Source organism: Mastigoproctus giganteus, chromosome 7 (genome assembly GCF_048544385.1).
Source record: "Mastigoproctus giganteus isolate SK-2022 chromosome 7, ASM4854438v1, whole genome shotgun sequence".
Lineage (NCBI taxonomy): Eukaryota > Metazoa > Arthropoda > Arachnida > Uropygi > Thelyphonidae > Mastigoproctus > Mastigoproctus giganteus.
The window spans coordinates 20,367,175-20,426,329 of record NC_143581.1 but is presented as its reverse complement, the minus strand read 5'-3'; the positions used below and the strand labels follow the sequence as shown (position 1 = coordinate 20,426,329).

At 35.0% G+C, this 59,155-nt stretch overlaps 1 protein-coding gene across 1 annotated transcript; it reads right to left on the bottom strand.

Moving 5' to 3' along the window:
• Nucleotides 1–12,226: 12,226 nt before the first annotated feature.
• LOC150082627 (dynein regulatory complex subunit 4-like) lies at nucleotides 12,227–50,057 on the bottom strand. Its single transcript, XM_090377870.1, has 10 exons — nucleotides 49,974–50,057; nucleotides 46,545–46,742; nucleotides 36,764–36,970; nucleotides 35,739–35,999; nucleotides 34,443–34,610; nucleotides 33,861–33,947; nucleotides 29,377–29,586; nucleotides 22,354–22,416; nucleotides 18,784–18,955; nucleotides 12,227–13,229 (listed from the first exon to the last, which is right to left on the bottom strand). Exons 1-9 carry the CDS (start codon nucleotides 49,986–49,988, stop codon nucleotides 18,791–18,793), a joined length of 1,374 nt encoding a protein of 457 aa, XP_090233996.1. The 5' UTR covers nucleotides 49,989–50,057; the 3' UTR covers nucleotides 12,227–13,229; nucleotides 18,784–18,790.
• Nucleotides 50,058–59,155: the final 9,098 nt, after the last annotated feature.

The following is a 59,155-nucleotide window of genomic DNA, read 5'->3' as shown; positions in this document are numbered from 1 at the left end:
AAAACAAATATCAGAATAGTATCAGTCTTGCTAGTCACTTCCATATCAAACTTAAAAAGGCCCTTATTGATCTAGAAGGAAGGAACTTATCAATGTTTTTCCAAGCTTGTGTCAGAATCAGACAGGGGTATATGACACACATTTACAAAGTTTTTCATCCCACAAGCTGACAAATCAACTTTAGAATAGTTTATAGATGTGAAAGGTAAATCTTCACAAATCGGACATATAATGACATGCTTCTCAATCCAATGGCTATTACTGATCAAGCCATTGTATTGAGAAGCAGAACTGATGCAACTGAATAATTTAGTAAAGTACAAGCATACTTTGCTAAGTGATTATTGCACAAATCTAGTCATAAGTTAACTTTTTTGAAATAACTTCAGCATCAGAATGTCAGAAAACTTTTGATAACATTGGCATGTGTTGAATAAACATTCAAATGTTTATCCTGACAAAAAGTATACTTCATCTATTTAGTTTCTTATTTTTTATTGTCAAATATTACCATTCCAGTTTTTAGTATTTTCCAATTCACGCACTGGTTATGACCCAGAAAGTGAGGAAGTTATTGTTGATTGTGGCATGAACAGTTACATTGCTACTTTTTTTTTAATGGCATGTGGTCACTGAATCATAACCTCATCCATAATGGACTGTATTGCATAGCTTGCACTATCAGTTATAGGACATAGTTTCAAAAGGGCATAATTGTGGGAGCTCATGTGTCAGGTGCTTCCATATCAGAAATTGCATGTTTTTTTTGGTTAATCATGCCCACGTAGCTACAGTGTACAAAGCATGGTGTCTAACAGGTCAAACCACCTCCTCCAACAGAACTGTAAAGGGTTATGCAAAATGAATGGTCATGGTGAGCAAAGGGTGCAGTACACTGTACAGGCTCAATGGCAGGCATGTCACTGTATGACAATTGACATCACAATACAATATGGGAAATGAAAGAACAATATTACAAATAACGATGCACTGCACACTCAGATTTATGAGGTTCCACAGCAGATGACCTAGGAGACATCCTGTCCTCACCACTTATCAGCATTGATGGCAAACACTGTGGTGTCAACATGCTGGCTGGACAATGGAAATGAGCATGCTGGTCAGATGAGTCCAAATACCTAGTGCAACACACTGATGCCTTTTGTGCAATGCAAGCAACACAAATCCATGGATCCATTGTGCTCATTATCCAGGCAGTTGGCAGTGGTTGTTTAATATGGGGCATCTTATTACAGTGAAAAGATGGGGCATCTTATCATATACAGTGAAAAGCCTTGCAGGCAGCTTGGCTGCAGATCTCTACAGATGTCTTCAGACATCTAGTGGAATCAATGACTAGGCGAATAGTGATGCAATAAGGTAGGTGGTCATAATTCAGTGATTACTGGGTGTATATAAGGTCATAGCAACCAGTTTTTTTTGTATGCATATGGCTTTGCATCACATAAATATAAATTGTGTTTTGTTGGCTTTTAAGTAATCTGACTTTTCATACTGCATTCAGCAATATCTACTGACATTTTTTTTTTTTTTTTTTTTTCAAATATAGCATGGCTTCTGCCTATTTTAGAATACTCCTCCCTTTGTATCGTGATGAATAATGCCAACTACATATAGGCTAAGAAAATTCTTCTATTTTTCTAATAGAAAATTCAAATACTTATTCTAAGGAATGTAATTTGAGATAGCAATAAGACAATCTGACAAATAGTAAATAGCAGAGAAATGGCTATATTTAAATGTAGACTTAAAAATGCTATAAGATATTAATAATAGAGTTTGCAGTGTGGTGTAACTAATGAACATTAATACCTTTTTAAGCAAACTTTGTTTATAGTCCTGGACAACCACATGATTAGAGGAGTTCACAAGATTGAAAGAATACAAGAAACTGCATCGTATTTAGTAATCACGCTGGCTTGATCCATGGTCACTAAGCATGTGTACTTATATGGATAGTGTACTTCATTTTTGATTCTTTTTTCTTCCTAGGTGCAATTTTTTTTTATCTTCCCTCTTATTATTCCTTATTAATGCACAAATATTAACTCCATGATATATTTTCCTTAGCTTGCACAGGTAGCTCACTGGATATAATTACCATCTCCCACACTGGCTGGAAAAGGCTTGGGTTCAAATCCCTTCAATAATGCACAGAGGTTTTATATTTTTTTTCACAGCATGGCTGAGTTAGTTGATCTCAGGTAAGGGTCACATGATTTCTTCTACTGGAAGTTTGGATTATTTGTTTAGCACATTAACTAAAGAACGTACAATTACAGACATGATATGCTGCTGCTTCATAGTCTTTGTTGCTTTAGCACTTAACACCCACCTAACCTAATCATTTATCTACAATCCAGAGGCTGTATGTGTTTTTATTCTTTGAGATTTCAGTGACATTGTGTTGGTCTACTTGTTTCATGCAGCTGAATCTTTCAATAGCTTTCAGCAAAAGTGTTTTCTTTGATTTCAACACTGAAATTTCCAAAAATCTGTGAGTTATCATGCAAACAAGAAAAAGGAAGAATCAAGTTAAACTTATTCTCAATATTTATATGCACATTCTGAAAAAACAGAATTCAAAATTAGCAGCATTTTTTGCATCCAATTATTGAAGCATGCTGGCTTTATGTTAGTACTTCTGACTGTTACACTTTAGCTTACAACTGTCAAAACAATGTTTTTTCCATTAATATTTTGCTTGCTGACTATTGTTGTAATTCTTCAAATAGGCCTCTGCAGTTGGGCAAATTCTGACTCATAATAACTGCAGTGCAACACACCAACCGTATAACTAAACTTTCTTAAAATAATAATAATATAATACCAGATAAAATTTTGTAAAAGTAAAATAATAAAATAAAATACACTGATTGTACAATAAAATAATAGACAAAATTAAAAATATAGAAATTACACTATACAGAATTAAAAGCGATAAAACCAACTGTAGCTTTCAGAGGCGACTGCCTCCTTTATCAACAGTAAGACTTAACTTGTCATGGTACATCCTTAAATAACTGCAGGATCACAGCTCGCAGCAGCACATGTTATCATAGGTGCAATCGCAGTATCCTGTTGTTGTAGGATTTTAGGTACATCAGCAACTAAGGCCATATTGCTTCGTGTATATTGTCTGTAAATTTTCTGTGTTGTGATGTGTTTTGAAGTCAATTTTCTGTTTGCTGGATGAAAAACCTCAGTTTCTGAGTGAAAAAAACCAGGCTACCCTCGTCTGAAACCAACTAACTCAGCCACATTGTGAAAAAGACCAATATTCCTCCCGTCACCGACAAGAATTAAACTCTGGTGTGGGGAGGACAGCGGTTCTACCACCTGTACTACCCATGAGGGCTCTTGTTGACTGTGATGATAAGTAAGCGATAAAAAAAATGTCTAGAGCACCATAGAAGGGATTTTATTTCAAAAAACATAAAAATATATGTTTTTAATATAAAAAATGGATTTTTTGCAATTGTGTTCATAACAGAGAAAATAAAGGTGGCATGAAAAAGTAAATAATTTTGAATGATTTCTTGCCAATTGTTAAGTTTATAAAGGGCACTACTTTTTCCAATGTGCGTGTAATCATCAAAAAATAGTGGTTGTGTGCTTCCAGATTAACTGAGAGCATACATGGAAAGGAAAGCTAGGATTACAAATAGTGAAGGGTTTCAATTACATATAAACATTTGAAAATGGACATTTTGTGTATAACTACAGGTACAAAACAAAAGAAAAAATCCTCCCTGCACACAACAGCTTCGTGTGATCAGCTGACCATCCATAGGGTGGGCCACATCTGCTCATGTTCAGGCATCAGGTAAGCTCTACCATTTTGAATACACGAACTGCAATTTTATCCTTATTCTATTAATTTTGATTTTATCCTTTACATCAATTTTAAGCAGTCTAAGTCTTCTTACTGCTGCTCTTGAATGTACAAGATAAGTATCTTGCAGAATTAATAATTCTTCAGGATCTCTCATCACTGTGTTTAATATATACAGTATGTATATGTTATTTACTTAACCCACATTAAAGATTTTGTATGTTATTATAACTGCATCCTAATTTAAATACTTGTAAACCATTAACACAAAGAGGCATATTTGAGAAAAAAAAAAAACCCAATAATTTGATCCAGAATGTAATTCAGCCTTGTTTACATTATTTTTAATGGAAAAGTCATTTACAAGATATGAATCATTCCAGGAAATCATCATGTAAAATGATAATTTCCTAGAATGATCTGACCCTTGGCAGCTTGATAAAATAAACACAACGAACATTGTGTTTATTTTTAAATGGTTGAATGGTCACACATTGCGCTCTTGGCCGAATCATATTTAATGCAAAATTTCAATAATTATATGATTGTGTGATGTATATATAGTTTAGCCATATTCCAGTTGTTTTATAGCATTAGCATAATTTTAATTAGATGATGTCAGTAAAGAATTGCCTGAAGACGGCCCCAAGTGTATGGCTATTTGTTTCAAAATTATTTTAAGTGTAATTGAACTAGAATATTTATCACCAAGATTTTCTTTCATCTTTTAGTTGTTAAAAATTTATTTAGACTAAGATGGAATCAGAAAATATAAATAAAATTACATATACTTATTGGCAATAGAGAAACCTTCCCACAATTGTAGATTAGAAATTAAAGATTTTTAATAATGTTCATTTTACCACTTGAAAAAGGCGCCTCCATAGCTAGGTGGGAAGGAGCAGCAGTGCGTAGCACATGCTTCTTGATTAGACTGGGGTTCGAGCCCGTCACCACCAAATACAGAGGATGCGGAAAGGTCAGGGAATGACCACCGCATATCCCGGAGCAATATGACCTTAGTTGCTAATGCTCCTAAAAACCAAATAACAAACAACAACAACAACCACTTGAAAATCTTACTCATCATGGGTAAACATAATTTTTTTTATGTACCTATATTCAGAAGTAAAGATATTTAGCAGTACAATAAATATATAATAAATAGATAACTAAAACTTCAATTTCCTATATGAGGTGTGGTCAAAAAGTTTGGGAACTGACTTTTTATTTTGAAATTGTGGAGTTAATGAATCACCTGATTATCTGCAGTCAGTCTAAATAAATGTACATTGAATACAGGGTGTTTTATCTGTATTATCACATTTAAAAGCGAGTAATTTTACCGAGCAGCAAATTTTTATCAAATTTTGTTTCAAATTAGGCAAATCACAACAGAAACCTGAAATGTTAAAAACACCTTCCAGAAAAGATGCCATGTGTAGTTTAAAGAGGACCAGTTGTCCATCAAAGATGATCCTTGCTCTGGCCACCCTTCAACCTCAAGAACCAATGAATTTTGTGTAGTTCATTTGCATAGATCTGATCAGGGATGATCAATACTTAACTATCTGTTAAGTTGCTGGTGAAAATGGTGTTTCTTAAGAGACATGTCAATCAATTTTAACACAATATTTGGTAATAAATGCATTTTGGCTGTTTGTGCCTTGCATCCTCCCAGACAATCACAAGAGAGCAGTGAGTTCTTGCATGTGAGGACCTTCATCAACATGCTGCTGTTGATTCACACTTTGCTTCTTCAGTCATTACCCATGGCAAATCATGGGCCTATGGCTACTGCCTGGAAACAAAGGCCCAGTCCTCTCAGTGGAAGACTCCATCTTCTCCAAGTTCAAGGCCTGAAAAAAAAAAAAAAGAAAAGCAAAATAATCTTGACAAATGTGAAGATCGTGTTTATCATATTTTTTGACTCACCGGATGCAGTTCATTATGAATTTGTTCTGCAAGGTCAAAAAAGTGAGCCGGCAATATAAAAAAATCTCTAGTGATTACATGATACTGTTTGAAGAAAATGGCTGGAAAAGTGGGCTTTGGGGAACTGTACTTGCATCATAGGCCTCCGTAGCTGAGTGGTCAGGAGCGGGAGTGCAGTAGCACACGCTCTTTGAGTAGACCGGGGTTCAAGCCCCTGACTGCTGAATACAGTCGATCTGCCAACCCGCACTGGACCAGCGTGGCAGATTATGGTCCACTTCCCTCAGCATGAATTGTTGAGGAGGCCTCCATCCTGCAGTGGGTTGATAATGGCTGCACTTTACTTTTTACTTTTTTTACTTGCATCATGACAATGTCCCCTGCACACTTGCTGCTTTCCTTTCAAGAATTTCTTACAAAGCACCACATCACAAGAGAAAGGTTCCATTGGAGAAGAGACCATCACCAAGTTGTGATCTAAGGTGCCTAGTGGACCACTCACCTCAACTGGATACTTTGAAGGGTTGTTTGTGAGAAAAAGGTGAAAAAGATCAAGAGTGTTAGATGTGTGGTTAGGATTGTATGATATTCTGGTAGGTAAATGAACACACTGTGAGGTTATTAGTAATCACAAAAGTCTTGGCATTTCAACAAGCTGGATCTCTTCAATAAGATAATTGAGGCCAGCTGGAGTCGTGGACATTAAATATCACCAAGAAAAATTATCTCACTGTTAGAATACTTAGACTGGAGAAAGCCAAGTGTCAAAGAGTTCAAGATGTGTAAACTTTTTAAGCTATTAGAAAAAAAACAAGACTTGGAGCATTAGGAGTCATGTTAATGAAAATGTCTTGCAACAGCTGATACAACACAAGATATGGAAGATACAACAATAGAATAAAAATAAATTAAGAAGGAATAAAATAATAATAATAATAACTCACAGGTAAAAGATAAAAGAAATAACACCAGTTAACAACAAATAAAAATAAAAGTGCTAAAAATATAAGCAATAAAAATTACAGAAAGCTTTCAAGGCAGAATGTCCCTTTATTAATGGTGGGTGGCACACATTAAATTAATTTGTGCTACCCATGATTAATAAAGGGGCTTTCTGCTAGGACACAACAATCGTCAAGAAAATGGGGTGTGAAGAAAGACAAAAAAAAAAAAAAAAAAAAAGAGGAATGAAGCAAAGGGAGAAGTGGAAAAAGTAGAAAGAACAAGAACTGGTCAGAATCTAGAAAAATTTCCATTTTACCTATCCATCCCCTCCAATAGTTTGTCTAGTTCTTCCTTGAATTTATTCAAATTACCAACTTCCACAATAACAGATGGAAACTTGTTCCAGCAATCAACTATCTGTTGACTGAAGGCAAAATTCTACATATTTATTCTGCAGCCACCCTTCCTTAATTTGAATTAAAAAAAGATGTGCTTGCCCTGGTGGAGGAGATTCCTCAACTCTTTCAATACTGTTCTTAAAGTTATTCTCCCACTTGTAAACTTGCTTGACTCGTGCACACTTCACCACATTCAGTCAACATTTTATAATAAATTTCAGCAGGTTTTATTCCTGAATTCAAAAATCAGATGACAGATCACAGCTCTATCTTGCTGCATGACTGCAAAGGTGCACTAGCCTAAAATTGACTATTTCCAAAATAACACAAGCAGATGGTGCCATATGGACACCCAGTGTTGCCAATAGACATTAATCATAAGCTGATGAAAAGATTATTATCAGTTTTTGCATATGTATTTTATGTTGATTTTGCAGTTGTCATTTGAGTGACCTCTGCATTTTTAGCCGTTTAATTTTTTTTATTTGTTCTTAACTAAGTTTATTCATTTTATCTTTTCACCTGTGTATTTTATCACCATTGTTATTATTATTTTGTTAGTCCTTAATTTATTTAAATCTTAATTTTATATCCATCATATTTTATTAAAGTTGTATGGTCTGTGGCAAGAAAATTTTATTGATTTTCAAGCTAATTTTTGATTTAATTTTTTCCCAACTGCAGAACTGATATCATGAATACATGCTGCCATTTGATTGTATTCCTCTTAGTTACATTCTTCCCCATTGACACTGATTAGTCTCCATATCCATAAGAATTGTGGCTGTATTTTTTCCCTGATCAAGAATTCTGATCATCTGCCGAATCATTTCTATTATATACAAGTATTAACTGCATTTGCCTATACTCCCAGTTACTAATCATAGGGCTCACCATTTAATCTTGCATCAGTGGCCACTACCACTGATTTAAGATTAAACCTCTGATCAACAAGAGTAACAGTTAATCACAGAAATTCTTTTTGCTTCCTTCCTTCATTTTTGTCTAGTTATGTGATTTAATTGAAAATAAACTAAACTCCATACTACAGAGGAATGTATAACAGAATTTCTTGTCCAATATAAGAGTATCAACACTTTCCCATACCATAAATAAATCATTTATGGTATAGGAAAATTCATTTATGGTATTCAAAAAATACTTTAATCTTAAAAGAGAAAAAAAAACATTTGGGTTTTTCCATCTGATATTGCCAAAAGAAAGAACTATAATCTTCTCAGTAGTTGTAGGTCAAATATGTTTTATCATTAAAATATTTTAACCAATGTCTAAAATAAACTGGTGTGTGCAAAGAACATTTGGATGGCAGTGTCTATTAGTTCTTTGAATTGGTTTGATAACTGATGATCTGGATAATCCATGTTCATAGAATCTACATCCCATTGTATTCATAAAAAATTTAATCTGAAAACTTATAATCAGCTATCTGGAGATGGCTGATTATAAGTCATTCTGGAACTATCTTAAATATATCATAAAACCACTGAGATTCCTTGACTCATAAATCAATAAATCCAAAAATTTTAGAGCAGAATCTTTCTTTGTCAAATGACTTTTCTGTATATTTTCACAATATTGAAGAAAAGAAAGCATTTTAGATTGTGAAGATTGTTACAGTTTATCTAAAAAATTTTTTTTTTTTTTCTTATTTTGATATTACTGAAGAAAAATACACATTACTTTATCTAAATCACAAAGCTATTTCTCAAGTGGGCCATACAGTTCAATTACTTTAAAAGTGTACCTATAAATTTCAACTTATCAAAAGGAGATAAAAAGTTGGTCCCATCGTTAATTCATGATCATTAATTCAGCTATGATTCATGATCAAACTGTCCAATTTTTTAAGGGTAATTTTCCTCATGAGATTATGGTTTCAATAAAGGCAGGTATGCACATGTGAAGCTAATGCTTTTATCACCCAAAGAAATCTGTGGCATTCATCAACCTGATACTGTCTATTTCTTTAGGGATCTTTTTGTAGTCTGTTAATGTGTAGTATTTTTATTAATGACCTGGAAAATGAATAGAGTTGTCAGGAGGTGCTTGCCTTCATCAATGCAAATAATATAAAGCTGGTCATGAAATCTCTATACTCCTCATGATTGTTATCTGTTCAACAGGCTAAACAGATAATCAAACAGATAATTTTTTTTTTTGGTGGATAGAGGTTAAAATTTATCTAATAATAATAAAAATATGTTTATTTAAAGTTCACTAATTTTTCTCTCGGACATTATGCTCACTTATTGATGACTTATAGACTTAGGATAGTCATGTGCAACTTATGATTGCCATGTTATTGTATCTACCTTGAGACAACCAACTTTAGTGAAATATCTGGTGAATATTTATATTTTCAATTATTTTTAATTAAATACATGTGTGAAAGATTTTTATATAAAGTAAACAAAAATCTTTCTGATTCTACTCATCTAGTACAAAAAAAAATAATAATAATAAATACAATAAAGTTACTATCACTTTTCAAAAATCACAGGAACTGCCACTTATTTTTATCCATATTCTTTTATTCAGCAAGAGTTGTCTGTTACAGCATTATTTATCAGTTTTCTACTAATCTGCTATTCTCAAACACAATTTAACAACAATTAAAAGTTAAAACCCTTGTTAACACTTTTTATACACTAAACCAGTGTATAAAAATTGGGATACTATAATACCCTTGATTGAAAATTATTACACTGTTAAACAATACAGTTCTAATATATGGAATGACCCTATATAATCCAGCCAGTCTATAAAATTATGTGATTACCTAAAGCTTCCATGTGCAGGATTTGGTTATCAGGACTTTTTTGTTCTTTGTTCTTGGCAAGTTCTGCATACTTCTTTTGAAGGGAAAAAGGACCCGAGAAAACTTTTATAAGCATGTCAAAATTTAAACCCTAATATACAAAACTACTTTGCTGTTTACATGAATTTTATATCACCCACAATAATGACAGTACAGTGAGATTATACCATATATACAAATTTTAAATGCATTTGATGAGTGAATTCTTAATGCACATAACACTCTTAACAATAAATGCTTTCCATAAAAATATTAACTATTTAAAACCAATCAGGAATTTTACAAAGATCTAATAAGTTAAAATTAAACCAGAAAAAAGTGTGGGCTGATATATATAAATGTGGACAAAATGAAAGATTTTCAAGTGAATGCAATGAAATATTTTATTCAAGTAGCGATCAGTGTACATAGCATAGTAACAATGAGAAAATACTTAACTGATTTTTCTGAAATATTAAAAGGTTAATTTAAAGACATTTTAATTTTTCTGATGTATGTTTTTTACACTGATATGGTTGATGGAGTGAGCACAAATCACCTACTATTATAAGAACAAATATGAATATAAGAAGTTATTAAACACTTCAGTGAAGCAACACATTTTTTTTTTTTTTGACAGCCATGAATTAAAGTAAAATTTTGCACTGCATCATCTGTTAAAAATTATATTTACTTCACATTGAACAGTTAAAAGTGGAAAAGATCACCCAAATCTCAAAAACTGTTAGTTAAATGCAATTGTATTTAATAACAATTTTTACCACAAAAATAAGCAATCACTAATTTGTTGCTATACATTTAAAAGTGGCAAAAATAAAATTAGACATATTTTAAGCACATATAATACAGTATTATATAATGCCTGTACTGCATGTGCTTACCATATCATACCATATTTAATACAAATTACAGGCAGTACTCGCTTTAAGAGTTTTTGCTTTACGAGTTTTTTTTTTTTTCAAGTATCAACAAAATCGAAAATATGAACATTAATTGCAAAAAATGAACGTTAAAACATTCATGAATACCGCATTTGAAACCACACAAATAGCTATACAATACAGTGTATCCTGCTTTACGATGTTAATCTGTTACCATCGTATCACGAAAATATCATAATGTGAACCCAATAACATTGTTTTTTGGTAATTATTTCCACGCTCTCGGAAATTCAAATTTTTGCTATATGACCTCCTAAAAGGTCGTTTTTATAGTGTAAATTGTATTAGTTGCCAATTCAAATCATCAAACGCACTAAACTTTCATCGTTATCATATATTCTGTTATAAGAACCAATTTTGAGCGGCTTTGTGATATTTTTCTAAAGCACATTTCTGGAAGTCACGACCATAAAACAATAAAAACAATTTGCACTTTCCGGTTTATTGGGCTTTTCTGTTACTGCAAGCAATTATAAATGGGTAGTAAACTCAATGTTATTGCATCTGTGAAAATACCGATAGCTGGAATTGTGTGGGTTTTTACGTTATTATGGTGAAATGTGTTTGCCCTTTACTGAAATCTTCAAGCATATAAAAAACATAAATAAATTTTCAGAATCTTCTCTTCATTCCTTTTTTTTTAAAGCTTCATAAACTTGTTACTCCGTGCAAATCTTGTTAGTTGCAATTTGTGCGTTCCATTAAAATATGCTTATGCATGCTATTGAAATTAATAAAGAAAAGAGAAGATTACCTTGGAAATAAACACCTCTTTAAGCATTTCTGAAGAAGACGACTCCTTGTGCAACAAACCAACGAGTGCTGAGCCAATAATGAGTGATTGAGTGCACATTCAGTCATAAATAATTTCTCTATTATTATAATTTGCTTTATTTTACAGGCTATGTTTTCATTTCTTTGGATAAATCAATCATTGTTTAAACATAAACTAATTAGCTAACTAATTTCATTGTTGATAACGTAGCCCCTATTTTTAACGTTATGTCTGTGGGAAATAAATTCCCACTTTATGAGCACGCACTAGGAATGAATTAACTCGTAAAGTCAAGAACTACCTGTATATTTAATATATTTATATTATATGCTATAATAAATATAAACAATATAAATTATGTACTATAATAATACTGTTTTATAACTAACTGTAAACAAACTTATTGATTTAATACATTATTGATGATTTATAGACTTAGGATAGTCATGTGCAATTTATGATTGCCAAACATCACTTTAAAAAACAGAACTGCAAATACCGAGGGTTTGCTGAATATATGTGTGTATATTCAATATTATTAAGTAACACTGGTTTAAAGAGGACAGCAGATTCAGGAGCAGGCAGTTAGAAGCAGGGTGCTTCCTTTGCTGAACTGACAGGGGCAACATGTCAATGATGACAGAGAATGTGGATAACTGTTGGACTAATTACCATCTAAAAGACACTGCACAGGGTGGAATACAATAGCAGTGTAGCCGATTTACCTGATATTACATTATACTTCTACACAATACTTATCAACGTTGTATACAGAGCAAAAGCATTGAGCTTTGAAGCAGAGATTTGATTTGATTTGATTTTTAATGGTTCATTGGCAACTTAGGCCATGATGTGTCAGGACCACTTGAAGCAGAAGATAAACTGTACAATAAAGATCTTATAATGTAGGAGTGATGAATCACACTACATGGTTCATGAATCAAATGCATCTACTTAGGTGTAGCATATGCTATAAGGAACACTTTCATGCAGACTGCAACACATCCACATGAAATTTGGTGGTAGTTGCAGTGTTCCATGGGCATTGTTGTTTGGCCTAAGTCCACTGGTTGTTGTGCATGGCATCATAGTATTCTGGTTAGTTGTTGCTACTGTTAGTGGTTTTAATGCTAATCAGAATTTTAGACAATATTGCCCCAGAATATGATGTTTGTATAAGTGTACACTGATGAATTAATCTGCATGTGGGCTGAAAAACACAGAATAACTTATAGGGAAACCATACTCTCCCCAGCCAAAATTGCTAACTGAAGCCCTAAACGGCAGTGATTTTTTAAGAATTTTTCTAATCCCTAACAGGATTTGGACTCAGACCTCTGCAAATGTAATAGGCAAAACCACTATATAGTCATAGAGGATATTCTAAATAATCCTACCTTTCCTGTACTTGCATCAGAAAAATTCTGTTGAGAAAGACTTACCTATCAGCAAGACAATGTTTAATGTCACAGCTGTCAATATTAAAGTGGTCCTAGGGTAATATCACAGGAAACTTGGCCAGATCAGAGCTGATCTTAATCTAGTATTTAAAAACATATGAAAAGGACAGTTTTATTTATAGGCATGCTTATGGCTAAAATATATTTTCTACTATCTACAGCAGTGGTGTCCAACCTTTTCCGTTACAGAGGCCATATTAAAAGTTAGATTTGTTTCACAGGCTGCACTGAGCAATTCGAGAAAATTTAGTGGGTTACATTTTCCATATCTTGTTATATGTAAAAGGAAGTTTCTATTTTCATGTTACCGTTTTTTATTTTCAGGCTATATATAAAAAATACAAATTCCCAACACTTTTATGTGAAACAAATCTATGTCACTGATTTTTTTTTTAGATTTTATTAAAATTATAAAAATATGACTTACTTTTGTTTTGTAAAAAAATACCTTACTTTTTGCTTTTAAATGCTCACTTTAGAAAATTTACAACCTGAAAAGATCACTGCTTTTCAATGTTAAGGTGGATGACACAGTCACCTTACACACTGAACACACTGCTTTATCATCACACTCAATGAAAAAATAGTCTTCAATCCACCTTTGATTAAAAACACGACACTCCAAATTGACTTTCCTTTTTCGGAACATTTTTAAGGATGATTTTTTAATTCAATGCAAATAAATAATAATTCAATACAATGAACAAGTTATATCAAAATAGTAGAATTTTACAATATGAAAAGATTGATACATACATAACTGTATTTATCGTACATATGACTGTACTGGACTACGTGAGCACGTTTGATACAGTCAAGCTCAATGATACCTGCCCATGCAGTGGCATGACTCTCTAAAATGCTGTTTTAGTTCACTTTCCGTGCGGGCCGTATAAAAATTTATTCACTGGCCTTAAGTTGGACACCACTGATCTACAGTAATCCCAATAATAAACTATGACTGGTTACATTATTTGCCTATGCAATCCTGTCACTAGGCCAAAATAGGGGAACATCTATATTATTAAATAATAATTATTACTAATAAATACTATAATTAAAATAACAAAGGGTCTCATAAAAGATGTTTGAATGCTTCATCACTGAACTTGGCAAGGATGTTACTACTAAGTCCTACCAAATTCAAACTTATTCAAGCAACCTTTTGATATGAATGTTAATAATAGATAAGATCATATTTACAATATTAATCAAATTTACAGTACTAATTATATCTGATTATTAACTATAAAAGGATGTTTCAAATATTATCTAAAGAAAACATGAAATTAGAAGCATTAACCTAATTTCTTACCTACAGGTTACAGAACTCACATATATAACCATTTCAATAGAAGTTGAGAACAAAGTTTTTAGTTAAGAGTAAAATATTCCAATTTGGATTACAATAACCTTGACACCAACGCTATCAGATGCTTATTGTTTACTGGCCCTTTAAAGTATAAAATGAAGTTATCCTATTCTGAGGTGGTTGTTCTTACTAGAGGATATGTATTGGGACTAATTACTAGTCTCTGGCAGATGCAATAGGTTGGGAGAGGAAGGTCACCTTACTTTTGCTTCTGGGATTGTAGGAATAGGCTGTACTGATAATGCTGCTGGAGGTTGCATCTTCTTGACTGGAATTGTTGGATATTAAAGGGCGGGCTCTCTCAGTGAGAAGTGATTTTTTCCATTAAGAAGTTATAAACCAGGATTCTTAATTGTGATAAAGTCCTATTCTTGAAGAGATTGTAATACTGTTGATTGAAATGTACTGTTCCTGTTGATGGCAGAGGAAGCCAAGCATTCAATGAAAGAGGCTTTCTTGAATGTTCTCCTGTGATATGAGCTTTCAGTTGAAAGACGGTCATACATTTTTTTAATTTATTATTTAAAATTATAGGTATTTTCTCCTTTTTGACCTGATTACAGGATTCTATGGGTAAATCTTGAAATATAGCCAATAACCAATATATTAATACCATGCAATGATTTCTTCTGATAATGTTTTTATCAGAATGATAATGTTTTTGTAAGTTGTCTTATAATACTTGGAAAGGTGTCAAATTAAAGTTCTAATTTGTACATTTGCTGAAAATTATAAAACTTCTGAAAGCTCAAACCTAGAACTTTACAAAGTTTTAAATTAGTTACGCACATCATCACATGCACCTCACCATGTTCTTGTTCAATGACTAAGTATTGTGACACAATAATATTAATACAATAATTTAACCTGAGGGGGGCATCGATTCAAATTGAGGAAAGACAGTTGTAGAACAGATGCATTGAAGTTTGCGATTCAAATTGAGGAAAGACAGTTGTAGAACAGATGCACTGAAGTTTGCGGTAAGGCAGTGGGTAGTTGATTGCTGGAACAGACTTCCATCTGTTGTGGAAGTTGATAGCTTAAATAAATTTAAGGCTGAACTAGACAAACATTTGGAGTGACCGGATGGGTGAAATGGGAAGGGGTTTTTTTTTTTTTTTTTGGCTGATGCTATATAAGCTTGCTTTCTTGCATCATATGCCTCAACTAATGCTAATACTATACCCACTTTTCCTCTCTTACTAAGTGGCTTCTTTAGGTGTTCACTTTATATTCAGATTAATGTACTAAAAGAACTGGGAGTAATTGTGCAGTCAGACAGACTGCCAAGACAGCTCATGGAATTTTATCTATGGTATACAGGAACTTTGCTAGCAGGAACAAGGAATTGATTATCCCATTGTAAAATGCTATGGTTAAGCAGCACTTTGAGTACTGCATACAGGTCTGAAGGCCTCATTTTAGGAAAGATGTAGATCTGCTGGAACAGGTGCAGAGAGGAACGATGAGATTGGTGAAGGGAATGAAAAGGTAGTCTGACCAAGACAGGCTTCATTTCTGCAAACTGCAGTGTCGTCTTGAGAGGCACCAGCGAGGTATCTGATTGAGGTTTTTAAGGCTTTGAATGGATTAAGAAAGTTCAATGTTGATGGTATTCTTCCTCTTCCTCAGAATACACACATGAAGGGATATAAATTCAAATTGAGAAAGGATAGATGTGAGGTTTGCTTTCAAGTGGTTGACTGTTGGAGCAAACTTCCACGTGGGTGTTGTGGAGGTGGGCAGTTTGAATAAATTCAAGGAAGAACTAGACAAATTATTGAAGGGGATGGACAAGTGATGTGGAGGGGCATTTTTTTTTTTTGATTGATGCTTTATAAATTTGCTTCCTGGTATCGGTATGCCACTAATAATAATAATAATAATTTTTTTTTTTTTGGCTGATGCTGCATCAGCTTGCTTTCTTGTATCATATGCCTCTGCTAATGGTAATGTAAATGTCCTTCTCTAATCATATTTGATCTTAATCTTGAAGCCTTTGGGATATCACGGTGGGACAACTAACTTCTCTGAATGAATTCCATTATAATTAACTTTTCTTGAGGGATGAAATGGCACAAAACTGCATTGTACAAAGACATTTATGGAATTCTTGTTATGACTGTACCCATCAGGATTATTTGGAAATTTTTAATTTTTTTGTATTGCAATCTCTTTCTTTCGGTTCTAAACACATGCTAGATGACAGTACATAAACTGTGTGTATATATATAAAAATGGCAACAATTATGGTTTAGCTGGCATTTGTAATGGAACTTACTATATAACACATAGGTTATAAGAATACTTGGAGTAATATGATACACATTCTCACATATATATACTGAGTGGCCACCTTATCAGGCACATCTACCTAACAGCGAGTAGGTCCCATTAGACTTTAGAAAAGCCAGGCTTTATCAGGGAATGAATTCAATTAAGTGGCAAAAGTATGTCACAAAAAGATAACAATTCATGTTGACTCAACTGAGCACTTTCCCAATTGGATCAAGATCTGGTGACTATAGAGGCCATGGCAACATGCTGAATTCACTCTCATGTTCCTGAAATCAGTTCTGTATAAGTCTGGCCTTGCAACGGTGTGTTATCCTATTGAAAATCCATTCATAGATGGATACACTGCAGTTGTGAAGAAATACACCTTGTTGGAAACAATTTCCAGATAACCTGTGGCAACCAAATGTTGCTCCACTAGTATCATACTGCTACCACCACTACCACCAGCTTGCATTGTTGACACCTGGCAGGATGGATCCATGGACTTGTGCTGTTTTGGTCATATTCCTGCCATCATCACAAAACAGCAGGAACTGGGATTCTTCATACCAGGCAACATTTTTCCATTCCTTGACTGTCCAGTGCTGATGTTCCTGAGCCTGCTGTAACTGTACCTTCTTGTTTTTTGCTGACAGCAGTTGAACCTGGTTCAGTCACTGACTGTGATACCCAATTTGTGACAAGATATGATGAGTTGTGTATTCTGAATAGTTACCACTGTTGTACTGGGTTTTTATTTAACTGACAGTAGCCTTTCTGTTAATCTGCTAAAGTCTTGTCAAACTCTATTGGCCTCTTGTATCAACCAGCTGTTTCTGATCACAGGATCATTGTTGGCTAGATGTTATTTAGTTACTGAACCAATCTCAACATACTTGAGATGCAGTCATACATAAATACCCTAGCAGAGTTGCAGTTTTGGAGGTACTGATACTGGCATGCCGGTAGTCAATTACCGTGTCATGTTCAAAGTCACAATATTTCATCTTGCCCATTCTCATACTGAACTGTACATATACAACATCCCTATATATCTGTCCACCTGCTTTATAATGCATGGTACAAACACATGATGCTGTTATGGAAAGAGCATCACTCTATTTCACAAAAAAGGGTACGTGTACCTAATAAACTGGCCGCTCAATATATATAAATAATGTCTTAAGCTAGACAGAAATTATGATGGAAAAGATGGCAAAACAGCTGAAAAAATAAATGCACCAAATTCTTATAACATATAAAGCATTTTGAAAATTCACTTTTGAAGGAACCAAGTTTCCATAAATGATATTTTTTATTACATCTTGATAAAGTTCATTTTCAATAGAACCTGAAATGAGAAATAGTTTTTATTACAACATTTCTTGATAATACAGCAACAGGACTAGTCTAATAGTTACATAACATCTACCATACCAAAACTAGAATGGGCCAAGCAATACTGAGAAGACCCCTCCTCATTTTGTCAATTTTACAGACCACTATTTTAGTCATGCAACTGGTATTTTTAGAAACACTAATATACTAGCAATCATATTTCAAATTCCTCATGTTTTTTGGAGCGCACCTGTTTTGATTCTCAGTGTATAACTAAGCATTCATTTCTTTTTATCTCATACAAAGAAATATATACAAATCTAATTCGTATTAAAGATTTCATTGTTTGATTTTAAAAAAAATTCATAAAAAATAAAATATTGAAAAATCAACCAACTTTTTTAAATATAAATTATTTAACTATTTACAAGAAAAACACACAAAGAGTGGTTTATTAATTACCTGTTTGTAAGTATTAACTGGCAACAATAGTTCTTAATTTACAAGACCAGTTCAACTTACAGTTGGGTGTAAATTGATAATTTTTAATAACATTTCAAATGTTGCTATATAAACAATTGCAGTGCTGAATTATATCAGAACTTATTCAATTAAAGAAAATAATAATAATAAACTTATTTTCCTACAAAAAATTCACTCTTTATCCACAGGTGTCCATCTTAACTCTGTCATCTTCTCCCTTGAAATTTTAGGAGTTTGCACAGCTTTTTGACCAACTATAGCAGTATCTAGTTCATGAAGAGTTTCAGAAGATGCTCCAAAATATTTCAAACCACCCTCTGTACTTGAACCATCAACCTGGAAATACAATAATATGTGGCATCTTAAATTAAAATACAGAACTTCAATTTTACGATTTCCAAATTTGTATATTTTGTAATTTTACATATTTTTATTTCTTACTATAAAAATAACCTAAAACAATGCTAAAATTTTTTCTTTGATATTAAGGTTTCAGTATGCATAAAAATCCTGTAAGAAACAATGTTAATTTTTCTCAAAATTATGGCTGATTACTTTCTGTGTCCTCAATTTTTGCATTCAGTTGTCACGTTTTATCATAACCAACAACAAAACACTTCAATTTAGAAACCATTTAGCAGTATGCAGAGTTTACTAAAATGACATTTTACTGAATAACTACTGTAGTACTAAACTTTTTCTGCAGTACTATACAGCAAAAGTCATCATGCCAGTAGTAGAATATATATTATTATCTGTGGTCTGATATTTTACCAGTAATAGAATATCTGTAGTACTGATATGTAACACTGACAGCTAACAAGTTATTGACTGCCAATGGAACTTTTAATGTGCCCATATTATTCAAAAGGAGTAGAGAGATGAGAGGTTGAGGTTTGCATCCTTTATATCTGCTACAACAATTAGTTCTATAGGCTGTTGGGCTGAAAACTCTTTTCATCAAAGTTTCTTGCAAGGAAGCCAAATAGTGATTAGGTTTGGGAGAGGGGACATACAGTCAATTTCAGAGCTCAGGATTTCCTACAGGAAAATGAGATTTGAGTATTTTCTCTGTGAAAAGAGGGTCATGAAATTGAATAATTTGCAGAGAATCAAGATAAGATGCTGTTATGAAAGATAATTCAACTCCTGTAGCATATATATATTATTATTGCTTTCTAAGGCTTTTCTATTTCCTCAATCAGGCTGCATCAGGTATGGATTCCAAATTACAGATGTGTAGTTGAGGACTATAGAACAAAGGCTTTGTACAGGGTGATGGTAGAAAAATCAATTTTTGACAATACTGGGATGTCTTTTTAATGAAGCCTACAGGTTTAAATGTTGCTTTATTTGTGTTGAGGATGTGATATAAAATAAAATTAAATAAATTTTCTGTTTATACTCCAGGACGACCAAACGGTCAGAGGAGTTTACAAGATAGACAGAATACAAGAAACAGCACCGTATTCAGCAGTCATGGGCTTGAACCCCGGTCACTCAAGGCACGTGTACTTATGCACCTGCACGCCTGACCACTAGGCTACAGCGGCCTTCAAGGAAGCTGATGGGTAAAAAGTTACTTCTGGATTGCAGATGGACAACATGGCTCAGAGTTGTTGACTAATAGATTGTATATGGAGAGGAAGAACAGTTTTGTGTTTGTCTCTGAAGCAGACAACATGATATTTTTCCACATTTAGCTAATTTTCATCTGTCATACCATTCTGCTAGATTGTCAAGTGAACTCTGAATGTCAAAAGTATCTTAATCATTCATGTTGGAAATGGAGATATTAAGATCATCCAAATAATTCAGGCAGTGAACCTTGGGGATGGTGAAGATTTTCACTACATCATTCATGTAGAGGCAATGTAAGAGGGGGAACCTAATAATGATGTTTGGAGGGGAAGAATGCCTGTAATCATGTTCAATGGTCTGTAGGAGTGAACTTTTACAACAACTATATTTTGCCTTCCAACAAGGTAGCTCTTGACCCAGTTGAAGAGGGGATCTCAAATACCATAGTAGAGAGTTTGGTTAACAGTAGGCTTTGGCTGACAGAGCCAAATGTCTTGTGTAATGACTTCTGTAGACCAAGATCTGTTTAGCCATTTAAACTTATTCCATATCATAGTGATATTTGTTAGAGTTGACCATTTTTTTAGTGCAACAATGTTGTTCTTGGCCGAGAGAGAGGTTTGAAGTGGGCAAGAAGCCTTTAAGTAGACAACTTTTTTGAACACCTTAGAGGAGGTTAAGGTAGTAATTGGCTGCAATTATAAATTTTGAGTCTGTCACTTTTCTTTTATCTGGGAAGAAGCCCATTTGAATGGAGATATTGAAAATAATATGTAGAGGCTCAGTAAGCTCATCTTTCAGCTTTGAGAATACAAAAAGATGGAATTAGACCAGAAGCATTGGTTTTAAGATTAAGGCATGCACTGTAGATGATCCCACTGGAGATGCCAAAGCTCTTCAGACTGAAACTGGCCAATGATAATCCTCCTTCCAAAGAAGTGCATAAGATAGTGATACAAGTGGGAGAGTTTAAATATGTGGCAAAAGGCTGAACTTGATCCTCTTGGATAATGGCTAGGCTTCAGATTAAAATCCTGCATGATACTAGACTGGTCACAATTGAGGCAGCTATATGAATTCTTTATGGTAGTTTGTCCTTGTCTGTGAGCTGCTGTGAAGGCAAAGTAGTCAGTGAGACTTTTGGATCTGATGTACCTTTTGTGGTTTTTCATGATGTGGACACATTTGGTCGAAATGAGAGTGCTCAACCCCAGATTTGATAGTGTTCAGTAACATTTCCATGGTGTCATCTGGATTCTGTGGTTGACTTTGTGCTCATTTCCTCTACAGAATCTGTACTGGAGAGGAAATGTGTTCGAAGGCTGATCAGTTGGTAGCATGAAGGAGCTTGCTGTGAATGCACACATACTGGAACTCTTTTACAATGTCATCCTACCTAAAAGTTCTGAGAACCATTCCACAGACAATGTATTTCCTCCCCCACCCAAAATTATTCTGTTTAAAATGATTTCCATCTAAGTTAATTTTGATTATTTTTTAACCAATATTTTACGATGATTTTACTGGTCCACATACCTGCCACCCAGTCTGTTAACATTTCTCACCACCACAACGTGTGATGTGAGCAACTAACGGACTGTCTGCTTATGAAGTGACTAATTCGCTAGATATACAGAAAACTTCTATTATAATGCTCCCACTCTTTTCTTCTGGTCCCATGTTCACTCCCATGAAGTGGCGAGGGAATTCTGCTTATAGTGCTTTTTGATGCCAGTCCCTTTGAAAGTGCTATAACAGGGGTTTACTGTATTTCACTTGTCACAAACAATAGCTGGTTGTAAGTCCTATTTTAAGCTTAAGGAACAAGTAACTGGAAATTTAGGACAATTTGAAATTCAACCCAATTTCCACACTAGGTGACACTGATATCAAAATCCTAGCTATATATATTTCCTCAAATTTCTTCATTAGCACAATCAACAAGCAGTTTCATCGAAAAAAAAAGGATGACAGACCAATATGGACATCTCCTTTACAATATTTGTTATGCATTAATTAACTGTTAAGTTAAAAATATGTGATGTGAGGAAAGCAAAATGCTTCTTTCTTTTGTTTCCTTTTTTTTTTTTTTTTTTTAATAAACTACGGCCTCCAATGTTCAAGTAGAATAGAGAAAGAATAATGAAACCTACCTTTGTTAATTGAAGATCACCATTTATCTCCTTCATAACTGCATTTTTGGCATCAATTATATCCTAGGTAAATTATAAAAATAGTGTATTATATAAAGAATGCAAAGAGGTATTTCATATGCTTGTAATTTTAAATTATGAAGAGAATCATCTTTAGATGGTTCAACATGACAAGAAATTATACAACAAAATGGCTAACTGAAATTCCATTTCACACTTTATGTATATAAATGGAAAGCATATAATTTACAATATATTTACTATACAAAATTGAATATTCTCCCAGACAAGTGAATGACATGATAAATTTACATAAATTGTTAAAAACTGTTATACGAGGGGTTTCCGAAAAGAAAGGTAACACATTTTTTCTCTCGATGATGTTTAATAATACAAAGTTGAAATTACACACCAAGAAATAAGCGAACATGCACTACTTCTCCACGAAGTCTCCAGTTTTATAGATGCAATTGTCCCAACGATGGATCAGTTTATCAATACTAGTACTGAAGAAGTTCTTGCTCACACGCAGTAACCAACATTGCACCGCCTGATGAACTTCCTCATCTGTGGTGAAATGCTTTCCTGAAAGGTGTTTTTTTCAGAGGGCCGAACAAATGGAAGTCTGAAGGCGCTAAGTCTGGGCTATGGGGGGGATGTGACAGAGTTTCCCAATGATTATGTCACAACCACTCATGAATTGTGTGGACAGTGTGTGGAGTTGTGTTGTCGTGCAACAAAATCCCGCCGCTTGTCAGGAGTCCTGGTTGTTTGCGTCGAATGTTGGCTTTCAGTTTTTCCAACATTGCACAGTAAAGCTATGCACTGATTGTTCCTCCCTTCGGCAAGGAATCCACCAACAGAAAGCCTTGGCGATCCCAGAACACTGTGGCCATGATTTTTTGAACACTGGGAACAGTTTGGAATTTTTTGCGCGCAGGCGATTGTGGATGTTTCCAGGTCATGGAGTCTTGTTTGCTCTCTGGGGTTAAGTGATGACCCCACATTTTGTCTGCTATGACTATGCGAGCGAGGAAATCCTCTCCTTCATTGCTGTATTGCAACAGGTTCTCCAGACACATCTCCATGTGTTTTGCTTTTTCCTCCTCTGACAATTGTCGGGGCAGCCAGCAGCAGCACACCTTTCGAAAGCCAAGGACATCATGAACAATTTTGTGAACAGTCGACTTACTCAACGTTCACTAGTGTGTGCAATTTCATGCAGTTTCACTCGCCTGTTTTCAAGAACGATACCCTTAATGCGCGAAATGTTGTCTTCTGTCTTGCTCAATGAAGGCTTGCCTGCCCAATGTTGATCTTCAATGTCAACATGGCCCGCTTTAAATTCATTGCACCAAAAACACACCCGCTACTTTGTCATCACCTTTTTGCCATACACAGCAACCAGTTCATGGTGAATGTCACTTGGTGAAGACTCTTTTGCTTGCAAAAAGCAAACACCTTCACAAACACCTGTTTTGAACCATACTCGCAGTAGCCACCATTTTGCAACTGGAATCTGCTGTAAGGCGACAGTACCACAATGCTGCACTGGCAGTCTTTTTGAATGTTATTAATGGGTCTATCTATCCACCGCATTTCATCTCATTCCCTTTCACCATTATTAAGAAAAAATATGTTTACCTTACTTTTTGGAAACCCCTCATAAGTTTATAAAATAACTTTAAAAAGTTTCATGCCTTGGAAAGTTACAAAGGCAATAATAATAGAACATGCCTCCTTTTGCTACACTAAGCTCACAAATAGATTGAATTACAAAAAAATGACCCACTTGTGTACTGGTAGAGAATATGGTCAACAATTTCAAGAAAAGTTGGCAATGTCCATGAACCACATTAGGAGTCTGTGTCACAAAGCTCTCTGTAGATGGCAACTGTTGGCCATGTAGGATTCGTCAGTAAGAGATCTGACACATCCGCTGAGAAGGCATCAAGAACTGTTTGGTCTCTGGTTCCCACAGTAGCACTGATCATCAATGAAGCACCTGAAATCAAAGTGTAGACAGTGCACTACACCTAGACTGTAAGGAATCCTATCTGTCACTTGCCACTTGTGGCAGGAGGATTATAAGATCAGATTTGCCCTTAGGGGGTGTGGAATGAAACTACGCATATACAGATTTCCTAGAAATTGAGTGTACATATGTTTCTTGTCTGCACTTTAACAATAATCAGAGAACAAAGATTTTCTTCTGAATATTACATAGTTTAGATTCTCTTTATTAGTACAGTGAGTTCACCATTTGTAATTTGTTTGAAAAGGTCCAAGTTCAAATCCTGTTGGAGGCTAGAAGAATTCTTAAGGGCTTATTCAACCGAGGCTGTAGTTAGGTGATCTCAGCAAAGGGAGTACGATTCAGTGAATTAGCTCATAAACACATTGTATAGCCATAATACATAGGATAAAGATCATATGAAATGGCACACTATGATCAAAAGTATACATGAAAATTTCCCAAACAATCAATCAACCAAAGTTGCATACTTTATCAGGTTTTTCAATATACTCTTCAACACTTATATCAATTTTTTGATATTAAATGTTGAAGAGCATGTTACATCAAATAAAACTCACTGCACTATATTTGAAAAATGCTATATATTTATATTCTGATTAGGCTTTTATAGGGCATTACTTAAATTATTAACTATAAATATACAGTAAACTTCATTAAAATAAAAGAGGTATAAACTAGCCTGTAATCAAGTCACAAACAAGGTTAGGCGAAGGCAGGGCAGATTACGAGAAATCTTTGGCAAAGGATGCAAAGAAAAACAGCAAAGAGTTCTTTACTTATGTAAACTCTAGAAGGAAAGGGATGAATCAGATTGGACCACTTAACATAGATGGGTTGACTATTGATGATCATGCTCAGGTAGCTGATAAACTGAATGAGTATTTTGCATCTACATTCACACACGAGGAGTCATTCAATGAGGGGAGTGCCAGAAGTTTATCAAATGCTAACAGGGAGCTAAGTAATTTTGTAATAACTGAGAGCAATGTGGAGGAGAAATTGTTGAAGTTAAACATAAGGAAGGCACCTGGGGTGGACGGGATCTATCAGTTATATTAAAGGAGGCAGCAAAGGAAGTAAGCAAACCCTTAGCCATAATTATGAGAGCTTCCTTGGACTCAGGGGAGGTGTGCAAATGTATCACCAATTCACAAAGAAGGTTCACAAAAGGTGACATAAGTAACTACAGACCTGTTAGTTTAACTTGTGTTCCAAGGAAAATAATTGAATCACTGGTTAAAGAAGCATTGCAGGATCATCTAGACAAGACTGCAGTAATAGTTAAGACACATGTGTTTGTTAAAGGGAGGTCTTGTCTGACCAATTTGATTGGATACTATGATGTGGTCACAAAAGAACTGAATGCCAAAAATAATTTTGATATCATATACTTGGATTTCAGGAAAGCTTTTGATACTGTTGCACATGGAAGACTATTGTACAAATTGGAGAGGTATGGCATTAAAGGGAAATTGCTACAATGGATAAAGGGATGGTTGAGTGGGAGATGACAGAGAATGGTAATCAATGGACGCTGCTCTTCGTGGACAAATGTTATTAGTGGAGTTCCCCAGGGTTCGGTGTTGGGCCCACTGTTGTTTTGTATATTTATCAATGATATTGATGAAGGTATATCAGGTTTAATGTCCAAGTTTTCAGATGATACAAAGGTTGGCAGGGTTGTTAACGACAGTATGCTACTCCAACTGGATCTAGATAAGTTGGGAAAATGGGCTGAGAAGTGGCAACTGTAGTTTAACATTGACAAATGCAAAGTACTGCATATGGGTAGCGATAACTGAAGAGAAATGTACTGCATATGGGTAGCGATAACTGAAGAGAAATGTACTGCATATGAGTAGCGATAACTGAAGAGAAATGTACCAACTCTGTGGTACTACACTCAGGGAAGTGGAAAGTGAAAAAGATCTGGGGGTAATTGTGCAGTCAAATATGAAGTTCACTGAGCAGTGCAGATGGGCTGCCAGGACAGGTCATGGAGTCTTGTCAATGATATATAGGAATTTTGCTAGCAGGGACAGGGAGGTGATTATCCCATTATACAAGGCAATGGTCAGGTCACACGTAGAGTACTGTGTACAGGTCTGAAGGACTAATTTTAGGAAGGATGTAGAGTTGCTAGAACGAGTACAAAGAAGGGCAACAAGATTGGTGAGGGGAACAAAGGGGTTCTCTTACCAAGAAAGGCTTAAGTTCTACAAATTGCAGCACCTGGAGAGTAGGCACCTGCGAGGTGATCTGATTCAGGTGTATAAGGCCTTGAATGGGTTGAGCAAGCTGAATACTGATGGGATTCTTCCTCTTACTCAGAACCTGAGAGGGCACAGTTTCAAATTGAGGAAAGATAGTTGTAGAATAGATGTGCAGAAATTTGCTTTCAGCCAGCGGGTAGTTGATTGGTGGAACAGGCTTCCATCTTTTGTTGTGGAAGGTAACAGCCTAAATAAATTTAAGGCTGAGCTGGATAGGCATTTGGAACGAATGGACGGTTGAAATGGGAGGGGTTTTTTTTTGGCTGATGCTGCATAAGCTTGTTTTCTTGCATCGTATGCCTCTACTAATGCTAATGCTAAAATCTGGCACCCTCGGGGATTGAGAGGCACCATAATTAAGAGAAGTAAACCTAGTGGTTAAGCAGTTTTGGAGAAGAACATTTCACTGAATATTAAGCACCAACAACTGAACTTATTTACATCTGTAAACATTTGTGACTAAAAGATAGTGCTCATGATTAAAAATATAAAATTACTTATATAAAATATAAAAATTACTTATATAAAAATATAAAATTACAACATGAAAAAGTGAAGTTGCCAAGTAATGTCAATTTTTAAGTGGATACCTAGAACAATATCAGGGAGAATATCAATGAATGTGATAAAAGAGGAAAAAAAACTTTTGCATTAGAGGATAAAAAAGAAATTAGAAGATAAAAAAGAAATAATAATTCTTTTTAAGGAATATTTATAATGAGGTATATGCAAACTTTATCAATTTATATGACATTTTGATTTTAATAATGTAATATGTTCAATCAATTTCTTGCATGTAATAAGTTTCTTTAATAAGGTTGCTGAGTCTCATTTTTTCCACCATTATAACTTGTCTTGGTTATGTGGAATTAAATCTATTATTTTTGCAGAGATAATCAAGCATACATTTTTTCACCTGTATCCACACTTGGAATTTGCTATGTCTCTCTCTCTCTCTCTCTCTCTCTCTCTCTCCCTCTTCACTCTCAGCTGTCTAAAGTGAGGTCAAACTGGTCACCACTCATGGAAGCAATGTATGACTCATCACATTTCTGTAATTTAAAAGGGTTTGTGCTAAGTTACAAAGTTTATTGAATAAGCAGTAATACTGAAAGAAAGAGATGTTATCCTTTTTTGCATGGATTCTTAAATGTGATTGTAGCTATGAGTACTGGACTGTTTTCTTAATATTTTTAGAAGTAAAATGTTTTTTCTTTTTTGAACTGTGTTGTATTTCTAGACAAATTGCCAGATTTTACAGTTTCCTGTAATATAATTAAATATGGCACTTTTCTGCATTGCAAAATTATAGTCTATTGGAATACTAAAGTAGGATTTTTTTTTTTTTTTTGCAAATCTCCTAACCCAAAGACAGAATTCCATAGATGAATTCAGAAATGTTGACTATACCAGTTTATTTATGGGTAGTGTACTATACCAGTTGACTATACCAATTTATTATGGGTACTGTTCAGGATTAGGAAAGTTGTAAAAAAATTTACTTCACTATTCCAAATTCAATCAATTTCAACTTAAAATATAATTTTGTCGTGCAAAAAGGTGATGTATTTAATTACATTATATACAGAGCTCTATTAATAATCAGCTAAAGGTTCAGAGGAACTTATTATTAGAAATATCAACCAAGGTACAAATTTAGAATTGAGGTAGAAATAATTTAGAAGAGAATTCAGAAGATAATGCAATGCAAGTTATTCTTCTAAGCCCACAAACAACATGAAAAGTTATGGTGTTGTGAATAACTTTTGACCTAAGATGTCATATTGTACTCATATGATATTCCAAGAAAACGATAATATTACGTTAATTTAACAAATAAATGTAAATTTTACTTTTTTTGTGTGTGAGAATGACATGACCAACTTTTATAAAAACAGCTATTTCGTCTGACAGAAGTTATTTCCTATAGCAAGAGTGAAAAACTTGAAAAATACATATAAACATCTGTGGGATAACTTCATCATGACTGGTCACAATGTGAAGTTGTCCCACACCCTTTTCAGGAATACATTCCCATACCATATGACCAAAACTTCACTGTTCTTAAGTTTCTCAAGGATAATCAGATGAAACAGTTCACCTAACATCACGAGAGTTCACCTGACAATCATGAGATCCATAGAGGTTTTTTTAAAAATAATTAGCCCATTAATTTTTAGACAAACTATTGTTCTTTTCTACATTTCACTTGAACTTCAATACTTTTTTTTTTTATTTAAGAACAGGCTTTCAATCCCATTCTATACAATCACTGCAAACCAGTCTAGCACTTACACTTTCCTCCCGTTCACTGATCCTGATAGGGAGCAGAAGTCCTTTTCCTACTATTGCAACTTATTTGACAAATCTGTTTCTTGAAACCTGATTACTAAAAAGGAAATTGTAGAATAATAGCACTGTATTTTTGAAGCAATTAACCACTGGGGACAACTCTTGTTATAAAAAGCAAATGTCAAACTTTTTTTACTTGCATTAATTATTAATTTGAAGTTGCTAGCAGAAAACAAACTGAATGCGTTCACTAATCTGAAATTAAATTAAAAAAAACCTGGATGATGCAACCAAAACTAATATTGCAATCTTTATTGTTAATAACATCTCAGATAATTTTTCTTATATTTTATGAAAAGATAAAAGTTATACGCTAGTAACTGCCTGTCAGTAAATAAAATAATACAATTGTAAGCTTACTTCTAATCGCTTGGTCATTGTTGATAAAATTGAAGGTTCCACTTTAGATGATGATAAAGCTTGATGCAGTTCTCCTTCTTTTTTCTCTAGCATCTCTTTCAAAGAAGCAGTTCTCTTTTCAAGAAGTAGATTTTTAAGACTTATTTTCTGCTGTATTTCTTGAATAGCCAATATAAATTTTCTGTACAACAAATTTCGCTCTTCTTCTATCTAAAAATTAGAAATCTTAAATACTATTCTGCAAGTAAATAAACTTTTTTTTTTAAAGTTAAAGATATAAAAAAATTAATTGAACCCCAGGTAACCTGGATGTATTAATATCAATGGGAAGCAGACTTTTTCTGCTTCCCCATAATATTAATATATCTGGAAAAAAATAGGAAAAAAATTACTCATACCTTCCCCATTCTACCAGCCTCCACCTAGGCAAATCTTATCCAGCAAGCCCTAATTGCTGATAAGGGGAAACCTACCAAAAAGAAAAGAATCTCTGATAAAAGTGTTCCTTGGTGAGTTCCTTAAAGTCTTGACTGCAAGATAGTAGGTACACAAATCCAGAAAAAAATTTTAAAATCAGAGAAGAACCTGGCCTCCTGAAGAGGCAGAATATCTTAAGCAAATTTACAAAAACGCAAAGAAAGAATATATCAAAGCTAATAGTCATCAAAAAACCCACTCCTGGCAAAACATGGTCTCAGCTACTGGAAATTCTAACCCATGGGGTGATACACAAATTTTTGCATAAAAAGAGTTACTCTCCAGAAATACACAATCCTTTACAGTGACAGTCTCAGAAACTACTAGCTGGCCTGACATGCTTCACTTTCATCAAGAATTGAGAAGACTTAAGAAGGATCCAGTCTAGATGCAGGACTGGATTTACTGGAAAACATCTTTATTATTAGATTCTTTTCCCTTAAGCCAGAGTGTCTTCTTATGCTATTTAACAAATGTCTTAAAAAAGGTGCACTCACCATTTGCTGGTAAACTACCCTATTTAAACAATATTTAAACCTAACAAAGTTCCATATGAAGCTAAAGCTTATATCCTGATTGTTCTTCCTAGTTTCAAAAAAACTATACGAAAGTCTTATCATGAAAAGAATCAACACTACTGACAACCAACAACCTAGACAATATGATTTTTACCCAGGATGTTCATGCAAAGATACACTGGTTGATATCATTAAGTTTATTCAGATTTCTACCCAATATAGGGTAGAATTTTGAATAAAATGAATTCTATCCATACCCTTCTGGTGGATTTTGAGGAAGTATTTGACTCCCTATGGTGGGGCAGTGTCCTTGATAGGCTTTGTAATCTGGTTGCTCCTACCTCTTCCACACAGTGAAAAGCTACTTTTCTGAGTGGACAGTTACTGTCAAAACTATTAATAAATCTGTTCTTGACCCTCTTCTATCTAAAATCTATAAACCTTTCAAGTTACATATGCCAATGACCTAAGCATTCTCTTTCAGAACAGCTCTAGAACTAAACTAGAAAGCACAACAAATCAGGTCACATCAGATCCCTATCCTTGAACAACCCAGCACAAACTCTCTCTTCTACCAAAACTAAGATGATTATTTCAAGGCAAGCTCAACCCAAATCAGCCCTAACAATTAAAGTTACCGAAGCTTCTATCTCTATAGCCTCGGAAGCAAAATATCAGGGTTCATTTTGAATAATAGGCTCACTTTCATGCCACATGTGAAACATACAGCCATCAAAATGAGGCACACTGACAAGCTTATCAAGCATGACTTGGTGCTTAAATAGAAGAGCTACAACTTCTTCAGAAGGCTGTATTCCTTTCCACTATCATATATGCCGTTGGAGCCTGGTTTCATTGCACCACTACTATCAGCTGCCAGAACAAACTTCTTTCAATTCAAAGACTGATGCTCCTTACCTCTATAGGCAGAACCATTTCCACTCCAGCCTTACAACTCACCTCTGACACCTTACCCCAAGATTTCCAGATTATTTTTAGAGGTCTCAGCTTTAATATACAAAAATATATACCAACAAATTTTTCTTGGAATTACAATCAGTATCAATGCAGGTCCAAAACAGAGAAAAACAAGTACTGGCATGAGCTGATGATTGTGGTAAAACTAGTGTACCTTATCCTATAAAGGTGCTGTAACCAAACTATTCCTTCCTAATGTCAATCATACCTTGAAAAAAGTTACTAGCAAGTGGTTCTTCCCCAATATGCATCTCTCCTATCTCCTAACTGAACATGGCTTCCTTAATGAAAGCTACACAGCCTAGTGATTTTTGCTACTGTAGTGACCAGGAAGACAGAGCCCATGTGCTTTATTTCTGTCATGTCTGAGGCGCCTCCATAGCCAGGTGGGCAGGAGCAGCAGTGCATAGCACACATTTCTTGATTAGACCGGGGTTCAAACCTGTGACCACCAAATATGGAGGATGTGGAAAGGTCAGTAAATGACCACCGCATATCCCCAGAGCAATATGGCCTTAGTTGCTAATGCTTCTAAAAACCAAATAACAACAACTTCCATTGATGATGGCTTCAGAAACCTTTGAGCCTAGACACAAAGATAAATGTGTTAAAACTAAGGAAATGTACCCGCTACTTCACAATTTTGCCTATTATGCAGGAGCCTTTATCCTAGTGACTCTGCTTTTCTAGCTCATCATCAGGTGTCCTCTAATGCCTAACATATGTTTTTTTTTCTCCTTCTCTCTCTCTCTCAAGGCAGGATGTTCTTCCTCTTGCTAGTTATGTTTCTCTCTCTTTTTTTTTTTTTTTTTTGTTTGTCTTCTCAGAACAGACAGTATGTGCTTGCTATGGGCTGCCTCCATGTGGGTAGGGATGGTGTACCAGGAAGCAGCTTCCTTGTGGTTGCTGTTTTCTGGTAGCAAAGTGGCCAGATTCAAAAAGCCAACAGAATCCACCTTATATGTACCTGGCCTTTATAGTAGTAGTAGTAGTAGTGGCATGTGATGCAAGAAAGCAAGTGTATGAGCTTATGCAGCATCAGCCAAAAAAAAAAAAAAAAAAAAAATTACACCATTCCCTCCAAATGTCTGTCCAGTTCCTCCTTAAATTTATTCAACCTATCAACTTCCACAATGACAGATGGAAGTTTGTTCCAGCAATTAACCACCTGCTGGCCAAAGGCAAATTTCGGCACATCTATTCTACATCTGTCTTTTCTTAATTTGAATTTATGCCCCCTTAGGTTCGTAATCTGAACAAGTGGAAGGATCCCATCAGAATTCAGCATGCTCAACCCATTCAAGGCCTTATACACCTCAATCAGATCACCGTGCAGGTGCCTAGTCTCCAGCCACTGCAATTTGCAGAACTTAAGCCTCTCTTGGTAAGAGGATCCCTTCATTCCCCTCACCAATCTTGTTGCCCTTCTCTGTACATGCTCAAGTAAATCTACATCCTACATAGTGTTCTGTTGACATCACAGGATAACTCAGTAGAGTTAAACCTCTGTTCAGGAGCCACCCCACAAAAGAAAGTGAGTAATAATAATAAAAAAACTTCTCCATCGTCAAAAAGTCATGATCCAATTCCACTTTGGACTTTACCAAACTCTCCATCTTGACCACTGTGGCAAATAGTTTATTCCAATGATCAACAGCACACTGCTAAAAGTATGCTTTATGAGATCTAGCCTTCTGTTACTCCCCAAAATTTTATATTCGTGATCCCTAATTCTTGTTTCTCCCACCAATGAAAATATGCCTCTGTCATTCAGTGTACTAATTCTCTTCAGAGCCTTATATACCTCAATCAAGTCACCCCTGAGATGGCTAGCTGCTCATCATATGGACATCAATTATCATCTCTCACCAATCTGGTTGCCCTTCTTTCAACCCTTTCTAGAAGTTTGAAGGCCTCACAAAATGTGGCCTCCAGCCCTGAACACAATATTCTGAATCTGAATGCAGTCTTGCCATTATCTTATTCATATATAAAGTCTCTACTTGTAAAGATTCTACATATTACAGACAGGACTGTGTGTTTTCCTAACCTAGTTTATGCTGCATGGAAAATTTTGTACCTGACTGCATCGTAATCCCTAAATCTTTTTCATTCTGAATGTCTTCAATAAATTTAAATTTCCTAATAGTTAGGTATTAGGTAATTTAAACAGCTCATAGTCAAATTTCTTTTTATATTAACAAGCAATATAAAAATGAAAATAGCATGAAAAATATAAAGTATATATTAAATGTAAAGCACCTAATATCTTGTATATGATACAAGGTATTCAATACCTAATATCTTCCAAATATGGAGGATGCGGAAAGGTCAGGGAATGACCACCGCATATCCCCAGAGCAATATGGCCTTAGTTGCTAATGCTCCAAAAAAAAACAAATAACTTAATATCTTGTATATGATACAAGATATTAGGTATTGAACACCAAGTTAATTTTTTTTGTGTGTCAAAAGGAAGCGAAATTATTGTATTAATGTAAAAATATTTACCTTCTTGAATTGTTGTATTAATACTTCATTTTCCCATTTAAGATTCTTTATTTCCTCATTTGTGGTTTTAAGCTTATTCTTTAAACTCTGTAAAAAGTAGATTTTTTAAATTATTATTGTTCTAAAATGCGAAGCACATTCTAATTATTACAAACTTAAATCCACATTATAATATCACACAGATAGGTTTTAACAAAATGTGGAATCACATTTTATTAAAGTTCACTGAATGGTTAATCTAAGTCAGCCATTCAGTGAGATATTTTCAAAAAGATCTAGAATACCTCTTTGAAAATATCTCATTAACTTATTTATGAAGGAATTACAGGTTGATTATCTGGGATTTTGACATTACAAACTGAAATACTGTATGTGGAAAACACTGAAGATGGAAAAAAGATCTATTATTGTTTATAGAATTTATTTTTTTTGACACTGGCATTTTGTTTTCAGATAAAGTACATCAAAATAATTCTCCAGTTAAAACCCAATAAAACTGTATAAAAAAAAATAAGCAAGAGAAATAATTTAAGAATTATAAATCAGACTAATAGCAAAAGGTATTTATGATGATATACTTACAGTAAGTGCAGCCTTATCCTTTTCATAATTTCCCATTTTACGTTGTAAATGGCTAAGTTCTTCCTTTGATCGCTGCAGTGGCTCAGCAAGCTGACTATTTTCTTCCCGCAGTTCTTGGTTCTCTTTTTCCATTCTTTCTTCTCTTTTTCTCATTGATTCCATCTGTTCCTATGAATGACAAAAACATAAACGTGCTTTTTAATCTTAAAAACAATTAAAGAATGAAAGTATTTAGTATTCAGTGCAAATGAATTAAAAATTTCCAGTTTTAGTTCACAACATTTATAGTGAACATATATTTCTCTTCTCTAATATTTCTAATAAATATCAGAGGAGAGAAATAAATGCATATGTGTTATTCTTTTCACCTAATTCCGTTGCTTGCAGGATAACTCTTTCCATTTTTTCCACTAATGCATTCGTATATTAGGAATATACGAATGCATATATTAGGAATACCACAGGGGAAACTAATTAAATTGCTACATGACTCAGTGTGGTATATCTATGACTGTGCATATAGTCTGACTGCAGACATCTATGGCAGTCATTTAAAGTGTATATGCTATGATAAAATGGGAAAGCAGAGCACATAGCTATTTCTTAACATAGCATGACTGTCAGGTGTCCAAAGAACTATTTTATTTTAGATATTAACTATTTAATACCTAAAATGAAGACAAAGTTAATTTTATTGCAAGTTAATTTCACAAAAATAAACATGAACAGCTAGGATGGCATGTTTTCACACCTTAAAACAAGTGGTTGCTGTAGGCTAAATTGAGTCACTGATGCCTGGAGACATTAGAGGATAACTGGTATTACAAGGTGCACAGATGGAACACACTAGTTGAAATAACATTTCAGCACAGCCATGAACTAAGGTAACAGCTAGAGCATCAAACATTATGTAGTATTAGTTACAGTAGCAAAAGATTCCCATAAACCACTACTGCATAAATACAATAGGCTTTGGTCTACAATGAGCCAAAGGTAATGAAGACAGGGCAGCTGAAAACAGTGGTCTGATCTAGCCAATCCTGATTCTATCTACATCATGCCACAGCATAGTACAGAGAAAACAAGATAATATGATTTGTCAGCATCTCTAATATTTATGGAAAAATGCTTGGATAGTGCCTACTTAAACATCATTGCAGATAAGGTACAGACCATCACGGTGACAGATTTAGTTATTCTTAATATCTAAAAGAAAGACTAAACTAATTTTATTGCAAGTTAATTTCACCAAAGTAAAGTTTCAGTTACTGAGGTAAATTTCAGACTTATACTTACTTTTAGTGTAGTTATCAAAGCAAGATTGTTTTGAATAATATCATTATAGTAATTCTTCATATCTGTAAAAGCTTTATCATGACTTTTCATGAGACTTTCGATGTGCTGATTCTTTCTTTCTTCAAATTCTCTAACTTCTTTTCTTCTCATAATATCAAATTCTTTTTGAACTTCTTGTAATCGCTTTTCATACTTGTTTTCCATTTCTTTAAATTTACTGTCATACTCATGTCTTACGTGGCTGGTTTCTTGACTATATTTCTGTAAAGATGGGGAACAAAAAGAAACAGTTTAATGGCTAAGAAAATTAGAAAGTTTAACAGAGCAACCGATCAATTTAATCAGTTTTCCATATTTACAGAAAATCTAAAATTCATTTTTTTCTTTATTATTTGCTACAATATAATCAGAACAAATTATTCAAAATTTAGATGCCAATATAGTGCCATCAAAAAAATCTAAAAGCTTGTATTAAATCAGGCAAGAAAAATTCATGAAAAAATGATGGCCATAATTAACATGACCTCTACAATAGAAAAATAAACTGTCAAAATGCAAAGTTGCTTTCTCTAAAAAGTTTCTGTTAATTTCTTTTGTGGTCAGCTGCCATTAAAATGAACTTATGGTTGTTCTGAAGAAACAATTAAAATGTCATGATGACTACTGGCAAGGTTCTTCTCCATTATGGCCACACAGGTGAAATAAATTGATTTTATTGCTGTTAATGCAAATTTCTGAATATCCCCCCCAAAAAGGAAGACAATTTCTCAGTAGACTCAGAAAATAAGAAAATTAAAGCTACAGGAGAAAATTTTTTACCATAACTGGTTTGTCACTCTGTTTAGGAAATAACAGAGCGGCATATTAAAAACAAATTATACCATGAATGTCAGGTATTACTAAAGCAAGTTTAACACAGAACAGCTTTTAATACTGCAATAATAAATGCTAAAATAAAGAAATAACATAAGGCATAGATAATCACTAATTTATTATATAAAACATATCAGTGAGCAAAATTTTACCAGTTTCAGGTCCTTGATAGCTTCTTGGTGCAATATTTGCTGTTCTTTTAGTCGTACTTTTAGCAATCTCTTCTCTTCCAGTAGTGAATTTTCTGATTGTTTGTAATCATTTTCAGCTAGTCGAAGAGCAGACATACCATCCATTTTCTGATTAGCTAAATTTTGCTGATACTCAAGCATTAAATGCTTGACTTTTTGTTTATAAATCTGAAAAAAAAAAAAAAAAGAAAAAGAAAAAAAATGAAAGTGCAATTAAATATTTTTATTAACTGTTAATATACTTGTAAAAATTTCATTTATTGAGACTATTTTAATTACTGTTTCTTTTATTTTTTCATTTCATATTATTTGCTAATTTATTAAATCACTTTAAAAAAATTGCTTTAATTAACTGAAACAGGGAATAAATTCCAAAAAGTTATCTACAAAAATACAGAAAACTTTTAATAAGCTAATACAGTTTAGTTTGGGAGGCATGTTCAGGAGGCGACTAGAGGGAGTAATACTCTTGATCTGATTATCAGTAGTGCTTCTTCATGCATTAAGAATCTGCAGATAAAGGAACCACTAGGTGGCAACGATCACAGTGCTGATGTGGGATTTACTCAAAGAGTACCATCAGGGGTAAAGGGAAGAGTTTTTGCTTTTGTAAAGGTAACTGGTAGTCTGAGACAGTTTTTAAATTCTATACAGTGGGACCAACTGATGATGTTACCAACAGCAAATTCTAAATGGGAAGCATTCAAAGAATAAATCTTGGAAGCTGCTAGGCTTTTCATGCCAACTAAGAAATATTGTTCAAGGTTCAGGCCTAAATGGATGTCAGATGAATTAATGAGGCTTGTGGCAGAGAATAAAATTGCATGGGATGCATATAAATTATCAGGCAACAGAGAAGCCTATGGCAGATATAAACTAGTCTCTAATCAAGTCACAAAGGAGGTTAGGCAGGCAAAGGCAGATTGTGATAAATCTTTGGCAAAGGATGCAAAGAAAAACAGCAAAGAGCTTTACTTACGTAAACTCTAGAAGGAAGGGGATGAATCAGATTGGTCCACTTAACATAGATGGTTCGACTATTGATGATCCTGCTCAAGTAGTTGATAAACTGAATGAGTATTTTGCATCTACATTTACATATGAGGAGTTATTCAAGGAGGGGAAATGCCAGAAGTTATCAAACTCTAAAAAGGAGTTAAGTGATTTTGTAATAACTGAGAGCAAAGTGGAGGAGAAATTTTTGAAGTTAAACATAAATAAAGGCACCTAGGGCAGATGGAATCTATCCAGTTATATTGAAGGAGGCAGAAAGAGAAGTAAGAAAACCCTTAGTCATAATTATGAGAGCATTCTTAGAAGCAGAGGAGGTCCGCATGGACTGGAAATGTGCAAATGTATCCCCAATTCACAAAGGCAGTGCAAAGTGTGACACAATTATAGACCTTTTAGTTTAACTTCTGTTCTGGGGAAAATAATGGAGTCACTGGTTAAAGAGGTGATACAGGATCACCTAGAGAAGACTGCAGTAATAATTCAGACACAGCATGTGTTTGTTAAGGGGAAGTCTTGTCTGACCAATGTGATTGGATACTATGATGTGGCCACAAAGGAACTGGATGCAAAAAATAATTTTGATATCATATACTTTGATTTCAGGAAAGCTTTTGATACTGTTGCACATGGAAGACTGCTGTACAAATTGGAGCGGTATGGCACTAAGTTGCTGCAATGGATGAAGGCAGGGCCGGTTTTGGGCTGTTAGCCACCTACATGCTAGAGATATTTGGCCACCCCTATCAATGTGGATTGCGAGTAGATTCATAACCTAACCCAACCCATGGGAGCCTACTAGTATGTTTTTATGACAGTTCCATATAGTTGACAGGGGTAAAAAAATCCATAAAAATATTTAATATACTTATTTTAATTTTATTCAAATCAAAAATGTACAAGATATCAAACAGAAGTAACAAAATGCACCCATAAAGTTAGAACTGCACTCTTCTTGCTTTCTTATTTGCCAATTCATCAATAACATCTGATAATTCTAAACCTTCACACAATTCCTTTTCTAGAGCTAAAAAAAAAAAAAAAAAGTGCAGCCATTATCAACCCACTGCAGGATGGAAGCCTCCTCAACAATTCATGCTGAGGAAAATGTACCATAATCTGCCACACTGGTCCTGTGCGGGTTGGCAGATCGACCGTATTCAGCAGTCAGGGGCTTGAACCCCAGTCTACTCAAAGAGTGTGTGCTACTGCACTCTCGCTCCTGACCACTCGGCTACGGATAGCTAACAGATCATTAAACCTTTCTTGAGTCATTGACATTCTTAAATATGTTTTTATAAGTTTGAGTTTCAAAAAACTCCTTTCACCTGATGCTACACTAACTGATAAAGTCAGAAAAATTCTCAAAGCTATAAACAGATTAGGAAATGATGACATCAAGTTATTTTTTGTAATATTTGTCAGGTTTTTTAATGGGTCTGCAATTCCACTGCTCAAAATTCTATATGTTATCAGCTCACTGAAGAGCTGAAGACCATCAATATCCTTAATACTTGTGCTTCCTTTAATAATTTGAAGAGAAACATCTAAATCAAAACAAGATTTTTTAATTTCCTCTTCAGTCATTTCTCCAAATTCACAAAGAAATTTAAATACATTATTACATTTATTTAGATTTTCAAACCCTTCCTGAATGGAATTTAAGGCTGTATCAACAATTGTTAGATAAAATTGTATTCTAAACAATTCTTTTGGATTTATGATTTGTTCATCGGGACTTTCATAATCAAAATGGCGAACTTTAGTTCTACTCCTTACAACTGGAAATTCTGCCACTACATTTAGTTCTGCAGCTAAAACTTTTACATCCCTAATATATTTATTAAATGCCTCATCAGATCTGGCTGCACTTAGAAATTTAAAAATTAGAAACTTAGAAATTATCTATTATGTCATTCAAACTTTTCAAGACTTCACTTAATTGCAATCTGAGAGGTTGCACTGCTTTTATTCTACTCTCCCATCTTGTATCACTTACAGATTTTGGTGTTAATCTAGTGATATTATGATTTAGTATATCCCATCTGTAAGGGGGCGCAGAAAAAACATGTATAATTCTTGAACGTTAAAAAAATTACTGTTTCAAATGTTACGTTGGCAGCACCATTTACAACTAAATTCAATGAATGAGATGCACAAGCATAAGCTCTAGGATTTATATTCCTAATTTTGTTCTGCAAGCCACTATGCTTATGGCATAGTGGCTTGCAGAACAAAATTTACCATGCATATTTGCTCCATTATCATGCCCTTGTTCATGCATATCTTGAATATCTAATTCATAATCTATTAAGAGTTAACTTAAAAGATAATTACATAAACCTTCCCCTGTAGTGTCTGATATGGATAAAACTCAAGAAATAATTCTCGAACTGCAACATCAGAAGTGTCGATATTTACAATTCTTACTACGAGTGCTATTTGTTCAGTGTGACTGGCATCTGGCGTGCAGTCGAGAATTACCGAAAAATATTTTGCTTTCTTTACAAATTCCTTGATTTTTGATTTTATGCCACTTGCTAAAACAGATATGATTTCATTTTGAAAAGCATGGCCTAAGTAATGAGGTATATCACTTTTAGCAGGTTGAGATTGTGTTATGTTATTGACATGCTGTGAGATGGGGTCAAATTTCGCCAACATTTCTATAGTCTTTAAAAAATTTCCATTATTTGTTTCATAAAATTTATCATTTTTACCGCTGAAAGATAAACACTGCCCTACTAAAAACTGGACAACTGCAATGATTCTTTCAATAATGGATCGCCATCGTCTTTTTTTCAGACTCAAAGTACTGTTGTTGTTCTATGTCAATTTTACGATTGTTGTCAAGGCGTGTTTTTAATTCATACCTCTTTTTACAATTTGGCATAGGTTCTATGCTCGTTTCATGCCATGATAAATGAGTGGCTAAATGTTGCCAATCTGAAAACCCGACTATCTGTTACTTTGTTTTGCTTTAAAGCAAACAAATTGCAACAAAATAACTTTTGTTGCAAAACACACTATTCGATTTTGTAGAATAGATTAACTAAGTTCTTTGAACTTTTTCACTGTTGGGTAAAAGTCTCATATATTGTGATGCAGAAAATGATCTTCCATTGTTATCTTTAGGAAATTTCATATTTTGAGACGTTACAGGCCCTTCTGAATTATGAGTTCTAATAACAGATTATTAATAATTGGTGGCCAGCTAAAAGGATCCCCTATATCATATTTGGCTGTCAATTCAACACAATTATTATTTTCTAAATTATCCTCACCACAGCTTGATTCAGGCACTGATATTTCTTGGCACAATTTCAAACGAACTTCAAACTTGTCATTTGATTTTTCGCCTTCTATTTCATCCTTACTGTCTGAAATGAATTCCGAAGCGATTGATGTTGATGCTGTTGGGTCACCCTCGTCCAACTTTACAAATTTCAGCACGAATCCTTGTAATTTTTCCTTTTCCTTATCACTTTCATTTTTTTGCTTGCGATAAAAAGCACCAGACTGACATTTTGTTTTCTTATAATATTTCAAAGAATTATAATAATAATAATAATAATTCTTTGCTTACAGGGCACAAACTATTTTTTCTCTTTTCAAATGTATAAAAACTTTGTAATGACCCAAACCTGACTTAAACCTTTTTGTGCGGGTACCAAAGGTTTACTTACACTAAATTAAAATAAATAAGTACAAAATGAAAATATGTACCTGTTATGTTTATTCTTTATCAGCAAAAGCTCTAATCTCACATGACAGTTTCTTAGGTTATATTTATGATTTATGCACCCGTTGTCCATCCACATATTTCTCACCTCACTGCTCACTCGGTAGTAATGAATTGTTTGCTGTGAAAATGTTGAAAACGGTCGACAAGAGAATTAATTGTTGGGTGAATATTTAAATTAATAACGTTTGTGCACATTTCTCTCTTTATTTAAATTTTCTTTCGGTTCCGTCAACAATTAAAACAATGATGTAAGTTTCGCTTTAAGATTAATTGTACGGGAATAAAGGCCCATTCACAATGAAAATTAAACATAACATAAGCATAAAACTTTGTACCTATGTTATTAAATGAAACCATTCACAATGAATTACGTAAGTGTAACCTTAAACTTAATCATAAGACATTAACATGAAAGTTTGCAAACTCCAAGTTTTTGTGCTTTTGTTTACGTGATTTAAAACAAAACACAATCATAGAGGTTATGGAAGTCTCATTGTTGAATCCTTCTTTGGTTCAACGGATGAACACACCATCGCCTGTGCTTGCACTTCTACATTTTCTGATGCAAAACATCTAACACGTATGCTTTGGCATTATTTATAACCATAAACTGCACAGCTATATCATCCATCATCGTGCAAACATCAATTTTTTTAAGTATGAAAGAAGAGCATGTTGTGTTTCCATGGTTACCAAATATGTTCACGGTCATGTTTATGTTCCCATTGTGAATATTGGTATGACTTCTTAATTTTATGGTAACGTTTGTTACATTATTTTTATGTTTAATTTTCATTGTGAATGGGCCTTTAAAGAATACAATATTATTTATTAACAATGCCACGTTCACTATTTCATCGCCGACCACTATATTAAAATAATATTTTACATTTTAATTTTATTTTACATTTAAAATTACATTTTAATTTTATTCTTTAAAGTGCATTATCAGCCGCCCTACGGATTTGGCCATCTGCGTGCACTGCACACCTACCAGAACTGGCCCTGGATAAAGGGATGGTCGAGTGGGAGATGGCAGAGGGTGGTAATCAATGAGCACTGCTCTACGTGGACTAATGTTATCAGTGGAGTCCCCCAGGGTTCGGTGCTGGGCCCATTGTTGTTTTGTTGATTTTTTTTTTTTTTTGATTTGGTAGTTGTTGGCGCATCGGCTTCTGTGGCCATATTGCACCTCCCAAGGTTTTTGCAGTACTTTGATCCAAGCCCGAGGCGGGAATCGAACCCGCGACCTTTGGGTTGTCGGGCAGGTACTTTACCCACTCGGCTAGCCCGGTCGGCTGTTGTTTTGTGTACCGTCAGTTCTTGTATAACATGTGTTTACACTACACAAATTCGATTATACACGATTTATAAATAGGGGAACGATGTTGTAAATAACATGAACCAAATTTGCTTATGCATGATTCGCCCTTGAGTTTATAACAAATGGCAGTCGAACGTGGGAATCACCCCAACTGAACACTACACAATAGGAATGAAGAGAAGATTCTGAAAATGTATTTATGTTTTTTATATGATTGAATTTTTCAGTGAAGGGGAAACACATTTCACCATAATAATGTTAAAACCCACAATTCCACCTATCGGTATTATCGCAAATGCAATTAGTTCGAGTTTACTACCAGTTTATAACAGATTCCACTAGCAGGAATGCAAGTGAAAATTGTTTTTATTGTTTTATGGTTTAGTAAAGCACATTTCTGAACTCCAGAAATGTGCTTTACTAAAATGTGAGCTAGCATGAGGTGATAATAGTGTGTTTCTGCCTTTATGGTATTGTTTATTCAGTTGCTACAAATCCAGCTTTGTTTATGTGTATCAAGCGTGCCTCCTCATTTTCGTCCTTTTTATACTAAATTTTGTGCTTTATTCCCTAAAAATGAGTAAAGTACTTGAAAAAAGTGTGAAAAGGAAGCGTCCTGGTGAAGATACTACAGATTCAGAGAGAAAAAGAAAAAGAGAAAAAAGAGGCGGACTCATGGCAGGAACAACTCAAACTGTAATAAAATCCATTAGATCAAGACACAAAGAATTGGAAGTAATGGGATGGACCATCTGTAGTCTGTTTGGATAGAAGATCAAACACAGAACAAGTTTGATTACGATAGAAGCAAAAGAATTAGCAATATTTTATTATGTAATAAAATACGTAAGTATTTTATTATGTACGTCATATTTTATCATAATAAAATACGTAAGTATTTTATTATGATAAAATAAAATCATAATAAAATACGTAAGTATTTTATTATGATTATTTATTGTGTTTGGTAATGTTTTGGTTACAAATGTGTGTTCAATCTTGGGTGACTAGCACCTAACCCTATTTTTCCCATAAGGCCTGTTATTTATATTGCACGATTTTGCATTGCACGAGGGTTTCTAGGAACACAACTATTGTGTTATTCGAGGATTGACTGTATTTATCAATGATATCGATGAAGGTATATCAGGCTTAATGTACAAGTTTTGCAGTGATACAAAGGTTGGCAGGGTTGTATGCAAAGTACTGCATATGGGTAGCAGTAACCCAAGAGAAATGTACCAACAGTGTGGTACTACACTCAGGGAGGTGGAGAATGAAAAAGACATAGGGGTAACTGTGAAGTCAGATATGAAGTTCTCTGAGCAGTGCACACGGGCTGCCAGAGCAGATCATGGAGTTTTGTTAATGACATAGGAATTTTGCAAGCAGAGACAAGGAGGTGATTATCCCTTTGTATAAGGCAATGGTCAGGCCACACCATGAGTACTGCGTACAGGTCTGGAGGCCTCATTTTAGGAAGGATGTAGAGTTGCTAGAACGAGTACAGAGAAGGGCAACAAGATTGGTGAGAAGAACAAAGGGGTGTGCTTACGAAGAAAGGCTTAAGTTCTGCAAGTTGCAGCATCTGGAAACTAGGCACCTGCAAGGTGACCTGATCGAGGTGTATAAGGCCTTGAATGGTTTGAGCAGGCTCAATGTTGACAGGATACTTCCGCCTGCTCAGATTAAGAACCTGAGAGGGCATAGATTCAAATTGAGGAAAGACAGTTGTAGAATAGATGTGCAGATTGTCTTTAGCTAGTGGGTAGTTGATTGCTGGAACAGACTTCCATCTGTTGTTGTGGAAGTTGATAGCTTAAATAAATTTAAGGCTGAACTAGACAAACATTTGGAGTTATTGGATGGGTGAAATGGTTTTTTTTGGCTGATGCTCTATAAGCTTGCTTTCTTGCATCATATGCCTCAACTAATGCTAATGGGCACAACCAGATCATTGGCATAGACTAACTTGACAGCATTGTTGTGTTGCAGTGTTAGCCACCTGTCATAGTCTGCATTCCAGCAATAGGGGCCTAGAACTGATCCCTGCAAGCAACCTCTTGTGACTTCTCTGTTTACTTTACCTGTGCCTGAAGTGCGACCAGGCTTCTTTCCTCAAAGTAATTTGCAACAAGTTAATATATTGGAGCCGAGACCCCACCTCCTTGAACCGCTCCAGGATGTTTTACCACCATACAGTTTTAAAGGCACCTTTGAAGTCCACAAAGGTGCCAAAGACATACTTGGAATCACTAGATGTGGTTATGTCCATCACTTTTTTGATGGCATCCAAAGTGCAGTGTCCCTTAGTAAATCCAAATTGCCTTGGATATTGTAAACTTATACTATTATAGGCTGTTAAAAATTGGTGGACAATCAGTGATTTAAATTATCCCACCACTCATTTCTCGACATGCTCCAAAAATTAATGCCAATATCAATTGAGATTACATGCTCATATGAATGGCCAATGACTTTGCTTCTCAGGAGCTTCCGACACATGTCCCACAGAAATGAACATTTGTGTTAAAGACAGGCTAGTACAAATATATCCATCTGATGCAGTGCCTGAAAACAATGTGGGATTTAGGTGGCCTAGGGCTCTGTTGCATATAAATAGTGAGCACTAGAAAACTTACAGTGATTCCATTAGCCTCTGAGCCCAATGCAACTTTGGAACCCTGGAGAACCTGTGCCACTTACCCAAATTAAACTCAACCTTTACTTCAGCATCATTTGCTAAGGAAAAGTTAGCAAATATTGCTGACCAACATTGTCTTAACATTTTCCAGTCACTCCCATATGCAGCAACAATTAGACCTGCTGCTCCATATGGGAGTGCCTGGAAAATACCAGATTAAGACCAACAGGAAAAGTAGAGATGTCATGTTGAGGCCAACAGCCAGGACTCAAATGAACCACTCAGATCAATTTGAAGCTACTGAACATTTCTGGAAAATACACTGAACATTGCATTTGAAAATACTGAATGGTGCAGTGTTGTTGGGCCAAGCTCGGCAAATACAACTCTGCCTTGCATACTTATCCAGCACTGGATAAGTTAATATCTATCTTGCCCTTTTCTCTCTAACCTGTCAGGTGATGACATTGTTTAAAAGAGATGGTAACCATTACAACAAACATTAATAAGGGGATGAAACAGAAGGTGAGGAGAAAACAAAGCATAATACAATGCACAGGTTGTCTTCACCATTTTTTACTTACCTTGGCAACTTTCATCCTTAGATTTACAATTTTTATACAGCTTAACCAACAAACTCCACTCCCCAAAACCCTTCTCCTGACAAAAGAACTTGACTTCCTTTGCCTTGCAGAATCATGGTTTTATTAGATTTATTGGACTGAGAAGCAGTTAGATCTGTTGTTGCATACAATGCATTACGAGTGTGTGGGAAATATTAAGCCCAACAGGAAAGATGTGTAGATAGTACAATTAGATGAGTTTGCACTTTACACTTAAAATATAATATCAAGCAATGAAACAGAAAGGTGGGTAAAGGCTGAAAATAATTTACCTAACGTTATACAATTCACAATCTGCAATGACAATAAATTTGCTTTAGTATATGTTCTGATAACATCCTCTTTTTCTTGGATTTATACATCCTTAGTGCACACATACATACATACACACACACCTTAATTTCTGCTAGATGTCTCTCTTCAGCTGACTCTGCATTTCTGTCCTTCAGCATTAATTCTTGATCTTTTTCTTCTAATTTCTGCTTTGCTACTTCCCAGAAGGAGGTAACTTGATCTCTTTCTAACTGGAAGAAGTTTCTTTCTTCTCGTTCCCTTTCAATTTCATGCTGCAATCTCCAAACATGCCCTTCAAGCTTTAAAAAAAAAAAATTATTAAAATAAAATCACTAAAGAAACCACGCCATTAAGTAATGCTGCAAAAGCAAATGACAGTATAACTACATAACATAGATTATTATAATATTTATGGAACAGAAATATGAATTCTTGAAACAATACAAAAAATAAATAAATTTATTTATTAAAATATTTTTAAATAATACATTTAACATAGTTTTTAACAGAGAGAGAAAGAAAAACCTTGATTTACTGGGCTGTAAATCAAGCCAATTATTTGCTAAACTTGAAAGCAATTCACATGCTTGGGAAAGTTACTAGAATGTTATGATAAAGTGCTATACTATAAAATAAAAAATGCTAAAAAATGCAACACTATATTTTACTGTGCTTATAAGTTATATGGAGTAGACAAGCTTGAAATTTTACTATATTGCCTAGTGGTGACTCTGACTAACACTTATTCGGAGTCTGAAGAGTTCTTAAGTATTATCCATGGAAGTTCAGATGATATTTTACTGATACCTGACACTCAGCAGGCTGGTAGAGGGTGATGAGGTGAGAAAAATCCTGCCCACTTGGTGCTCTCTACTGATGTTAATCTTTAAAAGACATAGGCTTGAAGAAGCCTGAAAGCTTTACCTGGGTGGTTTTCTGATGCTGTCTATGAATAATTATATCCTAAAGATAGCTGTAATATAAACTAAGAAATGACAGTTATAAGTTAAAACTAAAGTTAGTTATAAGATAAACTAATGAAGTTTATAACTGTATCCAATGGCTCTCTGGTTTTTTAAAAACTTTGGCTTGAAAATGGTACTATAATAGGAAAACCACGCTTGTGAGAGCAAAATTTCTTGTCTTTGTGCATGGTTTTCACTTGTATACTGGACAATTTTCCATGTTGTATAAATTTCAACTTGTATACAGTTTCTTCATAACAGCAGGAACTGTAAAGACAAGTGCGATACAGTATTCCAATAAATTACTTTTATGATCATAAAAAAGAACAAAAATGCTTCATACAGCATTTCTATTTTTCTGTATGATTATCTAATACTGTACTGATAAACAAGTCTAAACAACTTACAGATGATAAGATAGCTGGTCTTGCTTTTCTTACTGAAAATCATCTGTGAGTTACTTTTCTTACTTATCATCTGTGAGTTAAACTTGCTTTATTGTTAAAATATCTTAACTGATGGTTAAAAACCATTAGCCTGAGGAAGTGATGTTACAAGCTCCTATACCAGGGATCGGCAACCTTTTTGAGTGAAGAGCCATTTTTGATCTAATTAAAAAAAGAGAGAGAATCTGAAGAGCTGCATTTCAGCTCAAGCTGGGGGGAAGTTTAAGAAATGGAATAGAGTGGAAAGGTGTTTTATTAAAAAAATATATATTTTTAAATATTATTTATTAATAATATTTCAAATTAATGTGACTTTTGCTGCTTAACTTCTTGAGTGAGTCTCTCAACATCAGGGAAGTATGCTGTAATTTTTATCTTTAAACATGCTGAGAGACTCGCATTGTTCAGACGGTTTCTTGGTTTATTTTTAATACAGTTCATGTTCGAAAACATTTGCCTGCAAAAATTTGTCGAACCAAAAACTGAGAGAAGCACAAACGCAAATATTTTCAAATTTATGTGTGTCCGGTAAGCTACACCAAGCATCGAACACAATTTGGTCTTGCTTTTTCAACTCATCCATCGGCATCCATTTATGTAAAATTGCAAGGGCAGCCTTTTGAATCTCCAAATCTTCAATTTCAGTTTTAAGGCATTTTAGTCTTGCACTCCACATGTCCTTGATTTTTTAAGTCCTTGAACTTCATTTCAAATTTTGCTTCATGTGGAGGCGCTTCCATAGCCAGGTGGGCAGGAGCAGCAATGTGTAGTACACGCTTCTTGATTAGACGGGGTTCGAGCCCGTGACCACCAAATACGGAGGATGCGGAAAGGTCAGGGAATGACCATCACATATCCCCCCGGAGCAATATGGCCTTAGTTGCTAATACTCCTAAGAAGCAAATAACAAACAACAACAAACAGCTTCATGTGGGCTAAAAGTTAGAGCCGCAGGTTGTCAACCCCTGTCCTATGCAGACAACAAGCAAGGTTTTAAAGACACTGTCCCTTGTTTCTGAAGTCCACTAAAGCAAGCACTTACCATATGCATGCACACATACGCTCACTGTGTGTGTGTGTGTGTGTGTGTGTGTGTGTGTGTGTGTGTGTGTGTGTGTGTGTGTGTGTGTGTGTGTGTGTGTGTGTGGATGTCCGCAGGGATCTGCAGCCATGCTGACTGCAAGGCTTTCCACAGTGTCAGAATAGATAATGATTGGGTGTCCATATGCCTCACTTACCATTCCAAAACATCCCACAGGTGCTCGATTGGACTGAAGTCAGACAAATTTGTACGCCAATCAAGATGGGTGACATCTTAACTGTGTTCCTTAAACCACTTGTACACAGTGTGGGCCTAATGAGACAACGCATTATTTTCTTGAAAGATCCCATTTCTGTCTGGGGAAAAAAATGTAAGAAGAGCTGCCAGTAGAAATCACCAGTGAAACATTGGTCCATGTAAGAAGAGCTGCCAGTAGAAATCACCAGTGAAACATTGGTCCATACACACTAGGGGGGGGTCCTAGTTCTTGCCAGCAAAAGATGCCCCATATTAAGCAACTACCTGCCTGGATAGTGGGCGCCATACATGATGAGTCCACTGACTCGTTTGCTTGTGTGACATACAAAGGTGTCCATCGGTGCACTGCACCAGGTATTTGGATTCATCCAGCCAGCGTGTTGTTGACACTACAGTATTCATTGTCAATGTTGATCAGCAATGATGAGAGGGCATCTCTTGGGTCATCCACTGCAGAACCCATACGTCTGAGTGTGCAGTACATTGTCATTTGGAATATTGTTCTTGCATTCCCCATACTGTATTGCAATGTCAACTGTTGCATAGTGACCTGCTTTACAACATACTGCACTATTCCCTCACCGCTAACATCCACATTGCATAATCCTTTTCAGTTCTGTTGTTGGGAGGTGGTTTGACCCAATTGGCACCATTCTTTGTACACCTTAACCACCACAGTGGGCGTGATACATAACAAATTACCAATGAAAGAATGGAATCTTTTATTTTGTTTAGTAAAGCAAAGCATTATATTACAAACTAGTGACATAACACAGAATGTAACATATATATCATAACATAAAATAAATTGATACAAACCATCTCCTTTGTCATTTCTGTAACAGATATTCCATCAATAACTGCTATTTTTCGACCACCTTTTTTCCCACCTTTTTTACTACTTTTCTTCTTCTTTGGAGGCTAAAAAATATACAAAATGATACTTCAAATATACTCAGGTGAATTTAATATTTACTGAATGTAATAAATTAAGATTTTCTCGATAGATAAAACTAAATAAAAATATTTACATATTGGTGTTTCATTAAATTTGGAACAGTTTTAATAAAATTAAATTTATATGATATAAATTATAAAATTTTTAAATTTTTTATGGTCTTAAAGTTAAGGAAATTAGCAATTCTTGCTGCATTAGAGCAAATTTGTATTTCATTTTCTAAGAAATATATGGAAAACAAGTTTCATGGTACAATTCTATACACTTCTTCAGCATCTTCTTGCTGACAAAATTTGTTTTGTGGAATACAAATTTATTCTAATGCAGGGAGAAATTCTTGTTTTCTTGAGACTGTAGATACTTGGGCAACATGACACTATTTTATTGATTTCAAGTATTATATTTAACAAAAGACACTTTACCATGTAAAATATATAATTTGTTTATTGGTGTGAAAGAACAAATTTATATAATTAGATCTAAATGGTTCCAATAATTAAATAACATTCACATTTAATTATTGGAACCATTTCAGATTTCTATATATTGAAATCTGTCTTCGAGCCTTGTGTGGTTGAGAACAAGACTGTCACTATTGGTGGGTTGGGGGTTATAAGAGACAAACATACAAATGATATCTCTTACCACCAGGACAGCAAAAATAAAACAGGATAAAAAATTACAGGGTAAGCATAAAATAATTTCCCATGATGTATTCAAATTTCATAAATGGATATTTATTAATTACGTCAATTCAGGAGTTCAGTATCATTTTCATTTTCGATCATTAAGGCCAGATGAAAATAGAATTAACCACAGAACTAAAGTGCTCTGGATCAATACTGAAAACCTCTTTGTTGATTGCAGATTCAATTCTAATAAATTTGAAGTTAGGTTTAGTAAATAGTCTTTCAAGCTATCCTACAGCCAAAAGCCACAGGGCTTTACAGTCATTTCACATCAAAACTCTGGCCAGTGAGATGACTGCTGAATGCATTCTTGTGTAGACTAGTTATACTTTTTTGTGGAAATGAAATGGCACTCAACCTTACTGGAACAGGGTTCTTGATCACCTACTTCAAGCAAAATGATGAAAATGATGCCTGATAAAATCCCGATATATCTCTTCCCAGTTATTGTAACAGTTTTGAGTACTCCATTGACTACTCTCTCAAAGAAATATCACAAATCATGATGCAGTTATATCATACAGTAAGTTTTTCATCACAGAGTGGGATTTCACTGTAAGCATGGAATTCTATTTTGTCCAGATGACATAACTATGGGTATTAAAAATGGCATGAAGTTGAAATGAGCTTCATCTATCCACAACACATACTTCAGCTAGGCTAGTTTAGCTTATGTTTTGCTAATATCTGATTTTCATCTGAATTGAAAATCAGATGTCATGTGATGAGGTGAAAATACCAATGTTTACCATTGCTTGTTAGCATTAAATTCAAATAATGCCAATTTCCCAAAGAATCTGATACAAATATCTGGTTTTTTTTTTATTATCAATTAAAAAAAAAGGATAAAGCTGCTACTGCTATACTGATGGTAAATATAAAACTAATTATAAAATGCTTCAGAGGTAACTTTAGTTTTCACACTATTTTAATGAAAATTGGATATGACTGATTTCACTATTATTCTTCATCACATTCCTTCAATTAATAAGATTCATTCTAAAAAAGAATGCTATTAATACTTTGGCATCTGTGCTAAGAGTCCATTGTACTTTACATTTGTTGAAAGTCGTGCCAATCCTTACAAGGTACAGACTACAATGATTGTAAAACAAAAAAATGGCTATTCAACCTAACAGTCTTTAGTGTGATCTGTAAAACAGCAGTCACCAAGGTGGGTTTCTTAGTTGTCATAGCAGTATAACTGCATCACTTCTTTAACCCAGGACTCTGGAACTGAATTTAAGCCAAAAAGTCTATAATTAATCATGTCACCTTTTGATCCCCCTTTGTAAACTGGGGACACATTTGCACATAGTGGCCTCCTCTGAATCCAAAGATGCTCTCATAAGTGTATGTCTGTCAGGAGCAAAAGCAAATGATGTTGTAAAGCAGATATTATCTTTTAAGGACAAAAAAAAGTAATACTGTTGTACATGTTGGCACTAATAATATTAAGAGTAGGAGACCTGAGGAGTTACTTAACAAGTACAGGGCAATGTTGGAAAAACACTGCAGGTTAGGATTGAATCTGAAAGTGTCAGCAATTCTGCCCAGACACAATAGGAGGGAGTACATGTTGACAGTGTTGTCAATCAATTCAGCCCTGGAGAGAAAGTGCAAGGTTCATGGGGTAGAATTTTTATCAGCATGGTTTGTGCTTGTTAAGAGGAGACTGTTTTTACAGAGATGGGATAGACTTAAATAGAAAGGGTGCAAGAATATTTGCTGATGCTATCTATGCAGTGATAGGTGGGTCAGAAAACTGCTAGTCTGGAGGGATACACAGACTAATAGATTAATCAGACCCCAGGCAGAGGTGAAGGTAATTCTTGCAGTGCTTCTATGGAAAATACAGCAGCCCAGAAAGCAAGATGTCAGGGATTTCAGTCCCTGCTGTGGATCATCATGGAAGAAGTGAATACATGGGCTGTGTAAGGTTAACTAAGAGTAAGAACATGTGTATGTACCCTAAAGCCAGGAGCATTGTAAATAAACTTAATGAATTTGAAGTACTGAGTAAGTCATCAAATGCAGGCATTGTAGGGATAACAGAAACATGGTGTCACTCAGACATAAGTGATGCTGAATTTGAAAACGGAGAGTACAATGTATACAGGAAGGACAGACAGGGCAGGAGGGGTTATGTTCTTAGTAAAGAAACATATTAAATCTAAGCCGCTGAGAATCCAGTCAACATGGGTGACCAGTGCAATGTTAGCATTAGCATTAGTAGAGGCATATGATGCAAGAAAGCAAGCTTATGCAGCATCAGCCAAAAAAAAAAAAAAAAAAAAACACTTCCATTTCACCCCTCCATTCATTCGAAATACCTGTCCAGCTGAGCCTTAAATTTATTTAGGCTATCATCTTCCACAACAAGGGATGGAAGTCTGTTCCACCAACCAACTACCCGCTGGCTAAAGGCAAATTTCTGCACATCTATTCTACAACTACCTTTCCTCAATTTGAAACTGTGTCCCCTCAGGTTCTTACTCTGAGCAAAAGGAAGAATCCCATCAGCATTCAGCTTGCTCAACCCATTCAAGGCTTTATACACCTCTACCAGATCACCTCGCCGGTGCCTAGACTCCAGACACTGTAATTTGAAAAACTTAAGCCTTTCTTCATAAGAGCAACCCTTTGTTCCATTCACTAATCTTGCTGCCCTTCTCTGTACTCATTCCAGTAGCTCTACATCCTTCTTGAAATGAGGCCTCCATACCTGTATACAGCACTCAAGGTGTGGCCCGACCATTGCCTTATACAAGGGAATAATCACCTCCTTATCCCTGCTAGAAAAATTCCTGTATATCATTGACAACACACCATGAGCTACTCTTGCAGCTCGTCTGCACTGCTCAGAGAACTTCATATCTGCCTGCACAATTACCCCCAGGTCCTTTTCATTCTCTACCACTGTCAGTGTAGTACCCCGGAGTTGATACGTTGCTCTGGGGTTACTGCTTCCCATATGTAGTACTTTACATTTGTCAATGTTACACTTCATTTGCCAACTCTCAGCCCATCTGCTCAACCTTTCCATTTCTCGTTGCAGCAGCATAGCGTCAGTAGTGTCCTTAACAACCCTGCCAACCTTTGTATCGTCTGCAAACTTGGACATTAAGCTTGATATTCCATCATCAATATCATTTATAAATACAGAAAACAACAATGAACCCAACACTGAACCCTGAGGGACTCCACTAATAACATTAGTCCATGATGAGCAGTGTCCATTGATTACCACTCTGTCTTCTTCCCCTCAACCATCCCTTTATCCATAGCAGCAATTTGCCTCCAATGCCACACTGCTCCAATTTGTGCAGCAGTCTTCCATGTGCCACAGTATCAAAAGCCTTTCTAAGATCCAAATATATAATATCAAAGTTATTCCCTGCATCCAGTTGTTTTGTGACTGCATCATAGTATCCAATCAAATTGGTCAGGCAAGACTTTCCCTTAACAAAACCATGCTGTGTCTGAGCTATAACTGAAGTCTTGTCTAGATGGTCCTGCAGTGCTTCTTTAACCAGTGCCTACATTAAATTTCCTGGAACAGAAGTTAAACGCACGTCTATAATTACTTGTGTCAGCCTTTGATCCTCCTTTGTGAATTGAGGTCATATTTGCAGATCTCCAGTCTATGGTACCTCCCCTGAGTCCAAAGAAGCTCTCGTAGTTATGGCTAAGGGTTTGCTTACTTCCTTTGCTGCCTCCTTTAATATAACTGGATAGATCCCATCCACCCCGGGTGCCTTTTTTATGTTTATCCTCAACAATTTCTCCTCCACTTTCCTCTCAGTTATTACAAAATCATCAAGCTCCCTGCCAGAGTTTACTTCATCTCTGGCATTCCCCTTCCTGAATAACTCCTCATGTGTGAATGTAGATGCAAAATACTCGTTTAGTTTGTTAGCCACCTGAGCAGGATCCTGAACTGTTGAACCATCAATATCCAGTGGAGCAATCTGATTCATCCCTTTCCTTCTAGAGTTTACATAGGTAAAGAACTCTTTGCTGTTTTTCTTTGCATCCTTTGCCAAGGATTTCTCATAATCTGCCTTTGCCTGCCTAATCTCCTTTGTGACTTGGTTACAGACCGAGTCAGTTTGGTGTTAAGTCAGTTTGGTGTGATATAAGCACTGGGAAAACAAAATTGAAAGTAGGAGTGTGTTATAGGTCTAATAACTGTGATGAGTATACCAAGCAGTTATACAGAGAAATAAAGTGGGCCAGTAAATCAGAATGTCTTATAATGGAGGATTTTAGCTTTTCAGAGTGTTGACTGGAATTTGTGGGCTGTTCACTCATGTAGTAGAATGACTTTTGCAGCTTTCTTGGATAACTGTTTTCTACAGCAGCATGTCAGAAAGACAACACGTGGAAGCAATACACTTGATCTGGTTATAAGCAGTGATTCTTTACGTATTAAGAAGCTGCAGGTAAAAGACCCACTGGGTGACAGTGGTCGCAATGTACTAATGTTGAATTTAATTAAGGACATAGCTATTGTCAATGGTTAAAGGGAAAGGCTTTTGCTTTTGTAAGGGTGACTAGGATGGTCTCTGACAGTTTTTAAATTCTATGTAGCATGGTCAACTGACGCCATTACCAACAGCAAATTCTAAATGGGAAACATTCAGGAAAGTAATCATAGAAGCTACCCAGCTTTTCATACCAAGAAGAAATACCACTCAAGGCTTAGACCCAAATGGATGTCAGATGAACTATTAAGACATGGGGTAGAGAAGAAAAGTGCATGAGATGCATATAAATTATCAGGTGATTCAGAAGCCTAAGGTAGATATAAATTAGTCTGTAATCAAGTCACAAAGGAGGTTAGGCAACTAAGGCAGATTACGAGAGGTCTCTGGCAAAGAATGCAAAGAAAAGCACCAAAGGCTTCTATGCTTATATTAACAGTAAAAGGAAGGATTGAATCACATTGAGCCACTTGATGTCAATGGGTTAATGGTTGATAACGCTGTTCAGGTTGCCAACGAATTGAATAGGTATTTTACATTCTACATTCACACATGAGGGATTCTTTACAGAAGGGGATGAAAGAAGTTTATCAAACTCCAATGGGGAGCTAAATGACTTTGAGATAACTGAAGGTGGAAGAGGAATTGTTGAAGCTGACATAAAAAGGGCATTTGGGGAGGATAGGATCTATCCAACCATATTAAGAGAGGCAGCAAGGAGGTAAGCAAACCTTTAGCCATAACTATGACAGCAACCTTGGATTAAGGGGAGGTCCCTATGGACCAAAGACGTGCAAGTGTATCCACAATTCATAAAGTGGGATCCAAAGGTGATATGAATAATTACAGACCTGTTAGCTTAATATCTGTTCTAGAGAAAATAATGGAGTTGAAGAAGTAATGCTGGACTATCTGGACAGGAATGGAATTATACTGGAGTTATAGCATAGATTTATTAAGGAGCAGTCTTGTCTAACTAATCTTATAGGTTACTATGGTGCAGTGACTAAGGAACTAGATGCAAAAAATAATTCTGATATCATATACAGTACCTGGATTTCAGGAAGGCTTTTGATATTGTTGTACATAAAAGACTGCTATACAAACTGGAGCAATGTGGCATTAAGGGCAAGTTACTGCTTTGGACAAAAGGATGGTTAAGTGGAAGAAGACAGAGAGTGGTTATCAGTGGGCAATGCTCTTCATGGACTAATATTATCAGTGGAGTCCCCCAGGGTTCAGTGCTGGGCTCATTGTTATTTTCAATATGTATCAATAATACTGATGAAGGTATATCAGGCTTAATATCTAACTTTGAAGATGATACAAAGGTTGGCAGGGTGGTTAATGACAGTAATCAGGGTGAGCTACAAGATCTTTTTGGTCAGTGTGCTGAGAAATGGCAATTAAAGTTTAACATTGATAACAAATGCAAGGTTCTACATACGGTTAACAGTAATCCCAGAGTAACGTACCAACACTGTGATACTACACTCAGAGTAGTGGAGAGTAAAATAGACCTGGGAGTAATTGTGAAGTCAGATATGAAATTCTCCGAGCAATGCAGACATGCTGCCAGATTGAGTAATCTGAATGTGAATGGCATTCTTCCTTTTGCTGAGATTACCCACATGAGGGGACATATATTTAAGTTGAGAAAGGATGATTGCAGGACAGATGTGCAGAGGTTTGCCTTCAGCCAGTGGGTAGCTGATTTTTGGAAAAGGCTTCCATCTGTTGTTGTTGTGGAAGTGGATCATTTTAATAAAAAATTCAAAGAAGAATGAAAAAAATTCTTAGAGGGTATGGAATGGTGAAGAGAGTAGTGTTCTTTTATTTTTTTTTTTTTGGCTGATGCTATATAAGCTTGCTTTCTTGCATAATTTGCCACTAGTACTACTTCTACCACTCTAATTATGGCTGAGAGTTTGTTTGCCTCCTTTAATATAATTGGATATACCCATACACCCCAGGTGCCTTTTTTATGTTTAACTTCACAACTTCTCTTCCATTTACCACTCGTTTATCACAAAATCATTTAGCTTCCTACTAGGATTTTATAGTCTGATAAAATTCTTGCATCTCTTCCCTTAAGAATTCCTCGTGTGTGAATGTATATGCAAAATAACTTCAGTCTGTTATACCCCGAGCAGGATCACAAACATTTAATCCATCAACGTCAAAGTGGGCCAATGTGTTTCAATCCTTCCTTCTACTGTTAATATAAATAAAGAAGTCTGCTGCTTTTCTTTGCATTCTTGCCAGAAATATCTTGTAATCTGTCCTAGCTTGCTTAAGCTCCTTTGTGATTTGATTACAGACCAGTTTATATCTACCACAGGTGTCTGTATTACCTGGTAATTTATACGCATCCCACACATTTTTCTTCTCTACCACAAGTCTCATCAGGTCATCTGAAATTTTCACTTTCAAAATGGTTCCAAAATAACTCTTTCAAAGTTATTTTGAAACCATTTTAAAAGAAGTTTGGAACTGTATCATTGAATTCTCATTTAGGAAAAACTCTACTAGGCAGCCTAATTACAGGTCTGAGTTAATGAAATTTTACTGTATTGCTATACTCCATACCTTTTATTTTCTCCTTCTGTTATTCAACATCTTTTAATATTGCTTATTTTCCCTATCCTTTATCATAAACCTGGACTCTTATGTAAACTACCTCACTTTTGCTACTTACAAAAATTCTTTTTAGCTAGGTCCCTCAAATTAGAGGTTGGGTTTTGCATTCCCACCTTGCCCAAATTATAACTATTGTTAGCAAGTGACTGCCCACTACCTTAATTTCACAGGTCTGCAGCACTTCTGTATGATACCCTCTCTTAACTTGACCTTTTATAATCTTCCCTAAATCTTTCAATATTACATTTCTAAATCATTACAATTTTATAAATCCTGGTTATATCTTAATTTATTTATTTATTCATTTAATAAACATCCATCCATAGCAACAGGGCTACTTTCCACAATGCTGCTGATACAAAATTTATATCCCTTGTATTACTAACAATGTTATGCTAGTCATTTGTTTTACTTACTTTTGGAATTCTTTCAAATGGAGATGTGAAATGCTATGTTGTTCCAGTTAGATAACTGTCTGTAGTCCCAAATGGGATTACAGACAATTATGACTCTCATGATAATCAATTCAATTAATTATTTTGGTATTAATAAAAATATATACAAAATACTTCTTGAAATCTGTTTTAGCCTTCTATTTTTAACTAATAAATCATTACCCCAACTACATTAATACCATTACTTTTACTTTTACTGTATTTTACTTTTAACTATTATTATTTGCATTTTGCATTTTTTTTTACTGGTTATTTTAATATGCTTAGTTCTTTTCTTTCTCTAAACTTTTACTCTTTTCTTTTTCTTACTTCCTTTTATTTAACCCCAGGGGCTCACATCTGGTGAGCATGGGCTTGGCACACCCAGGGTCCTGAGCTGGAAATCATCATTCTTCTCTTTCTTGATGATTCCCTTCTACTTTTTACTCTCTCTCTCTTTCTCTCTCTCTCAGGGTAACTCGGAAATTTTTTTTTAGCTGGTGCGGCATAAGCCTCAGGCTTCCTTGCACTATAGGCTAGTAGTAATAGTAATAATAATAATAATATTGCTTCTTCTAGGTCTGACATTTTATACATTGAATGTTACGTTGCCATCTTCTCTTTTCATGTGTATTTGGATATATTCATGTAGTAGCTATTGTCTGTACCTGTCCAGCTGTCTGAATCTAATAAATCTGCCTTTCAGTAGACAGATTTTGATGAAATTTTGTTTAGCTATTTTAGGAAGGATTATTTTGATAAAAATATTGCAACCACTGACTTGAATGTTAAA

What these genes read in the sequence shown, in the direction of transcription:
- LOC150082627 (XM_090377870.1), bottom strand. An exon ending in AGGATAAGGCTGCACTTACT is followed by an intron (nt 33,948 to 34,442) that starts GTAAGTATATCA and finishes TACTTTTTACAG; the next exon opens with AGTTTAAAGAATAAGCTTAA. An exon ending in TAATACAACAATTCAAGAAG is followed by an intron (nt 29,587 to 33,860) that starts GTAAATATTTTT and finishes TCTAATTTTTAG; the next exon opens with ATAGAAGAAGAGCGAAATTT.